The sequence below is a fragment of the Bufo bufo genome, chromosome 3, assembly GCF_905171765.1.
Source record: "Bufo bufo chromosome 3, aBufBuf1.1, whole genome shotgun sequence".
NCBI lineage: Eukaryota > Metazoa > Chordata > Amphibia > Anura > Bufonidae > Bufo > Bufo bufo.
Genome location: NC_053391.1, coordinates 429,193,218 through 429,265,306, shown reverse-complemented (window position 1 = coordinate 429,265,306; position 72,089 = coordinate 429,193,218).

Genomic DNA, 72,089 nt, shown 5'->3' with positions numbered 1-72,089 from the left:
AACGACGGCGTTCATCCCGTAGTCCTGACGACTGACAAATAACGTGGTCTGCCACTGGCTGACATCGAAGTTACAAAGGGGAGTACTCCTGTCTGCTTGGATCATCAAGAAATCGTTGATGGCCTTTCTCTGTTCGTACAGTCGGTCCAACATATGGAGGGTGGAATTCCAACGGGTGGAAACGTCGCATATCAGCCTATGTTGGGGGACGCCATTCTGCCTCTGCAGCTTAAGGAGGGTGTGCTTTGCGGTGTATGAGTGGCTGAAGTGCATGCAAAGTTTCCTAGCCATTTTTAAGATGTCTTGCAGATGGGTGGAAGACTTCGGGACCCGCTTGACAACCAGATTGAACACGTGTGCCATGCAGGGTGCACGGCTCAGCCTTCCTTGACACAGCGCCGACAACATGTTCTTCCCATTGTCGGTCACCATTTTTTTTATTTCAGTTGTAGCGGAGAAAGCAAGCAGCCGATTTATTTCTGAAGGTAACTGAGGAGTTCCTTCCCTGTATGACTACGTTCGCCCAGGAAAACCAGGTGCAGAACAACGTGACACCGCCGTGCCCTGCACATGTGGAATGCTGGAGGGGCACTTGTCCCTGCAGTGGAGGTTAAGGACATGTTGGAGGATGAGGAGGCAGAGGCAGACATTGTCGAAGGAAAATGGTGTGACAATGTGGAGGCGGAAGCTGCATCATCTGGCCAAGTTGCTGGTGTGGCTGTGCAGGAACCACATTCATCCAGTGGACCGTAAAGGACTAGTGTTGAGCGCGAATATTCGAATTGCGAATTTTTTTCTCGAATATCGCAATTTCGAGATTTCGCGAATATTTAGAATATCGTTCTATATATTCGCGAAATCGAATATTCGTTTTTTTTCTTTTTTTTTTTATTATATTTTTTTCTTTCCCACTTCCCTAAAGTTGTTCTTACCTGTCCTTTGGATTCCTGGCTTCCTGGCTGCTCCAGTCAGTGGCGTTTTCAACTTACTGCTATATTCCATATTAGCTAAATTACAATCTAATCTATATGTGTATTTTACGAAATTTCGCAATAGTCGCGATTGCGATGCGAGTAATATAACACGAAATATTCGCATGAAGATTTCAACTTAGCACTGCTATACTCCATATTCTAGCCTAATATGGAATATAGCTGTGCTAAGTTAGCACTGCTATATTCCATATTAGGCTAGAATATGGAGTATAGCAGTGCTAAGTTGAAATCTTCATGCGAATATTTCGTGTTATATTAGTCGCATCGCAATTTCGACTTTTTCAAATGTTCTTAATATTGCTCTAACTTCGTCTTTTAGAAATTTCGTAATATTGCTCTAACTTCGTCTCTTAGAATATTACGAATATTCTAAAAGACGAAGTTAGAGCAATATTACGAAATTTCGTAAAATACACATATAGATTGTAATTTAGCTAATATAGTGCTATAATCCCTTTTTTTTCCTGTAATTTTTTTTTTGCCTCTTCTGAACTTAAGTTTTGTAAAATATGTACACTATTAAAAATTATTACTATAGCAGTATATTAGCTTAAATACAATCTATGTGTATTTTAAGAAATTTCGTAATATTGCTCTAACTTCGTCTTTTAGAATATTACGAATATTCTAAAAGACGAAGTTAGAGCAATATTAAGAACATTTGCAAAAGTCGAAATTGCGATGCGAGTAATATAACACGAAATAGTCGCATGAAGATTTCAACTTAGCACAGCTATATTCCATATTCTAGCCTAATATGGAATATAGCAGTGCTAACTTAGCACAGCTATATTCCATATTAGGCTAGAATATGGAATATAGCAGTGCTAAGTTTAAATCTTCATGCGACTATTTCGTGTTATATTACTCGCATCGCAATTTCGACTTTTGCAAATGTTCTTAATATTGCTCTAACTTCGTCTTTTAGAATATTCGTAATATTCTAAGAGACGAAGTTAGAGCAATATTACGAAATTTCGTAAAATACACATATTAGCCTAGCCATAGTCATTAGCATAGGAACGTTGCCTTATACTATCAAGATAAATTTTCGCAATATGCGAAAAAAATATTTCGCGATAATTGGAATAATTGCGAATATTCGATTTTGACGAATATAACACGAATATTCATGCGAATATTCGCGAAATATCGCGAAATCGAATATGGCACCTCCCGCTCATCACTATAAAGGACATGTATTTTCCCTGACCGTAGTTACAGCTCCACACGTCGGTGCTACTGTGCACTTCAGCAGACACAAACAGGCTCAAGGACTGGCTCACTGTTGAGGGGGAATATTAATTACCAATATTTATGCAAATATCACTAATTAATATTCAAAAATAGGAGAAATCGTTTTATCTAACGTTTGTAGTACACGATTTTATCATATTCTATAACATTATCATCAATTGATGACTGGACTATTCTATTTAAAGGTATATGTATTAAGGCTGATGACAGCCTGTATTTGTGGGCAGGGCGTCAGTGCCCTATATATACCCGTCACTCCTATCCTCCTTCGGTGTGTCTCACTTACTTTCGTAGGAGGAGCCACATCTAGCTGCCGACACGTGCAAGCAACAGTACAAGTGAATTTTGGTCCGTCACCAAGTAAGTACCTTTTCTAACGGAGTGAGCTGGATACTTGCGGCCACGGGTCAGGCTCCCCTTCTCGCGAGAGGTCTGTGCGGATGGCGTGCGGTTCACGGTGGAATGCACACATGACTGCTGGGCCTCCGCAGGCATGTTCAGCCGAGGAAACGACGTCCACCGCTCGCTCTGCCTCCGGAGCTCCTCCGGTGGCATGAAATAGGCAGTCGGGGGTAGCTACGTTTCAGTTAGGGAAAGAGTGCAAGTTCCACAAACAAGGATGCGCAGGTTGGCAAGGGCGTCACAGGTGGGAAGCAGGGTGTGCGCCGGGTGCCGGCAGCGAGTTGTGTGGACGCAGCCCGGAACCCAGCCTGTGTTTGTGGCAAGTTTTCAGGCAGCCTTTTTAGAACATAAAAAAAAAAAGCATGATGGACAATTAAGGGTTGTTTTGGGCTGGGGCTGCACTGTGACATGGACGCTGTGCCATGCTGGATCTGGTGATTGCTAGCGGGGTCACAGTGTCAGCAGGTTCAGGGGTCCACGTTGCGCGTGACTTGCTCCAGCGTTTCTTTTGCGGCGTGTGGCTTGCCTGGGGATGAGTCGACAGTGGAAAGTGAAGACAGTTAAAGCAGCCTGTATGGCACCTGGTTTGTCCAGGTTCAGCCACGGCTGTTACTATGCTATTTGTCATTTGTCCTGTCACCTGGATTGCCCAGGCCGAGTTAAATGTTGTATGTCACCTGGATAGCCCAGGTTCAGCTCGCTCTTGATGCTACGCTATATGTCACTGTCTTGTTACATGGATCGCCCAGGCCGAATTAAATGTTGTGTGTTACCTGGATCGCCTAGGCAAAGTTACATGTTTGTGTGTTACCTGGATCGCCCAGGACGAGTTAAATGTTGTATGTCACCTGGATCGCCCAGGTTTAGCCACTGCAGATACCATACTATATGTCATTTGTCTTGTTACCTGGATCGCCCAGGCCGATTTGAATGTTGTATGTTACCTGGATCGCCCAGGCCAAGTTACATGTTTGTGTGTTACCTGGATCGCCCAGGCCGAATTAAATGTTGTGTGTTACCTGGATCGCCCAGGACGAGTTAAATGTTGTATGTCAACTGGATCGCCCAGGTTCAGCCGCTGCTGATACTACGCTATATGTCATGTTTTGTTATCAGGATTATCTTGGCCAAGTCATTTTCCATATGTCACTTTAGTTTATCCAGGCTCAGTCTATAGTTAGGAGTCTCCTGGATTGTCAAGAGATCTCGCGGTCCTCATCCTATCGCCACGGTTACGATATTCAGTATACTTCATGTTCTCCTCAGATTCCTGGAAGTCTCTTCCAGCCGCTATCGTTTTCAAATCAGACAAAAGAATCTGTAAGGTAAGAAATGCGCAACAAGGGCATAGTCACCGGTAGGTCCTATTTATGCATAATCCAGTCTATATATACCTTTTGTTAGTTCTTGTTTTTGGTTTTTCTGATAGTGGCAATCAGAACAGGTCCTTCGGGCAAACTAGGAACAAGTCTTGGTTCGGGTTAAAAGACTGAGCCAGGATGTCCCAAGTATCTGACATAGAGGATAATCTATCTATGCTAGGCTCATCGGTTTCGGGCCGGGCCAGCAACAGGTCACTCCGAAGCTGGACTATCCCAAAATTGATCGCCGAGCTCAACAAAAACGGTATCCAGTATCCGGCATCTGCGAGAAAAGCAGAACTTTATAGACTGTTAATGACAGAGTCCGGGCCCTCAGGGGAACAACCTTCCCTAGCTTCAATTCAGCTTTCCATAGCCCAACTCAAATCCTCCATTAGCGGTATAGTCAGCTCCGTAACAGACATTCAGTCTAGGGTTGGGGTTCTGGAATCTCAACCATCAGCATCCGATCAACCCCCGGCATCAGCACCAACTCTGTCCTCTTCACAGTCTCTCCCAGGTATTCCCATGCCCACCCCTCAAATTGCCCCGTCTCACTTCTTACCAGACAACCTCAAGAAGGACATTGTGGCAGGGAGAGATGTAAATTTGGCATCCATCCTGATAGCGTCCCAAGATGTCCCAGAAAATTGAGTCATCAATTGTGGGTATGTGTCGGTAGTCTTAAAAGCAAAGGATGCACTCCTGAATAGGAAGCTAACCATTCCTGAATTTGTGCTGGCATTCAGTATATACAGGGATGTTGTCTGTTCAGCCCCGCCGAACAGGAGGGAAGAACTGGATAATTATCTATATCGGGTCACTGACCTGGGTCAGAAATACGGTGGGTCGGCTTTCTATGATTACCACTGGTCCTTTTCCACCAAAGCGGCGGCGGCGCTCTCACAATTCCAGTTCACCACTAATTGGGCGGAGATGGATATGGAATTATTCTGCCGGCATTTTGCGGGTCTCCGGGCACCCACCTGTTCAAATTGCCAGTCCATATTCCACTCCACCGAATGGTCCCCAAACTTCAATTCTGCTATCCCGCAAGGGGCGTGGCCAGGCCCCTCCGGCGCTCAGGGGAACTCTAGCGCGGTTTACAAACTGGGCAGGCCTATAGTGTACCTCGGTAAGGCCAGTTATGCAACAATTTCAACCAAGGGAGTTGTGCATTCAACGCGTGTAGGGCCCTCCATATTTGTTCTCTATGTTTTAGAGCCCACCCTCGTGCCACGTGCCCTAGGAAGGCTTCTAAACAATTATGACTAACCAACGTTAATGTCAACCCACTGATGGTACTCTTAAAAGATCACCAAGACCGAGTCTTTGTGGATTTTTTGATCTCCGGCTTCCACGAAGGTTTCCATACGAGGATAATTGGCCTTCCTCAGTCTAATTGGCAGGGTCGAAATCTGCTTTCAGCCAGTCGTGATCCAGAAGCGGTTGAGACACTGATCCAGGCAGAGGTTAGCAAGGGTTTCTATTGGGCCCCTTCACTGATATTCCTTTCCAGCACTGGCGCATTAATCCAATTGGCATCATTTCAAAACAGTCATCGAATAAAAAACGCCTAATTTATGACCTGTCCGCTCCACATGCTTCTTCTACTCCAAGCTTGAATTCACTGATACCATCAGACGAATATTCAATGCAATATTCTTCCATTGACGAGGCAGTACAATTCATTTTGCTCTCAGGCAAGGGCTCTTGGCTTACGAAAGCATATCCGGCCGCAGCTTTGGGGTTGTTATGACATCAGATGGTCCAACAAGTTATATTTCGCCAACCGTCTCACTTTCGGCTTCAAAAGCAGTCCCTGGATATTTGACCAGCTGGCAAAGGCTCTCCACTGGGTCTTGGTCCACCATGGCGATCTGCCGATGGTCATTCACTATTTGGATGACTTCCTGATAGTCGAGAAGCAGCATCCTTACTAGTGATGAGCGGGAGGTGCCATATTCGATTTCGCGATATTTCGCGAATATTCGCATGAATATTCGTGTTATATTCGTCGAAATCGAATATTCGCAATTATTCCAATTATCGCGAAATATTTTTTTCGCATATTGCGAAAATTTATCTTGATAGTATAAGGCAACGTTCCTATGCTAATGACTATGGCTAGGCTAATATGTGTATTTTACGAAATTTCGTAATATTGCTCTAACTTCGTCTCTTAGAATATTACGAATATTCTAAAAGACGAAGTTAGAGCAATATTAAGAACATTTGCAAAAGTCGAAATTGCGATGCGAGTAATATAACACGAAATAGTCGCATGAAGATTTAAACTTAGCACTGCTATATTCCATATTCTAGCCTAATATGGAATATAGCTGTGCTAAGTTAGCACTGCTATATTCCATATTAGGCTAGAATATGGAATATAGCTGTGCTAAGTTGAAATCTTCATGCGACTATTTCGTGTTATATTACTCGCATCGCAATTTTGACTTTTGCAAATGTTCTTAATATTGCTCTAACTTCGTCTTTTAGAATATTCGTAATATTCTAAAAGACGAAGTTAGAGCAATATTACGAAATTTCGTAAAATACACATAGATTGTATTTAAGCTAATATACTGCTATAGTAATAATTTTTAATAGTGTACATATTTTACAAAACTTAAGTTCAGAAGAGGCAAAAAAAAAATTACAGGGAAAAAAAGGGATTATAGCACTATATTAGCTAAATTACAATCTATATGTGTATTTTACGAAATTTCGTAATATTGCTCTAACTTCGTCTTTTAGAATATTCGTAATATTCTAAGAGACGAAGTTAGAGCAATATTACGAAATTTCTAAAAGACGAAGTTAGAGCAATATTAAGAACATTTGAAAAAGTCGAAATTGCGATGCGACTAATATAACACGAAATATTCGCATGAAGATTTCAACTTAGCACTGCTATACTCCATATTCTAGCCTAATATGGAATATAGCAGTGCTAACTTAGCACAGCTATATTCCATATTAGGCTAGAATATGGAGTATAGCAGTGCTAAGTTGAAATCTTCATGCGAATATTTCGTGTTATATTACTCGCATCGCAATCGCGACTATTGCGAAATTTCGTAAAATACACATATAGATTAGATTGTAATTTAGCTAATATGGAATATAGCAGTAAGTTGAAAACGCCACTGACTGGAGCAGCCAGGAAGCCAGGAATCCAAAGGACAGGTAAGAACAACTTTAGGGAAGTGGGAAAGAAAAAAATATAATAAAAAAAAAAAGAAAAAAAACGAATATTCGATTTCGCGAATATATAGAACGATATTCTAAATATTCGCGAAATCTCGAAATTGCGATATTCGAGAAAAAAATTTGCAATTCGAATATTCGCGCTCAACACTAATCCTTACCCGCCTAGCTACTTTAACAGAAACCTTCACCCAATTACAGGTCCCGGTAGCTCCGAATAAAACAGAAGGGCCAGCCACCCAGGTCACCTTCCTAGGTATTATTCTGGACACTGTTCGGATGGAAGCCAGGCTTCCAGAAGAGAAGTTAGTTAAGATTCAAGCAGCCATAGCCAAAGCCGTATTTTCAAATTCCGTCACCAAAACGAAGCTCCAGTCCCTTTTGGGGATGCTTAATTTCGCGACTGGGGTCATGCCTCAAGGAAGATCATTTATATCCAGGTTACTTCAGCTTCTACCCGAAGCGCAAGATCAAGACAGCATCATTCCCCTGGACAGTCACGCCAGAGCGGATCTGGCCATGTGGAATTTTTTTCTAGCAGACTGGAACGGCGTTTCATTATTCATTCCCCATCGAACCGCGCTCTCACCCATTGTTTTTTCAGACGTGGCAGGGTCAGCCAGGTTTGCAGCCCTTTTCAGTAACCATTGGCTAGCAGACGGGTGGCCGTTCTAGTTGAGCTCTGACACAGAGGCTTTAAAATCATCTCCCCTCATAGAACTCTACCCAATAGTCACAGCTGCTCAAGTCTGGGGTGAACAGTGGGCCAACTCCTCTGTCTTGTTCGTCACTGATAGTCAGGCACTAGTCGACATCATCGGTAAACAAATAGCTAAATCACCCAAGATCATGTCATTACTACGTAGATTAGTATGGTTATCCCTTTCTTTCATTTTCTGTTTCTCTTGTGAACACATTCAGGGTCAGAAAAACATAGCAGCAGATGCACTGTCCAGATTTAACTTTTCAGGTTTTTTTCAGGAGATGCCCGACATAGATCCCACGGGAGCTCCAATCCCAGCATACAACACTCTTGTCATGGGTTAGTGTCATTGGTTAGAACAGCGAAACACCTCATACGGCAGTCGTTAGCTCCAAATACCACCAGGAATTATCGAGCCGGGTTAAAAGCTTTTGATAGATTTAGGCTTCTCCATCCTCAGGGCGACTGGTACGAAATCTCTTATATACTGGCGTTCATTGCCTTTTGTTACTCCCAACAAAAACTTTCTTACAACACCATCAAACTATACCTAGCAGGTCTACAACACCACTTCATGCTTACTAACCCAGGTCGCATGTCAATTTTGTCCAATCAGGCCATCAAAGCAGCTCTTAGGGGAATCCAAAAAAATGCGAAGAGGACTTCTACCCGCAGACAGCCAGTGTCCAGTGAGTTGTTCAGGGAATTGTCTTCTGCACTGGATGGTAACCCTTTTGGGCCCTTCACCAGCACGGTAATCCAAGTGGCCATGTACCTTGGTTTCTATGGCTTTCTCCGGCCAGGAGAGTTTACTAGCAGTTCACTGGGACACGGCTGTCTCCGCAAAGAACAGTTGTCTTGGCATAATAGCTATTACATACTTAGCATCCCGTCGACAAAGACGAGTCAGACGGGGCCACCCACGGAAATAAAATATTTCCCCACTCAGAATAATTGGTGACCAGTTCAGATCCTTAATAAATTATTGGGCCTGTTGCAAGCAGCACATCCCGACAGTCCTCTCCTTCCCTTCAAGAGCAAGTCACTCACTACGAGTCAATTCACCTCCCATATCCGCTCCCTGGCAGCAGGGCTTGGGCACAACCCGAAAGTCATTTCGGGCCATTCATTCCGCATTGGGGCAGCGTCTTCAGCTTCAAGACATCAGGTCCCTGCTCATGTCATCCGATCAATGGGGCGCTGGAGATCCTCTTGCTTCAACAGATACATACCCAATCTGCACAGGGAAATCTCCCAGGATTTTCAGTCATTGGCTTTGTAGATCATGCGTGTTGAGAGAATACTAATAAATTGGTTAAAGTTAACATAGTGTCCTTGGCTTTTTGCCCTCTCCAGGCCTACCCACGCCCGTGGCTCCAGGCACAACTCAGCCATGTAGTTTGGGTTTGGCATGCCTTACCCACGATCAGTATGTGTCAGCCCAGTCCACAAGTATTAAGGCTGATGACAGCCTGTTTTTGGGCAGGGCGTCAGTGCCCTATATATACCCGTAACCCTATCCTCCTGTGGTCTCACGTACCCCTCCCTCCCACCCCTTTTCCATACACTTCAATAGGGTACGCCCTCTCCAGGCCTGCGGTCAGTACGTGACAGCCCAGTCCACAAGTATTAAGGCTGATGACAGCCTGTTTTTGTGGGCAGGGCGTCAGTGCGTCAGTGCCCTATATAAACCCGTCACTCCTATCCTCCTGTGGTCTTATGTACCCCTCCCTCCTACCCCTTTTCCATACACTTCAATAGGGTACGCCCTCTCCAGGCCTACCCATGCCCGTGGCTCCAGGCACAACTCAGCCATGTAGTTCGGTTTGGCATGCCTTACCCACGATCAGTACGTGTCAGCACAGTCCACAAGTGTTTTTATCATACTGTTATTAACTGAATATTATACATAATCGACCAGTGATTACTATTTAGTGGGATAATATTACTTTTCCTAGGTACTTGGCGCCATTGACAGGTTTCTTTTTCCTCTTATTTACTTTTCGTAGGCAAGCTGCCACCCTCTTCTCCCGATAATGATGAAGCCCCTTTTTCACCCGGCTCCCAAGTGCGATCGGCTTCATCATCATTGAGTAGTGTCTGCAAGTCAATGGTGTCCTCCTCAACGCTCTCTGGGTCAGGAGCCTGACCTCTCGCAACACCACCTCCAACGCCACTCTCCTCATCACTACATGCCCGCCTAGCGGAGGAAGCGGCGGATGTCTTCTTTAAATATTGGCTGGACATTAGCTGCTGACTGTCCTCTAGTAGCTCGTCCTCGCTGAATAGTAGAGCTGAGCCCACAGCAGAGAGTTCTTATGTGGCTGAGGGAACAGCAAAGGACAGAGGCAGTTTGAGGACAGGTGAGGGCACAGGGCCTGATCCCGGGCCATGCCAACTAAGGGTTGTGTCTGACGAACCCACAGACTGATGTCACTTGGGATGAATTGTATGACCGAGTTAACAAATCAATAACCGTTGGGTTGCTGGTCAAGACGCGAACAATAGATGACATCGGGAGCTCAGGCCTCTCGCTGCGACTCCTGCTGCCATGGCCCCTTAATCTACTGCAACCTCTGCCTGCACCAGAAACATTTATGCCTTTGCCACTCCTCTGTGCATGTCCTGTCACTTCTCTGTCTGACATAATTTTAGCTGAACTAAAATAATTATAAGCAAATTAAAGCAACCATAATAGCCCAGAATATATTTCTCTTTTTGGACAGATATAGGCCACTAACCACTTTTAGCACAAAGTGAACTGCCTATAAATTTCTCATTTTGGACTGAAATAGGCCACTAAATTATTATAGCGGAAATAAAAACAAACGTGACCTGCGTATATATTTCTCGCATTCGACTGAAAAAGGTCAATAAATGATTTTAACGTAAATAATTAATTGTGTATATTTTTCACTTTTGTTCCTTACATATGGCAATAAACGCTTTTAGCACAAATAACACCAAAATGTGAACTGCGTATATTTTTCTCTTATTGTACTGAACTGGCAATAAATGGTTTGAACGCAAATAACACCAAATGTCAACTGTGTGTATGAAATAACTGCAGAAGTGACCTGAGTAAATATATTACTTGTTGAACTGAAATAGGCCACTATACACTTTCACCAGAAATTATTGCAACAGTGTAGTGGGTATGTATTTTTCTTGTATTACTGAAATAAGGCCACTATACGCTTTCACCAGAAATAACTGCAACAGTGCAGTGGGTATATATTTCTTATTTTTTTACTGAAATACTGCCCTATACGCTTTTAACAGAAATAACTGCAACAGTGCAGTGGGTATATATTTTTCTTGCATTACAGAAATACGTCCCTATATGCTTTTACCAGTAATTACTGCAACAGTGCAGTAGGTATATATTTTTCTTGTATTACTGAAATAAGGCCACTCTACGCTTTTAACAGAAATAACTGCAACAGTGCAGTGGGTATATATTTATCTTTTTTTAATGAAATACTGCCCTATACGCTTCCACCAGAAATTACTGCAACAGTGCAGTGGCTATATATTTTTCTTGTATTACTGAAATAAGGCCACTATACGCTTTCACCAGTATTTAATGCAACAGTGCAGTGAGTATATATTTTTCTTGTATTGCTGAAATGCGGCCTTATACTCTTTCACCAGAAATTACTGCAACAGTGAAGTGTGTATATATTTTTCTTTTTTAACTTAAATATGTCCCTATACGCTTTCAACAGTAATTACTGCAACAGTGCAGTGGGTATATATTTTTCTTGTATTACTGAAATACGCCACTATACGCTGTCTCCAGAAATAACTGCAGAAGTAACCTGAGAAAATATATTTCTTGTTGGACTGAAATTGGCCACTATACTCTTTCACCAGAAGTAACTGCAACAGTGCAGTGCGTATCTATTTTTCTTTGTTTACTGAAATACGTCCCTATACGCTTTCAACAGAAATAACTGCAGAGGTGACCTGAAAATGTATTTTTCGTGTTGGACTGAAATAGGCCACTATACGCTTTCACCAGCAGTGCGTATATATTTTTATTTTATTAATTAAATAAGCCCCTATTCTCTTTCACCAGAAATGAATGCAACTGTGCAGTGCGTTTAAATGTTTTGTGTATTACTGAAATACCGCCCTATACTCTTTCACCAGAAATGACTGCAAATGATTTTAGCGTAAATAACAACAAAAGTGACCTGCGTATATATTTCTTGTATTGTATTGAAATAGACCACTAAATGATATCAGCGCAGTTAACAGCAAAAGTGACCTGCGTATGTATTTATCTTTTTCCACAGATAAAAGCCACTAAAGGCTTTTCAACATAGCACTTGTACCCCAATAACTAATTGCTGGAATAACATAGAGGTATTATAAGACTATCTGGATCCCCATGTAATCTTTCCCTGCACTTGTAAATCGATTGTTTTCACAATGAGGATTTTACTATAACTCTCCCTACTAGCATCTGCACTTGTCTCTCCCTGCCTATGAAATGATTCCTCTCACTATCCTTTCACTGCAGTAGTAAATCGCTTCTTTCCTTTTTTTTTTTAACAATTAGTTTTTCTTACATTGTAGGAAATAATGCGATTTGTTCCCACGAAGCGTGATAATATTCGTATTCGTTCATAATCTAATTTTTCCTGAAATTCGGATCAAATTTGACTTTGTCAGCTTCGATTCGCTCATCTCTACTTATCACCTGTCGTCAGGGTGGATAAAAATCAATGATTTAAAAAAAAAATCAAAAAAAAATTGGATTTTGTTGATTTAAATCAGATTTTTTTGAGGAAAATACAGTATATTACCATCCAAAGGTTATTCCATCATGAAATAAAGATTTGTTTTTTAATTATGTAGAATAAGGCTGTATATCTTAAATTTTTTGGGTAAATAAATTATATTAATCCATTCACAATGTCATGCTCTTCCAGAGGTTTTTGTAAGATTATTGGGCAGTTTCTCTGCCTACAAGATATTATCACAGATGCTTGGTTTACTTTTGCAGTTCTCAAAACTGAATTTGACTCAGCAGAGATCACATGCCTCTTCTTCACAGCAAAAATTTTATAACATGAACAGAGTTGAGAAAAAGACCTTAATCCTAACTTCTAAAAACCTATGAATACAGAATCAACCTAATCAAACTAATATGAAAAGTTGTTATTCTAAAAATCTTCATCTACTTGCATATTATAAGTTACACCAGCAAGAATTAGTCTTTATGTAGAAAACTATGATTTAAATCAAGCCTTACTGACCATTTGTCATGACCGGCGTACGCAAAGGGAGGGAAATGGGAAGGCCCTGTCCAAGGGAGACGGAAAGGTGGTGACCCCTGACTCACCTTGAGGCTGGCACCTGACTGCCCTGACGTCCCTAGACGGGTTCCTCACCCATACGCCGATCACGTGCCTAAACCCTGGCTTTCCCTAAGATGAGCCCTACGTAGTGAACACTAGTCCGCACCACTGACACTAAAAGGAAAACACCAAGGAGAGGACAGACAACACAGACAAAACATAAAATCCCAGGTGGACGACAACAGCAGACAACAAAAGTCCAACAGGGATCCGGAGGGTAACGTTCTGGAACAACAACCAGGGAACACAGCTACACAGCTCCAGTGGGTCAGTATAGAAGTCCAGGCAGGAAGCTCTATAACCAGAGAAGTGGGAGAGGGGAATATAAGGAGGTTGGGATTGCTGGACAAGAAACAGCTGAGGAGAAGGAGCTACGGATCCCTGAGTGAGCCAAAAATGGTTGCAAGGCAAACCCAGAAAGCTACCATTAAGACTCAGCCCTATCTTTATACATAGAGTGCGCAGCCACCCGCTGCGACTTCCTGACCCCGGGTATAACGGAGTCAGGCGTGGCTCTTGACACCCTCATGACAGTACCCCCCTCTCTACGAGGGGCCTCCGGACAATCAGGACTAGGTCTCTCAGGATGAGAGGCATGAAAAGCCCAAACTAACCTGTCGGCGTTTACCTCAGGCGCTGGAACCCACATTCTTTCCTCGGGACCGTAACCCCTCCAATGCACCAGATATTGAAGAGAGCGGCGGACCCGACGAAAATCAACAATTTTGGATATTTGAAACTCTAGATTACCATCCACAACAACAGGAGGGGCGGCAGCGGTGACGGTTCTAGAGGTGGAACATACTTCTTGAGTAACGACTTATGGAAGACGTTATGGATTTTAAAAGTCTGAGGTAGCTCCAGGCGAAAAGCCACGGGGTTAATGATGGCTACTATTTTGTAAGGGCCAATGAACCTAGGACCCAGTTTTCAAGAGGGAACCTTTAATTTAATATTCCTAGTAGACAACCACATATAGTCATTCACTCCTAGGTCCGGACCTGGCGACTGTCTCTTACCAGCCATGCATTTATATTTACCTCCCATATTTTTCAAGTTAGGTTGCACCTTCTGCCATACAGATGAAAGAGATGACGAAAACCGTTCCTCTTCAGGAACCCCAGAAGACCCCCCTCTTTGAAAGTACAGAATTGGGGATAAAAACCATATGCACCAATAAATGGTGACTTGCCAGTGGATTCCTGACGGCGATTATTTATGGCAAACTTGGCTAACGGTAAATATGATGACCACACCTCCTGGTTCTCAGACATAAAACACCTTAGATATGTCTCAAGGTTTTGGTTGGTACGCTCAGTCTGTCCATTCGACTGAGGATGGAAAGCCGAGGAAAAAGACAAGTGTACCCCCAAACGGGAACAAAAAGCTTTCCAAAACTTAGAAATAAACTGGGTTCACCGATCCGAAACAACATCGGAAGGGACCCCGTGAAGCTTCACGATTTCACAGATGAATACCTGAGCAAGAGTCTTAGCATTAGGTAGTGCGGGTAACGCAATGAAGTGTACCATTTTACTAAACCTGTCTACTATTACCAAGATAACTGTTTTACCCGCAGACAAAGGTAAGTCAGTGATAAAATCTATTGGCAGATGTGTCCATGGCCTATTGGGAATGACAAGTGACAATAAAGACCCTGCAGGACGTGTATGAGAGACTTTTGCGCGTGCACAAGTAGAACAAGTAGACACAAAATCCATTACATCCTGACGCAACCTTGGCCACCAAAAACGACGAGACAATAGCTCCAAGGTTTCTTTACTACCCGGGTGCCCAGCAAGTGCCGAATTATGATGTTCCTTTAATAATTCGAGACGCAGGTTTAACGGTACAAACAATTTCTCTGAGGGGAAAGAGACCGGGGCGTCCCTCTGGGCCTCTAACACCTTCCACTCCAGAACAGAGTGTACAGCAGAGACAACCACTCCTCTTTGTAGAATGGGTACCGGATCACTCACATTACCCCCTCCAGGGAAACTACGAGATAATGCATCCGCCTTAGAATTTTTTGCCCCAGGACGATAGGTAATAAAAAAGTTAAACCTGGTAAAAAATAGCGACCACCTAGCTTGTCTAGGGGTGAGACGCTTAGCTGATTCGAGATACAGAAGGTTTTTGTGGTCTGTAATCACCGTGACGGGGTGGACTGCCCCCTCTAAAAAGTGACGCCATTCTTCAAACGCTAGTTTAATAGCCAATAGTTCCCTATTGCTAATATCATAGTTCTTTTCCGCTGCAGATAGTTTTTTTGAAAAGAAAGCACAAGGACGCTATTTGCCAGGAGACGGACCCTGAGACAGTACAGCCCCCACTCCCACCTCTGACGCATCTACTTTAACAATAAAAGGCTGGGAGACATCAGGTTGGATTAGTACAGGTGCCGAGGTAAACCTCTCTTTTAGAGAGGAGAAAGCAATTTTAGCGGCGTCAGACCATTTAGAAAAATCAGTCCCCTTCCTAGTCATGTCAGTAAGGAGTTTGACAATCACCAAATAATTTTTAATGAACTTTCTATAGAAATTTGCGAAGCCCAAAAACCGTTGCAGTGCTTTGAGGTTCTCAGGAAGATCCCAATCTAAAATTGCCTGGACCTTCCCAGGATCCATACGGAAACCTGAAGCAGATAATAAATAACCTAGGAACTGTATTTCCTGAACGGCGAAGACACACTTTTAAATTTTCGCATATAATTTATTCGTCCGTAGGACCTGCAGTACCTGTCTGACATGCACCTCATGTGTTTTCAGATCAGACGAATGAATTAAAATATCATCTAGGTATATCACCACAAACCTGCAGATAAGATGACTAAAAATGTCATTAACGAAATGTTGGAAGACAGCAGGAGCATTGGTCAGACCGAAAGGCATGACTAGATTTTCATAATGCCCCTCAGGGGTGTTAAAAGCTGTCTTCCACTCATCCCCTTCCTTAATACGAATCAGATTGTAGGCCCCCCTAAGATCAAGTTTGGAGAACCACCTAGCACCCACAATCTGATTGAACAGGTCAGGAATGAGAGGAAGAGGGTATGGGTCTCGGATGGTTATCCGGTTTAGTTTGTGGAAATCTAGGCAAGGATGCAGGCCCCCATCTTTCTTTTTAACGAAGAAAAACCCTGCAGCCACGGGTGAAGAAGAGGGTCTGATGTGTCCCTTAGCCAAGCTCTCGGAGATATAATCTTTCATGGCTTGTCTCTCGGGACCCGAAAGATTATATAACCTGGTCTTGGGTAATTTTGCACCGGGAATCAGGTTAACCGGGCAATCATAAGGACGGTGAGGTGGTAACTTCTGGCAACCCTTTTCAGAAAAAACTTCCTCAAAGTCCGAGACAAATGTAGGTAGAGTAGCTATGGAAGCAACTAAGCAATTGCTATTTAAGCAATTTTCTCTGCAATGCTCACTCCACTCCAATATCTCCCTGGCCTGCCAATCCACCACTGGATTGTGCACTACCAACCAGGGAAGACCCAATACCACAGGAGTGGGAAGCCCCTCCAGAACATAACATGAAAGACACTCGTTATGGTGGTCCCCTACCCGAAGGTGTAAGTTATGGACAATGTGAGTGAGGTTTCTCTGAGACAGAGGAGCAGAATCAATAGCGAATATGGGAATAGGTCTCTGTAGCGTACAGAGAGACAAACCCATAGTGCGGGAAAAATGGGCAACTATCAAATTTACCCCTGCTCCACTGTCTAGAAAGAAAGAAATAGTCTCCTTCTTAACACCAGAAACAACAGCTGCTGGCAACACAAATTGAGATGTACGAATGGAGGAAACGTATATCCCCTGGCTGACATCCTCCACACAGGCTGGGGTTAGCAGTTCCGATGGTCTTTTGTTTATTAGAAAGGAAGGACAAACATTAATGAAATGACCCCTCCTCCCACAGAAAAAACAAACCCCCTGTCTACGGCGAGCCTCAGGAGGACGAGTAGTTCCTCCTAGCTGTATAGGCTCTTCTAGGTCCGTACAGACTAACTGCTGCTTCGGAGGGGTTACCAATTGCTCAGGATTTTTCAATCTGTCCCTAAGACGTCTATCTATTCTGATAGAAAGGGACATAACAGCATCAAGGGAAAAGGGGGTCTCATGCAGCGCAAGCGCATTCTTAACCCTTTCGGATAACCCAGAGCAGAACTGACTCCTGAGAGCCGGGTCGTTCCACTGGGTATCCGTAGCCCACCTACGAAACTCTGAGCAATACTCCTCTGCTGGCCGCTCTCCCTGTCTGAGTCTCTGTAATTTCGACTCAGCCAGGGCGACTCGGTCAGGGTCATCATATATGAGACCCAAGGCCCCAAAAAACTCATCCACTGACCGGAGAGCCTGGTAATCAGTGGGTAAAGAGAACGCCCAGGATTGCGGTTCCCCTGAAGCAGGGATATAACAATCCCCACCCGCTGTTCCTCATTACCAGAGGAGTGCGGGCGCAGCTTAAAATATAACTTACAGGCCTCACGGAACGTCACAAATTTGTCCCTTCCCCCAGAAAATCTGTCAGGAAGAACAACCTTGGGTTCCGCAGCAACCTGGTTACCTATAGCAACCGCTGGGCTTGCGGTCTGCTGCAATTGCTGCTGTTGCTGGAGGACCGACACCTTCAATCCTGCCACCTCCATAGACAGGCCTTGAAGTTGTCTTGTCAAAGCAGCAATAGGATCCATGCTGGATTCTAGATAGGCAGAAATAAAAAGTAATTATTTTTATTTTTTTTTATTTTTTTTCTACCTACACAAAATAATGGCCAGATATAATGTCATGACCGGCGTACGCAAAGGGAGGGAAATGGGAAGGCCCTGTCCAAGGGAGAGGAAAAGGTGGTGACCCCTGACTCACCTTGAGGCTGGCACCTGACTGCCCTGACGTCCCTAGACAGGTTCCACACCCGTACGCCGATCACGTGCCTAAACCCTGGATTTCCCTAAGATGAGCCCTACGTAGTGAACGGGGCGGTGGGAACAATAGTCCGCACCACTGACACTAAAAGGAAAACACCAAGGAGAGGACAGACAACACAGACAAAACATAAAATCCCAGGTGGACGACAACAGCCGACAACAAAAGTCCAACAGGGATCCGGAGGGTAACGTTCTGGAACAACAACCAGGGAACACAGCTACACAGCTCCAGTGGGTCAGTATAGAAGTCCAGGCAGGAAGCTCTATATCTGGCAACCAGAGAAGTGGGAGAGGGGAATATAAGGAGGTTGGGATTGCTGGACAAGAAACAGCTGAAGAGAAGGAGCTACGGATCCCTGAGTGAGCCAAAAAGGGTTGCAAGGCAAACCCAGAAAGCTACCATTAAGATTCAGCCCTATCTTTATACATAGAGCGCGCAGCCACCCGCTGCGACTTCCTGACCCCGGGTATAACGGAGTCAGGCGTGGCTCTTGACACCCTCGTGACACCATTGATTTAAATTGTGATTTAAATCATGATTTAAATCAGTTTGATTTAAATCAAATCCATCCTGCCTGTCGTGTCATAGCTGTTGGACCTTTTCACATTCCCTATCCTTAAAGGTTTTCTTTGGGTGTAAAAAACATAAATAAAATAAAAATAAAAAATCGGGCTCAAAATATGTGTCAAACTAAAATAGAAATGCTAGCCTGTTAAAGGACCTGTGTTCATTTTTCTAGTTATCCTCTATCCACAGGATCAAGGATAACTAAGTGATCCATGAGGGTCTTAATGCTGGAGCCCCCACTCATCCCGCATTTTGATTGAGTGGCAGATCGAGTATATGCCCTGCCTCTCCATCCATTCTCTATGCGGTCGTTGGAGATGGCAAAGTACAGCGCTGGCTATTTCCAGTGGTCCCAAAGAGAATAAATGGAGCAGCAGGGCATATGTGTGGCCTGCCACACCATTAAAAAGGGGATACAGGACCCGTTCCTGGGATCAGGGGGTTGCAGAATCGGACCCCACTAATCATACAGTTATGCCGTATGGTGTGGAGAGGATAACTTGAAAACCTGGACGGCTGCGACGCTGTATGGCCGCTTGAAGCTGTTCTCCTGATCCATGCTGGCAAATTGACCCTTTTATTCGCTTCAATACATATTCCATTATGGGGAAGATTGGCAAAGAAAAGTCCAAAGACACTTTAGAGTCGACCCCGGGTCGCCTGAGATAGCCTGACATGGATATTTATCTGAAATCCAAAGTTCAGACCTCTGGCGTTGGCGCAGCCAAGATGGCGCCGCGCGTCTCTCAGCACTCAGATAGGGAGGATCTCTGGAGACTGGCAGCATATCCGATGCCTCTGAAGCCGGTTACCACCGCTGTTCCACCCCCATCTCTGAAGGTTCGCTTAGGGCGATATTGGAGTCGGCCTTATCGCCTATCAAAAAAGATCTGGCGGACATTAAAGGTGAACTGAAACAACTGGGCCACCGAGTAGTGGCTCTGGAAACTTCGCTCGAGGCGATCCTGACTCATGAAGCCAAAATGGGAGAGGTTATAAAGACACACGCAGACCTTCTCAACGATGCTTACCTACGCCTTGAAGATCAGGAGAATCGTAGCAGGAGACGGAACCTCCGCATCCGAGGTCTCCCTGAGTCTTTCGCACCAGAAGCACTCCGATCGGTGGCAAGCGAGATCTTCACTTCTCTACTAGGCCAAGAAAGAGCCGAGAAGGTAATTGTAGAACGTATTCATAGAGCCTTAAGACCGGCACCCAAAACTAATGAGCCACCACGTGACGTGATTTGTGGTCTTCTGAGCTTTATTGACACCACAGCCCTCCTGAAAGCAGCCAGGGAAACGACGCAGCTCCAGTTTGAGGGCAACTCCATCCTCTTTTTCCAAGACTTGGCGTTCTCCACTTTAGCCAAACGCCGAGCAATATGCCCACTGCTAGATGCCTTAAGAGCAGCTTCCACTCCATTCCACTGGCTCTACCCATTTGGTGTCTCCTTTAATAAAAACGGAAGACAAGCCACAATCCGCACTCCTTCCGACCTAAAAGTTGCCTGGGACATCTTGGGAGTAAACCCGGTAGAGATACCATCCTGGCTTCCCGCGGACCAGACTGCTCCGCTACTGGCACTACCATCATATGAGGCCTGGCAGAAAATCCAGACTGGCAAACCAGATAAGGCCAAAAGAGGACGCTGAATATCCCCTCTGGAAGAATCTGTTATAATGTCCAAGACTGTCCTTGATTTGGAATCTACTTGCAGTTGCAAGTGAGCCCTTAACTGCAGCCACAGCTTTTCATATACCTGTCTAAAGATCCATGGGACAGAGGCCTATTTGGCCACATTGTTTGTTTTTTCCTTTCTTATATTTACAGGTAACACCAACATTTCTCCACCCCAATATACCTGGGGTCTTGTTACTATCTCTGACACTTTCTGATAAAGAACAGTTACCTCACCTTTAGTTGGTTCGGGACTTATCCTAATTTCAAGAGGTTTGGATGACCGGCACATACATCTTGGCTGACCATACTGAACCATCCAGGACTAAGTCTGGGACAGTCCCATATATATGTTTCCGATTCCATATCCCCCCCCCCTCTACCTCTTCCCCCTCCCCATTTTTCTGATCGCATAATTGCACTATCCTTTATCTCCTCATCTCCCCCTTTCCAATTATAGGGTCTCCATTTGCCAGCTCTTTTACCTCGACCTTGGTACATTTCTTTCCTGATGGCTACAACTCAGCCCTCAGGTATCCTGCAAACCCACCCTCCTGAGGTCTCCTTTAGCAGCTGGTCAAACACGCTGCTACTTCTATACTTTGGGAGTCTTGCGGGACTGCTATATTTCAATTTTTATATTTACCACATGTTTTGTCTTGTGTATCAATGCTACCCATCGTTTCTTGCCCTCCCCACTTCTCTCTTTTCTCCCTTTCCCCCTCTGGAAGGAGTCAATGGCTGTGTGTTACTTCACTGTTACCTACAATTATGACATCCATTGTAGTTACCTCGCTGAATGTCAAGGGCTTGAACGAACCAAGGAAAAGATTCCAGGTTCTCTCTCTTCTTTGCAAAGCCAAGACCTCTAATGCTTTTCTACAGGAGACCCACTTCAGGTCAGGTAAGCTTCCTTCTATTCAAGCTAAGCAATTCTCCCAGTGGTTCCATGGTTCCTTCACATCTTCTAGTAGAGGAGTAAGTATTGCGGTACGTAAAAAAAATCCCCTTTAAACATACTTCCACAATTGTAGACCCAGAGGGTCGCTTAATTTTTGTAAAAGGTTCTATCACAAATTCTACGATAACCTTAGCTAATGTATATGCTCCGAATAAAGGCCAAGCCCAATGGCTATGCCGCACTATCCAGACTCTAATGCAGTTCAAGGAGGGCATAGTTATCTTGGGAGGGGATTTTAATCTACCACTGACACCTGACCTAGACGCCTCTTCTAAGAGATCTCCTATTTCCCACAAATTGTTAGGGTGTTTGAAACTGGCCTTATCTAAACTAGGGGTTCTAGATGTATGGAGAACCTTAAACCCCTCCAGAATCGACTACACCTTCCACTCTCATGCCAATTCCACCCTTTCCAGACTTGACTATCTATTTCTCTCCAGCTCCTACATGCCACTGGTCACTCGGGCTAACGTAGGCAATATCACATTATCTGACCACGCCCCTGTCCATCTACATATTCTCCTAAAGACCCTTCCCAAGGGAGAGTGGAACTGGCATCTAAATGAGACTCTGAAGCTGACCAATCCCACATTACGCAAATAAACAATTCTCTGTCAGAATATTCCACCTTTAACTCCTCAGACGAGGTGTCCCCCTCTGTGACCTGGGAGGCTCACAAATCCGTTATACGGGGAGAACTCATCGCACTAGGCTCCAAAATTAAAAAACAATGCACGGCTGCTTTAGATGCACTCTTGACACAGATTTCACAAGCAGAGATCTCCTACAAACAATCCATAACCAAGGACAAAGCTAACCGATTGTCTCAACTTCGCACAGAGTTAAAAAAAAACTATTGAACGTCCAATCGGCTAAAATCCTACTTCGGTCTAGATTCAGAACATATACACATGGGGATAGACGCAACAAACTTATGTCTGCACTATTGCAAAAACAAAGTTCTGACTCGTTCATCACAGCTATCAGAGACTCCTCGGGTTTGCTCCATAAATCCACCCAGGAGATAGCTAAAGCCTTCCAGCACTTTTACGCTGACCTATATAACCTTCCTTCCCCAGACCCCCCACATGGAGATCAACCCAGGTCCATAGCAGAGGCTACCGAAGTATTCCTCTCCTCTCTAACCCTACCTAAGATATCGGATTCACAGGCAGCACAATTAACTACTCCCATCACGTTAAAAGAAGCCTCTCAAGTACTATCATCTATTGCTTCTGGGAAAAGCCCAGGGCCAGATGGCTTTACGATCCAATACTACAAGACATTCCGAAAGGTTCTCCTACCTCACTTCTTGGAGATGTGCAACTACCTCCTCACAGGTGGCTCTCTCCCCCTCAAGCCTTAGAGGCTCATATAACAATTCTCCACAAAGCCAACAAGGACCCACTTGATTGCGGTAATTATCGCCCAATATCTTTGCTCAATACTGACGTCAAATGGTGTGCCAAGATCCTAGCCCAACGGGTTCAGCTGATTTTGCCCTCCATAACAAACAAAGAACAAGTTGGGTTTGTGAAGGGCCGCCAAGGAAGGGAAATCACAGTGCGCCTATTACGTTTAATAGCCCTAGCTAAATCTAACCATATCCCAATGGCCCTGCTAAGTACTGATGCCGAAAAGGCGTTCGACAGGGTTTGCTGGCATTTTATGTCGGCGGCCCTGTCAGCCTTTGGTCTCCCTGCTCAACTCTGCAAGGCAATCTCTTCGCTCTATATACTTCCCCTTCAGCTAGGGTGAAAGTCAATGGCACATTGTCGCCTTCATTCAGCATTTCGAATGGCACGCGGCAAGGTTGCCCTTTATCGCCTACATTATTCATAATACTGATGGAGACCTTGCTTACCAGAATTAGACAGGACCCTGCAATCCAAGGCATTAAGGCTGGCTCCTCGTCCCACTTGACAGCAGCATTTGCAGACGACCTTCTAATCATGTCCTCTAATCTCCTTACCGCTTTTCCTAGGCTAGTGTCCATATTCAAAGAATACGGATATGTGTCAAATTTCAAAATTAACTATACCAAATCTGTAGCTCTAAATATTTCCTGTTCGACGTCTGTACCCAAAACACTTCAACAAACCACCCCCTTTCCATTGGCCACGGGCAGTATCCAGTTGCTGGGTCTACATATTTCAGCCAATTTAGATAATCTTTTCTCCCTCAACTACACTCCCCTCCTTCAAACAATACGGTCCCAACTTAAGTCGGTAAAACTCCCCTTTATTTCTTGGATGGGGCGAAAGAATTTTCTAAAAACATATATTATACCCAAACTATTATACCTTCTCCAAGTCCTCCCCATCTGGCTACCATGTTTTTTTTTTCGCGGAGACTCGCAGGGTGATCTCTCAATTCCTCTGGCAAGGCAAGTCACCAAGAATAGCATATGCCACCCTCACAAGAGAGAGGAGATTTGGAGGGTTTGGTTTGCCTGATTTACACTCATACTATAAGGCCATGCAAGTAACGAGGGGCTTAGAATTGCTTTCCTCTTACCCTGTGAGCCTCTGCTCGGAATTGGAGAAGGACTTATTAACAGATTCGGAAAGAGCTATCCTTTGGGGGATTAGATCTTTCAAAGGTGACAAAACGCATCTTCTATTACTAAGAGGTACCCTTGCAGTGTGGTCCGAACTATATGACAATGGATCTATTCAATTCCCATCCCTGAAATTACCTTTAGACCTCCTCCAACTACATATTCATCCTCGGGTCCAACACCCCTCTGGAATATGGAAGCACTTAACATCCCTCACTCTCAACAACATACTGTCTGAAGATGGTTCCCTAACTTGGGATAACATTTCAGTTCTTCCTAAGATACGCGCCTTGACATTTTTTCACCAACAGGACTTCCAAAGAGACTTAAAACTACTATCTTTACCCACCAAAAATCATAAACCTGAGGCATGGTTGGACCAGCTGCTAGATAGAAATCCCCTCCCCAAGAACCTGCTCTCTCTTGCTCACACATCTATATTATCCTACAGGCCATTCCAAGCATCCTTTTTAAAAGCTTGGGAGAGAGACTTGTCTATCGCCCTTTCTTAACCGGAAAAGGCGTTTGTTTTAACAAACTCTCATGGCTTCACAAGGTGTAATAGAATACAAGAAAATTCGTAAAAATTACTCACTAGGTGGTATAAAACACCAGAATTCCTCCATAACATCAATCCTGAAATACCAGAGAAATGTTGGCATTGTGGAGAAGGAGTAGGCACCTACGCACATTTATGGTGGTCTTGTCGTCTGATCCAAACCTTCTACGTCTATAGTGTTAACTGCAAAATTGATCCTACTTTGGTGTCCAACCAGTAATTTCACACCATCGAAACAGAATCTTCCTACTATGCTGCTCACAGCCGCAAGACTACTCATCCATCTACTATGGCACAAAGATTACCCCCCCACTGTCCCAATGTGGATAGAGAAAGTGGACCAATTATACCGCTTTGAGGAGATGGCACATTGGGAGACACACTCACGGACAGTCTTCCTGACACTGTGGGATCCTTGGAAAGCGTTTAGAATGTTCTTTCGAGATCGGCCATGGCAAGGTGGAAGAATTTTCATCTTATCCAGCCTGACTTAAATCTGGTCAATTGCTGGGAGCCGAGAATTGCTTTGGTCGATCCTCTGACTACTTTACTTTACCTAACCTCTCAGAGACATAGATTATAGAGTGACACATGATGTTGGGCGTACAGTCTTTGACTCTCATATATAAGCTCCCCCGGCTACCTCCTTCCTCCTTCTAACCCCCCCCCCCCATCTATCTATATCTAGTCTTTCATTCTTATTCCTTATGTTTTGTGTCGCTGTGTCAACAATACTTGGGGTATACCATAAAAGTCGCTGTTTGTTTGTTTAAGAACAATTTTTTTTCTCAACTGCCGAATGCTGTCTCTAGATATGACATACTACTGACTCAATCTCATGTGATATCTCAATCTTTTACATGTTTTACCATTCCGCAAAGAGAAATGATGTAACCTACATGTGCCAAACTTTACTTACTGCTACCCTCCTCAGGGGTTGATGAACACAGTGATATATCTCTGTTATATTGCTTAAATAAAAAGAGATTTGAAAGAAAAAAAGAAAACCTGTACAACCTTCTTTAAATCCTCCACCACTCCACCACCAGTATCTCTTTACATGGCAGCAGTGATGAATGTAAATACGGAATATCATCACTATAGCCATGTAAACCATACGTGTCAATACTGGAGAATGTGATGCACTGTGCAGAATTTTTTGGGCATAAATCCAACCTCCTTTGCAGGTGATAACCTTTAACAAAGCCCAAGCAAAGGTGCTAGAGGAGCAACGTGAGCAAAGGGCACGAACAGAGGGTCATAACTGAGGCAGAGGCATTAGGGTCACCAGAGGAGGGCTTATAGTGGGAATCCTGGAGCAGGGGTAACTGAAGAAGAGGCAATATTAGCGGTGCTTTTAGAGTGGGGGCATCTGGAGCTGGGGCATTTATGGAGGTGCACCTAAACCAGAGGCATTAGGATCGCCTGAAGCAGGGTAATAGTGGTGATCCTGGAGCAGAGGTATTAGGGGGGCAACTGAAGAATAGGCATTATTAGGGGTTCATTTTGTGTGGGGGCATTGGGGGGCATCTGGAGCTGTGGCACGTATGGGGGTGCACCTAAAGCAGAGGCAGTGGGGGGACCTAGGGCAATCCCCCCAATGCCACTCTGAACTCTGCAGAGAGCAGCACACATACACAGATCTGAGTCTACTATAAACAAATCCCCTATTCCCACCTTACAGTCTCCTAAAGCTCACTACTGTCACACACCTGAGAAATCAGCCCAGCACTGCAGAGAAGTCCTTCTCTCCAGTAACCACAGTTTTCTGACAGCAGGGAGAGGAGGAGGATGGCCAGACATGTTCTCTCCTCCTTCAATACCAGCAGCCCGGGAAGTTTAGAAGATACTCCGGGGCCTCCTGTATAATTTACACCAGTAGGGGGCTGCATCGCTGTGCGATACTGCCACCTAGTGGCTGCAATAATTATCTCTCCTGAGAAACAAGAGAAATAATTACTCCTCCATCTTATCTCCAGGCGCAGGAGGCTGGGGGCCTACCGAGGAATCCCCCGCCTCGGGGTGGGCCAGTCCGATTCGGCTTTTACTTGTACAATGTGTGGAAGCCTTCTCCACTATATTTGAATCTAATCTGGCACAAATTCATCATAAAATAAAGCAGTCAGCTAAAATGTCTGCAGAACACATTTCTCTAAATTTCTGTATTTCATCTGCAGTTAAACTATCTTTGTCATTGATTACAAATGTACTGTACAAAATATTACTGCACTCATTAGAATACATCAAAATAATGCATTAGTCCTGCTCCTAGTTTGAAATAGTATGATATTTTGTTATGACAAGCTTAATACTATAGGAATATTGGCTCTCAGCAAGAATATGATGCATCAACACATCAAAGTTGAATGCACAAGCAGCTGCTATAAATTCCCCCTATCTGTGTTTCAAGACAAATGTTGATCATTATCACAGAAAAGTACTGAAAATACCAATTCTGTACTAGCTAATATGAAATGACTTTTTTCAAGCTTCCCTACGGCAACTTTAATTCACAGTTTTAGATATCTCTTTAGAAGTGTTTATAGTGTAAAATAGTTATACTATGGGAAAACAGGAAAAGAAAAAACAAATACATCGTCTGTTGTGCCATAGTTGAGATAAGATTGTATTTTGAATAGCATCTTTATATTCGTCAGATATACCGCAAGGATTTTCTACATAATTAATTGATCATATTATTAGGTACATCCCACCTAGTTATCTACTCATTCATTTATTCATTTTTTCATTTTCATCTATTTATTGATTTATTTATTCACCTACAGTGCCTTGCAAAAGTATTTAGCCCCTTGACTTTTTTCGTGTTTTGCTACATTACAGCCTTAAGTTCAATGTTTTGTTAATCTGAATTTTATGTGATGGATCAGAACACAATAGTCTAAGTTGGTGAAGTGAAATGAGAAAAATATATAAATAAAACTATTGTTTAGACATAGAAAACAGAAAATTGGCATGTGCGTATGTATTCACCCCCTTTGTTAGGAAGCCCATAAAAAGCTCTGGTGCAACCAATTTCCTTCAGAAGTCACATAATTAGTGAAATGATGTCACCTGTGTTCAATCAAAGTGTCACATGATCTGTCATTACATATACACACCTTTTTTGAAAGGCCCCAGAGGCTGCAACATCTAAGGAGACCAAGGAACTCTCAAAACAAGTAAAGGACAATGTTGTTGAGAAGTACAAGTCAAGGTTAGGTTATAAAACAAATATCCAAATCTTTGATGATCCCCACGAGCACTATCAAATCTAACATAACCCAATGGAACATGGCACAACAGCAAACCTGCCAAGAGACGGCCGCCCACGAAAACTCACGGACCAGGGTAGGAGGACATTAATCAGAGAGGCAGCACAGAGACCTAAGGTAATCCTGGAGGAGCTGCAGAGTTGCACAGCAGAGACTGAAGTGTCTGTACATAGGACGACAATAAGCCGTACGCTCCATAGAGTTGGGCTTTATGGCAGAGTGGCTAGAAGAAAGCCATTACTTTTATCTAAAAACAAATAGCCTTGTGAGTTTGCGAAAAGGCATGTGGGAGACTCCCAAAATGTATGGAGGAAGGTGCTCTGGTCTGAGGAGACTAAAATTGAACTTTTCCGCCATCAAAGAAAACGCTATGTCTGACGCAAACCCAAGACATCACATCACCCAAAGAACACCATCCCCACAGTGAAACATAGTGGTGGCAGCATCATGCCGTGGGGATGGGACTTAGAAATTGGTCAGAGCTGAGGCAAAGATGAATGGTGCTAAATACAGGGATATTCTTGAGCAAAACCTGTCCTACTCTGTGCATGATCTAAGGCTAGGACGGAGGTTCACCTTCCAGCAGGACAATGACCCCAAACACACTGCTAAAGCAACACTTGAGTGGTTTAAGGGGAAACCTGTAAATGTGTTGAAATGGCCTAGTCAAAGCCCAGATCTCAATCCAATAGAAAATCTGTGGTCAGACTTAAAGATTGCTGTTCACAAGCGCAAACCATCCAACTTGAAGGAGCTGGAGCAGTTTTGCAAGGAGGAATGGGCGAAAATCCCAGTGGTAAGATGTGGCAAGCTCATAGAGACTTATCCAAAGCAACTTGGAGCTGTGATTGCCGCAAAAAAAGTGGCTCTATAAAGTATTGACTTTAGGGGGATAAATAGTTATGCACATTGACTTTTTCTGTTATTTTGTCCTATTTGTTGTTTGGTTCACAATAAAAAAAAATAAAAAAAACATCTTCAAAGTTGTGGGCATGTTTTGTAAATTAAATGATGCAAATCCTCAAACAATCCATGTTAATTCCAGGTTGTTGCAATACTTTTGCAGGGCACTGTATATAGTTAATGATCTACTTAACACATATACAGTATACATTCTATATGGAATTGTTGTCAGTATAAGAGTTCATTTATTTGTTCGTTTTGCTATTTTATATTCAAGATTTTATGCATCCATGCCATATATCTTCCGGGTGATATTTCTTTGCTTGAGCGAGGCGCACACAGTGACGCGGGGCTGCTCTCTGTACCTTCCGTCCAACGCGTCTCCATGCCAATTGGACGCATCACATGATTCATCATGTGAACCTATGCATCACGGCATGACGCCTGGGGGAGGGACCATGGAGCTCCTGTTGCCGTGCTTGATGCGGCCGCATACATGCTCAGGTGAGTGAAATTTAACAGTATCAGGGTTCTCATTGGCCAGAGGGAAGTTCAAATAGTGGATCCCGCAGTGATGGTGTTACCCTCGGACAAAGGCACACCAAAACGCACGTCAGGGTAACGCCATACTGGCATACAGATTCCACTGGTGTTTTAGGTGAGTCTGACCTGGCTTCTCACATACTATTCAGGTTGTTATCTCTTGTGCCATGGTATTAGGTTATGTTTAGGGGAGATTAGGACTGTGTACATCTCATCCACTAAATGGTTTTTGTGTGAGGACCTATGTATTATTGGCTTTCCTCGCCATTTGTTAGTCCATTTTAGTCCTATTCATGTTACCCATTTTACGAATGCTGTGGGCTCACATTATAATCAATGAATATGCTATGTATTTGACTTAAGGATCTTTGACTATATATATTCTACCTTCATTTTAGTGGTCTATATCACGCCGGGATAGTGTGTTTTTTTCTGCCTTCTTCTCCCTTTTTTAATGGCAATATATACAATTATTTTATTATGTAACAATAAAGTATCTTTCTCAATTGGTTGTTCATGAGCTCTAGTTTTTCTAGTTTTTGTTATATATTTAGGGAGCTTTACCAAGTTATTTCTGTGTGGATAATCCCTACATGTAGCCGCAATACTAATTGGTACTTTCTCGGCAGGGATACCAATGGTCATATGTGTTTTTCTAATGTTACCACCATCACAGAGGACTGTGAGAATGCAGCACTTCCAGGCCTTGCTTCGAGAGATGCTGCATTCTGCTGTTACGAACTTACGGACGCTGGCAGAGGAATTTCCACCCACAGAGAAACAGTTGTGAATACCAATCCTCCAGCACATGCAAGAAGAGTGCGGTTTGAAGATGTGTTGGTCACTTCGGATATGAGATCATTCTTGCAGCCAACTCATCGACAGCCACCCTCCGGATACAGCCTCAGGGAATGCCTAGACCGACAGGTGTCTGACTACATCAAGTTAACAGCCGATATGGACGCTCTGAGCAGCGAGGAACCCCTTGACTACTGGGTGTGCAGGCTTGACCTGTGGTCAGAGCTGGCACAATTTTCCATGGAACTCTTGGCTTGCCCCTCGTTGAGTGTCCTGTCCGAAAGGACGTTCAGTGCAGCAGGGGGGATCGTGACCGATAAGCACACTCGCCTAGCTCACAACAGTGTGGACTACCTCACATTTATAAAAATGAATGAGGCATGGATCTCGGATGAATTCAACACCTGTGACGACACCTCGGCGAACGGCGAACGCAAATTTCTGCAAATGTTCGCGAACGGGCGAACCGGGGCGAACCGCCATAGACTTCAATAGGCAGGCGAATTTTAAAACCCACAGGGACTCTTTCTAGCCACAGTAGTGATGGAAAAGTTGTATCAAGGGGTCTAACACCTGGACTGTGGCATGCCGAAGGGGGATCCATGGCAAAACTCCCATGGAAAATGACATAGTTGACGCAGAGTTGGATTTTAATCCATAAAGGGCATAAATCACCTAACAATCCAAATTTTTACTGGGTGTCAAGCCTGCACACCCAGTAGTCAAGGGATTCATCGCTCCTCAGAGTGTCGATATCAGCAGTTAAGGCGAGGTAGTCTGCTAACTGTCGGTCGAGTCGTTCTCTAAGGCTGGATCCCGAAGGGCTGTGGCGATGTGTAGGACTGAAAAAGCTCTGCATGTCCTCCATCAACAACACATCTGTAAAGCATCCTGTCCTTGCCGCCGTGGTCGTGGTAGGAGGAGGATTACTTTCACCTCTTCCCCTGTTAGATTCCCGTTGTGCTGTGACATCCCCCTTATAAGCTGTGTAAAGCATATTTTTTAGTTTTGTTTTGAACTGCTGCATCCTTTCTGACTTTCTATAATTTGGTAACATTTCCGCCACTTTCTGCTTATACCGGGGGTCTAGTAGCGTGGCCACCCAGTACAGGTCGTTCTCCTTCATCCTTTTTATACGAGGGTCCCTCAACAGACATGACAGCATGAAAGACCCCATTTGCACAAGGTTGGATGCCGAGCTACTCATTTCCCGTCCCTCGTCCTCACTGATGTCATTGACGGTCTGTTCTTCACCCCAGCCACGTACAACACCACGGGTCCCAGATAGGTGACAACAACGAGCACCCTGGGATACCTACTGTGGTTGGTCTTCCTCCTCCTCAAAGCCACATTCCTCCTCTGACTCCTCTTCCTCATACTCCTCTTGCAGTGTTGCCGCAGGTCCGGCAAGCGATGATGACAAGGCTGTTTCTGGTGGTGATGGTGACCACAACTCTTCCTCTTCCTCTTCACGCTCATCTACAGCCTGATCCAGCACTCTTCGCAGGGCACGCTCCAGGAAGAAAACAAGTGGGATGAGGTTGCTGATGGTGCCTTTGGTGCGACTGACTAGGTTTGTCACCTCCTCAAAAGGACGCATGAGCCTACAGGCATTGCACCTGAGCATCCAGTAACGTGGCAAAAGAATTCCCAGCTCCGCAGAGGCTGTCCTAGCACCCCGGTCATACAAATACTCGTTGACGGCTTTTTCTTGTTGGAGCAGGCGGTCGAACATTAGGAGTGTTGAATTCCAACGTGTCGGGCTGTCGCAAATCAAGCACCTCACTGGCATGTTGTTTCGACGCTGAATGTCTGAAAAGTGCGCCATGGCCGTGTAGGAATGCCTGAAATGGCCACACACCTTCCTGGCCTGCTTGAGGACATCCTGTAAGCCTGGGTACATAGACACAAAGCGTTATACGATGAGATTCAACACATGTGCCATGCACGGCACATGTGCCAACTTCCCCAAATTCAATGCCGCCAACAAATTGCTTCCATTGTCACACACCACTTTGCCGATCTCCAGTTGGTGTGGGGTCAGCCACTGATCCACCTGTGCGTTCAGGGCGGACAGGAGTGCTGGTCCGGTGTGGCTCTCTGCTTTCAGGCAAGTCAACCCCAAGACAGCGTGACACTGTCGTATCCGGATGTGGAATAGCCCCTGGGGAGCAGGGGGGATTCATTTGATGTGCAGCCAGACTCCGCAGCAGAAGAGGACTCAGCCAAGGAGGTTATCGAAGAGGATGGATTAGGAGGAGTAGAGGAGGTGGCAGTAGGCCTGCTTGCAAGTCGTGGCGGTGTCACTAACTCCGCTGCAGAGCCACGCATTCCATGCTTGGCAGCCGTCAGCAGGTTGACCCAATGTGCAGTGTAGGTGATATACCTGCCCTGACCGTGCTTTGCAGACCAGGTATCAGTGGTCAGATGGACCCTTGCCCCAACACTGTATGCCAGAGATGCCATGACTTCCTTTTCAATCACTGAGTAGAGGTTTGGGATTGCCTTTTTTGAAAAAAAAATTTGTCCGGGTACCTTCCACTGTGGTGTCCCAATAGCGACAAATTTTTTGAAGGCTTCAGACTCCACCAGCTGGTATGGTAAAAGCTGGTGGGCTAAGAGTTCCGTCAAGCTAGCTGTCAGACACCACACTGTGGGCAGATGAGATGGAACTGCTGAAGGTGAGAGGCGGAGTGGTGGGTGGTTGAGAGGGGGCAAGGAGAACAGCAGTGGTTGACGTGGCTGAAGATGCTGGACCAGGAGGATGATGGTGGCTTTGAGCTTGTGTGCTGCTTCTACTCGTCATCATGTGTTGATCCCATAGGCGTTTGTGATGTGCGATCATGTGCCTTCGCAAAGCAGTTGTACCTAGGTGGGTGTTGGATTTCCCATGACTCAGTTTCTTTTGACACAGCTTGCAAATGGCATCGCTGTCGTCAGAGGCAGACACACAAAAAAAATGCCACACTGCTGAGCTTTGCAATGACGGCATTCTGGTGGTGGCAACAGCATGTGTTGATTGGCGTGCTGTCTGGCTGACCCCGGGTGCCGATACATGCTGTCTGACTGTGCCACTAGCTCCTTGCGACGACCTCCCCCTGCTTCCAACTCGTCTCCTCCTTCTCTCTGTCTCCCCTTCTGAACTTTCCCCCTCTTCTCTTCGAACAGGCGCCCACGTGGCATCCACAGACACATCGCCATCATCAACCACTTCACTTGTATCTGACACCTCAGCAAAGGAAGCAGCAGCGGGTACAACATCATCATCATCATCATCATCATTACACTGTACGTCCATGTGTGTAATGCTGCCTGACTGAGACATATCCCTGTTATCTCCATCCTCTGGCAATAATGGTTGCCCATCACTAATTTCATCCAACTGATGTGTAAATAACTCCTCTGAGGGATCAAGTGAATCGGCTGTGGTGGCTGTGGTGGTAGTGGTGGTGGTGGCGGCGGGCGGGAGAGTGGTAACTTGAGAGCAGGTGCCCAAAGCTGAGCTGGAGGAGGATGGTGCGTCAAGGTTCTTAGCGGAAGCTGTTGAAGATTGGGTGTCCTGTGTCAGCCAGTCAACTATTTTGTCAGAATTTTTTGGGTTCAGGGTACGTGGCCTCTGAACACTGGGCATTATTCCAGGGCCAGTGGAAATCACAGCACCACGACCACGACGGCCCCTGCAGGGTGGCCTGCCTCTGCCTGTCATTTTTTATTAGATAAGTGTTACTATGCATGCAAGGTACTGTGCCACCCTATATAAGTGGTGGGCAGTGGGCACAATACAGTCTGTGTGGGCCTGACACACACTGGCTTGCAACTGTGATTATATCACAGAAAAAGATTAAATATAATTTTTTTTTTATCTGCGAGGTATTTGTGAGTGAGTGACACCCTGTAACGGTATAAGTGGAGGTCTAGCCACTAGCCAGTGGCCACAATACAGTCTGTGTGGGCCTGACACACACGGGCTTGCAAATGTGATTTTATCACAGAAAAATATTAAATATAATTTTTTTTATCTGAAAGGTATTTGAGTGAGTGACACCCTGTAACGGTATAAGTGGAGGCCTAGCCACTAGCCAGTGGCCACAATACAGTCTGTGTGGGCCTGACACACACGGACTTGCAAATGTGATTATATCACAGAAAAAGATTAAATATAATTTTTTTTTATCTGCGAGGTATTTGTGAGTGACACCCTGTAATGGTATGAGTGGAGGCCTAGCCAGTGGCCACAATACAGTCTGTGTGGGCCTGACACACACTGGCTTGCAAATGTGATTAGATCACAGAAAAAGATTAAATAGAAATTTTTTTATCTGTGAGGTATTTTCTGTCACACCCTGACACGGGCAGGCAACTGCAATATATATATATTTATATAAAAACAGAAAGAAAAGAAGCAGCACACAAAAAACAAACGGGTGCAAAAATATCCTCCTGAGAGACCTGCGACCAATATCCCAAGTATGGATAGTGAAGCAAAAGAAGGCAGCACTCCAGATAATGATGAAAAAGTGGACGGTTTATTCACTCATCAGCAACGTTTCAGCTCTCTCTATGGAGACTTTTTCCAGCTGAGTAACATGTGCAAAATTACATATATATATAGTGCAAGTAATTACCAAGGTACAAATTGATACATCATATAATAAAGTGCAAATGCATACATATTACAGCATCCATTTTAGATTCATTCGGAATCTGCATTCTCAGTGAGAGGAAGGACAGTGCTGCTGCTGATTCAATAGGGAAAGTGTTAGCTAGGGCAGTGTTCTGTGTCCACAGACTCATCTGCTGTAAGGACAGCGTCATGACAGCACCCCAAAAAGCTTTTTTCAGGGCTGGTACATCAGTCTGCTTTTTTTTTCTTTTTTTATATATGGGTGAATAAAGGATCCCACCACTTTTCACCAGACGGATGTGCTGCGGTGTACTTATTTCTTTGTCTATTTGACACTTTTGGACCTAGTGTCGACACCGCTGGCACCCAGCATTTTTTACTAGGTGTGCTGCCCTGAATTTGCATCATTCTCAACATACCACAGGAGCTGGCTGTCATGGTCTTACCTTCTTGCTGTTCTCCTTCGTTTGACATGTGCTGGCGGCCATCTTGGTTTCTGGGTTTCTTGTAGCCTTCCACCCTGCGGCTCCTCCTTCCCACTGGGAGGAGCTGGATGCCTAGCTCATATATATAGGAGGTCTGTGGCTTCAGTTCCTTGCTTGGTCCTCCTGTGTTCACATGCTTCTAAGACTGCTGCTGCTTCTGGTTCCTGATCCTGGCTTCGTCTGACTACCCTGCTGGTTCCTGATCCTGGCTTCGTCTGACTACCCTGCTGGTTCCTGATCCTGGCTTCGTCTGACTACCCTTCTGGTTCCTGACCTCTGGCCTCTCAAAGACTCTGCTTCGGTTTCACCATCCGCTTGGACTTTTGCTTTACAGCTTTATTTTCAATAAAGCCTTCTTATTTTCACTTATCTCTTGTTGTACATCTGGTTCATGGTTCCGTGACATTAGGACCAAGCCATGAGTTCTGACGGTACAGGGCCATCCTCGCTACCCATGCTGGTTGCCAGACTTGATCAGCAGGATCACCTGTTGGGTCGGTTCGCTGTGGCGTTGCTAACCCTGCTTGAACGCACGGCTCATTTCGCTCCCGTTGCCGATGGGTCGGTTGTCGCTCCTACTGCCGCTCCGGTTGTTGCGCCAGAGTCTACCCCGACACCTGTTGTTGCGCCTGCGGTGTTTCGGGGTATGACCGGTTCTGCCCCTCTTCCACAGCGCTTTGGGGGAGAGCCAACTCAGTGCCGAGGTTTCCTTAACCAGGTGGGCATTTATTTTGAGTTGCTGCCACATGCCTTTCCTACTGAGAGATCAAAGGTGGGCTTCTTGATCTCGCTGCTCTCGGACAAGGCCTTGGCCTGGGCCAGCCCTTTATGGGAGAACAACAATCCGGTGGTTGCCGAGTTTTCCGGTTTTGTTGCTTCTCTTCGGAAGGTATTCGATGCGCCGGCTCGTGCTGCCTCTGCTGCGAAGCTCCTTATGTCCATCAGACAGGGTTCACGATCCGTAGCTGAATACGCCATTGAGTTTCGTACCCTGGCAGCAGAGGTGGGCTGGAATAATGAGGCTCTGGTCGCTGCTTTCTCTCATGGTCTCTCGGATGCCTTGAAGGATGAGGTTGCAGCTAAGGACCTACCAGTGGAGCTCGAGTCTCTTATTTCTTTCCTGATTTTGATTGACACCAGACTCAGGGAGAGACCTTCCTTTAAGGAGAGCCTGCGGAGGTCTTCTAACAGATTGGCGCCTACGTTTGCTGTCCCTCCCTCTCCTCCCACGCCTCCTGGGGATGACTTGTCTGGGGGTGAACCCATGCAGCTGGGGTTTGCTCGCCTGTCCGAGGGGGAGAGGGTACTCCGGAGACGCGAGGGCCGATGCATGTACTGTGGTCTCGGTGGGCATTTTCGGTTGGCATGTCCGAACCGTCCGGGAGAACGCTCGCAACTGAGATCCTGTCGGGGGCAGATCTTGGGTGGAGTCTCCTCGTCCCCGGTTTCCCGTGTTGACAAACCACTGATCACTGTTGTCCTCTCCTGGGTCGGGGGCTCGGTGACGACCCAGGCGTTGGTGGACTCTGGTGCTGGTGGTTTGTTCATTGATAGTGTGTTCGCTGCCGCCAATTCCATTCCTCTGCAGGCTCGAGGTTCTCCACTGGCTCTTGAGGCGATAGACGGCAGACCCCTTCTGCCGCCACACGTGACTCATGAGACCCTTCCAGTGGGGATATCCATTGGTGCCGTTCACAGAGAGTCGGTCTGCCTCCAGGTTATTTCGTCTCCACACTACTCGGTGGTCTTGGGGTACCCCTGGCTCCAGAAGCATAATCCGACTTTCGATTGGAGATCGGCCGAGATCCTCTCGTGGTCACCGCAGTGTGGGGCTAGTTGCATCCATGGGTCTGTCAAGTTGCTGTGTACTTCCTCGGACTCTCTGTTGCCTCCTGAATACGAGGAGTACCGGGATGTATTCGATAAGGTGCGCGCGGTTGCCCTACCTCCGCACCGCCCATACGATTGTGCCATAGAGTTACAACCTGGTGCCGTTCCTCCTCGTGGCAAAGTCTATCCACTGTCGGTAGCGGAGAATGAGGCCATGGAGGAGTACGTGAGGGAGGCGCTTTCACGCGGACACATTCGCAAATCCTCGTCCCCGGCAGGGGCTGGATTTTTCTTTGTGAAAAAGAAGGGCGGTGAGTTGAGGCCTTGCATCGATTACAGGGGTCTCAATCGCATCACGATCAAGAACGCTTACCCGATACCCTTGATTTCCGAGCTGTTCGATCGCCTTAAAGGGGCCACGGTCTTTACCAAACTCGACCTGAGGGCGGCATATAACCTGGTAAGGATCAAGGCGGGCGATGAGTGGAAGACCGCGTTTAACACCAGGACCGGTCATTATGAATCCTTGGTTATGCCCTTTGGGTTGTGCAATGCGCCCGCAGTCTTTCAGGAATTCATCAACGATGTTTTCCGTGACCTGTTGCAGCAGTGTGTGGTGGTCTATTTGGATGACATCTTGGTATATTCTGAATCCATGGAGGCCCACATTCTGGATGTCAGACGAGTGTTGCAACGGTTACGAGAGAACAAGCTGTTCGGTAAGCTTGAGAAATGCGAATTTCACCGATCCCAGGTAACCTTCTTAGGTTACATAATTTCCGCTGAGGGGTTCTCCATGGATCCTGAGAAGGTTTCGGCTGTCTTACAGTGGCCCCAGCCCAGTGGTCTTCGTTCCCTGCAGCGCTTTTTGGGCTTCGCCAATTATTATCGGAAGTTCATCAGGGACTTTTCCATGCTGGCCAAGCCTCTCACGGATCTGACCAGGAAGGGCAGTAATTCCCAGGTCTGGCCGCTCGAGGCCATCCGAGCTTTTGAGGTCCTAAAGTCCGCTTTTGTGTCGGCTCCGATTCTGTCGCATCCCAACCCTGGGTTGCCCTTTGTCCTCGAGGTGGACGCGTCTGAGACGGGAGTAGGCGCCCTTCTGTCTCAGCGTAGAACACCAGAGGGTCCTCTGCTTCCTTGTGGGTTTTACTCCCGGAAACTGTCTTCCGCGGAGTGCAACTATCAGATTGGTGACAGGGAGTTATTGGCCATCGTGCAGGCCCTTAAAGAATGGAGGCACTTGCTCGAGGGTTCGGTGGTTCCGGTTCTCATCCTGACGGACCATAAGAATCTGACCTACCTTTCTGAGGCCAAGAGATTGACACCACGTCAGGCCAGATGGGCTCTGTTCTTGTCACGTTTTAATTACGTGGTCTCCTACCTACCCGGTTCCAAGAACATCAGGGCGGATGCCCTATCACGGCAGTACTCCGAGCTGTCCAGGGAGGAGTCGATTCCGACTTCGGTCATACCTCCGAATCAGATCCTGGCCGCCATTCGCACCAGCCTGACCTCTCCCCTGGGTGAGCAGATTTTGGCGGCTCAATCTGGTGCTCCCTCTGGGAGACCCAACGGCAGATGTTTTGTGCCTGAGGAGTTGCGCACTCGGTTGTTGCGAACCTACCATAACTCCAAGACCGCGGGGCATCCTGGAAAGAATCAGCTGTCCTGGGCTGTTTCACGTCTGTTCTGGTGGCCTTCCCTACGTTCCGACATCGCCGCATATGTAGCGGCATGCTCCGTTTGTGCCCAGAGTAAGTCCCCTCGGCACCTTCCGTTGGGCCTTCTGCAACCCATAGCCACCGGGGAATGCCCATGGTCACACCTGGGGATGGATTTCATTGTGGACCTCCCTGCATCCCGAGGCCATACGGTCATTCTCATGATTGTGGATCGGTTTTCCAAAATGTGCCACTGTGTTCCTCTCAAGAAGTTACCCTCTGCACAAGAGTTGGCCACGATTTTTGCCAGGGAGGTCTTCCGGTTGCACGGTTTGCCCAAGGAGATTGTGTCGGATCGGGGGAGTCAGTTTGTGTCCAGGTTCTGGCGCGCCTTTTGCTCCCAGTTGGGGATTCATCTCTCCTTCTCCTCGGCCTACCACCCTCAGTCCAATGGGGCCGCAGAACGATCCAATCAGGCCTTGGAGCAATTCCTTCGTTGCTATGTCTCCGATCACCAAGACAATTGGGTTGACCTCCTGCCTTGGGCTGGGTTTGCCAGGAACACGGCGGTGAACTCTTCCTCTGGGACGTCTCCCTTCATGGCCAATTATGGGTTCCAACCTGCCGTGTTACCGGAGGTATTCTCTCCCCAGGATATTCCGGCTGTGGAGGATCACCTTTCCCTCCTACGTGCTTCTTGGGTACAGATCCAGAAGTCCCTTGAGGCCTCTGTGCAGCGCCAGAGACTCCAGGCTGATCGCAGACGAGCGCCTGCTCCTTCCTACCAGGTCGGAGACCGTGTATGGTTGTCCACCCGCAACCTCAACCTTCGAGTGCCCACTCCCAAGCTGGCGCCTCGCTTTGTTGGCCCCTTCCGAGTGCTTCGCAGGGTAAACCCGGTAGCCTATGCCCTTGCGCTTCCTCCTGGCATGCGGATTTCTAACGTGTTTCATGTCTCCCTGTTGAAGCCACTGGTGTGTAATCGTTTCACTTCCTCGGTTCCTCGGCCTCGTCCGGTCCGAGTGGGCAATCGTGAGGAGTATGAGGTGAGCAATATCCTGGACTCACGCCTGGTCCGCGGTCGGGTGCAGTTTTTGGTCCATTGGCGTGGTTATGGTCCAGAGGAGCGTTCCTGGGTTCCCTCCGCAGATGTCCATGCTCCTGCCTTGCTCCGAGCCTTCCACGCACGCTTCCCTCAGAAACCGTTTTTTGCTCCGCGGAGGAGGGGCCCTTGAGGGGGAGGTACTGTCATGGTCTTACCTTCTTGCTGTTCTCCTTCGTTTGACATGTGCTGGCGGCCATCTTGGTTTCTGGGTTTCTTGTAGCCTTCCACCCTGCGGCTCCTCCTTCCCACTGGGAGGAGCTGGATGCCTAGCTCATATATATAGGAGGTCTGTGGCTTTAGTTCCTTGCTTGGTCCTCCTGTGTTCACATGCTTCTAAGACTGCTGCTGCTTCTGGTTCCTGATCCTGGCTTCGTCTGACTACCCTGCTGGTTCCTGATCCTGGCTTCGTCTGACTACCCTGCTGGTTCCTGATCCTGGCTTCGTCTGACTACCCTTCTGGTTCCTGACCTCTGGCCTCTCAAAGACTCTGCTTCGGTTTCACCATCCGCTTGGACTTTTGCTTTACAGCTTTATTTTCAATAAAGCCTTCTTATTTTCACTTATCTCTTGTTGTACGTCTGGTTCATGGTTCCGTGACACTGGCACCCTCTGATTACAACAGTGTTACTATCGTCTTATGCTATCAAGCAAGATGGATCCGCTGTTAAACCAGCTTTCACCTTCCACTTTCTCATATACTGAGGCTGACAAGGAGAGGATTGTGGAGTCGTGTGGAGGTAATGTGGACTTCCTCTCGGTCCCTTCAATACTGGACATTAAAAAGAGGTATGAGCGTGATGTGAAAAAATGCTTAACCTTAGAATTACATTCTACAACCTTGGTAGAATATGTCAAAACGAATCGCATACCCAGAGGGATGCGTACACAGCCAAGATCATCTATGCATTCACATGACTTGGAGTTCCGCGCCAAATATGAGCACATTTCCAACAAGTATGCGTTGGATCTAATGTTACTCAACATAGAATTTATGCGCAGAGATTTGCTTTCTACAACAAATAGCAAAATGGAGGAGGAGGCCACATTAAAGGCCATTTTGTCTACACAGGACTTTGATGATCACATCAAAAATTTTCAACCTCACCTGAACAAATTAAAAAATGAGATCCAGGAAACTAAAAGAGCCAAATGGAAACGGGACACATTAGATTATTCTACGGGACATGTATACAATTGGACAGACGGAAATCGATTCAATCAAATACAAGGATCCAAAAGACCAAAGAAGAAGGATGACCCTAACATCACTGCTACTTTTTTAGGACTTCCTACAACCACAGCAAGAAAGCCACAAGAAGGGGCGGTCGGAACAGACACCGATACCGTAAAAACAAGGAGTCAGAAAAAGACCAAAGTCTGACTGAACAGACTGTGGTAAATATATCTTCACATATTCTGACACCTGTACAACTACAATTATTAGAGAAGGGTCTAAGTTTTTGTCCCTCTAGTACCATTAACTGGTTTGAGTTGGAGGCTGATTTACTATATTTTTTCCGACTGATTAAACTTAAAATTCACTTTCAGGATACTCATGGTACTGCTGTTAAATCTATGCATGAATTATGTCTATCTGATTGGGGGTTAAAACTCAAAAAGGATCTTTCCCCCCAAATATCCTCTAAAGCCTTTGATGTATTTTCGGATGCAGTACTGCGAGACATACAGGAGCTAAAACAATCAGGGCTCTGTGACCGCATTCAGCATCCGAATATGACCAGACAGGAATTGCAAGCATTAAATCAGTTGATCCATGACCACTCCCTCACCATCAAATCTGCTGACAAGGGTGGTGCGGTAGTGGTCATGGACACTTCTATGTACATGGCAGAAGCAGCCCGCCAATTGTCTGACCCTGCAGTATATGTCAAACTCCAAAGAGACCCCAAATTTGATATCCAACGGGAATTAAAATTGCTGTTACATACATACACACAAACAGGCCTGATTGACGAACAGCTGAACGAGTTTTTGCTTATAGATTTTCCAGTTACTCCTTTATTTTATTTGTTACCTAAGATCCATAAAAGTTTACAGTGCCCACCCGGCAGACCTATTGTTTCTGGCCGTGGTTCTCTCTTAAGCAACGCATCTATTTTTCTAGACAAAATTCTTCAGGAATATGTAATTACATCTAAATCTTACATTAAGGATACTACGGATTTTCTTAGTAGGTTAGCAGACGTGACGATGCCGGAGGACGCCATATTGGCCTCCTTCGACATCGTCAGTCTGTATACCTCTATACAGCATAACATCGGTTTAGCAGTGGTAGAATCGGCCCTAGCACATTCTAACTATTCTACTGAGGCTCAAACTTTTTTTCTTGGATTGTTACGGCTGATCCTGTATAATAATTATTTCCTTTTTGGTGATGATTATTATATGCAGGTCAGGGGGACGGCCATGGGGACGAATGTGGCCCCCACGTACGCCAACATGGTCGTCTCTCATTTGGAGGAACAGTACGTCTATGTGTCCCACCACTTCAGCCATGTGCTGAGGTGGTGGAGATACATAGATGATATTTTTGTCATCTGGACGGGCACAGCTGCCGAACTACACATGTTTCATACATACTTGAACAGTTTGGTTCCGGATATACAGTTCACTTTGGAAAGTTCCACTAGTGAGCTGCATTTTCTGGATGTTAATATCAAACGTATTGGGACATTGCTAAAAACCGAGGTCTATACGAAGCCTACTGACCGCAACACCGTCCTGAGGTATGACAGTGCTCATCCTCGGACGATGGTGCGGTCACTACCGTATAGCCAATTTACTAGAGTCAAGAGGATAGTAAGTGATACTAATATGCTTGACAGCACTTTAGACAAAATGACACAATCATTCAGACAGAGACATTATCCAGTATCAGTCCTACAACAACAATTAAGCCGCATCAACCAGAGAGAAAGAAGGGATCTTTTTCATGGTACAAAGAGGGACCAATCCCAAAAAATACCCTTCGTTTCCACCTTTTGTGAAGCCAGTACACATGTAGGTAAAATTATCAATAAACACTGGCCAATTTTAGGCACCGAACACAAAAATATCCCTGAACTTAATAATAGACCTATAATGTCATACAAGAGGGCTAGTAATCTTAAGGATAAACTAGTCAAAAATGACATAGGCTCGCAAAAAGGTGTACATCAGTCATTTTTAGCTCCCAAAAAGTGTGGCAGTTATCCGTGCCTTCACTGTGTAAATTGTAAGTACATGGTGAAGGGACGTGATTTCATCCATCCGAACACTGGAGTTTCATATCCACTTAAATTTTATTTAACTTGTGATTCTTGTTACGTTATATATGTTCTATGGTGTCCCTGCAAGCTTTTATATGTAGGTGAAACCACATGTGACTTCAAATCCCGCTTTAATCAGCATCGCTTTTCGATACGAAAAAAGCGAAAAGATTTGCCAGTCTCCCATCACTTTGCGAATATGGGACATGGGGAAAGTGATCTCAAGTTCATGATCCTAGACCATGTCCCATTGCCACGCACAGGAGGTAACCGCATTAAAATGCTTAAAAAGCGTGAATCCGAGTGGATCTTTAAATTACAATCTATTAAGCCGAACGGCCTAAATGTAGAGTACAAACCTTGGTTATTCATATGATGACACGTTCTTGTATCCTTGTCGATCCCAGTAATGAGAAATTTGTTATGTTTTTAACCAAAATATATTTGGATAATATATATTTTTTTATTATTCACATTTTTCACTTTTTTATTCCACATATAGGACCTATGGATGGAAGGGTTCAGCTCAGCAGGAGGACAGATGTTCTGGATATGCGCGGTTCATCCCGGACTACATTGCATTTTCTTTTGTAATCACATGAATGCGTCTTTTGTATGCGTTTTCCTCTTTTGTTATGGTCAATTCTGGAAGTCTTTTGCCCGGTAAGGGTTAATGTAGGGAATGTTAGGGCATCAGCAGATGCTGTCCCCTCCTCCCTCATTTACATAACCCGAGTGATAGTGCATCGTTTGATAGCACATCACCCGATCCTGTACCCTGGGAAAAGCCTCCTGAATGACATTTGACCTTAGATGCTACTTTGTATTGATATCGCAACACCTTGTTTATGGTGCCGGTGACGCGGCGATCATGTGACACACCATTGTGAACACGTGACCGCCTTTTCAACGACGTCACGGACATGCGCAAATCTAGTTCCGGGACGCCGCATCCACGAGACACAGCATGGAACCCTGTGTCCACCTGTAACCTGAGCTTGCCCGATTCCATACCAGGCCCTCCTACAACGTCACATTTACAGGTGACAATTATTTAATTCTGATCATCACTTTAGTGTTATAAGTATATATTTTATGCACTGATGGTTTCCTATATCTGAACTACATGTATTCATGCATTTGACTGCATTGTCTCTCTTATATGATGTTCGGATGTATGTACTCAAAATGTATTGTATTTTATTTGCACTATTTTGTTTAAGTACCACTTATGTATGTAAATTGAGATGACCACATAAAAACCCACAATTGTAATGTATGCATTGCTTGAAAATGGTCCCAGTAAGCGGACCGAAACGTCGCTACCTGGGTGAATAAAGGATCCCACCACTTTTCACCAGACGGATGTGCTGCGGTGTACTTATTTCTTTATATATATATATATATATATATATATATATATAGTGAAGTAAAAGAAGGCAGCACTCCAGATAATGATGAAAAAGTGGACGGTTTATTCACTCATCAGCAACGTTTCAGCTCTCTCTATGGAGACTTTTTCCAGCTGAGTAACATGTGCAAAATTACATATATATATAGTGCAAGTAATTACCAAGGTACATATTGATACATCATATAATAAAGTGCAAATGCATACATATTACAGTCATATTACAAATATAATCAGTGTATCATCATGATTCAGTGTAGCAGCAATACAGACATAATCATAAAAATTCATAATGTGGTGAATGTGATATAGAATCACCAAAATATCATAATTACCAATCAAATGTGAAAGTGAACAAGAGTGTTGAACATAATATAACAATCAAAAAAATTAAAAACCTTTGAATGAATCACTTTCGGCTGACCAGGCATGGTAGGAACTGTTGGCGTCCGGAAAAGAGAACGGCGCATGCGCCGCTTCAACCGCTATCGCGAGATTCACAGAAGTAGTGTGTGGTAAACCAACCACATCAAAGATGGCCGCTTTGGAACAATACTTTAGGGCGCATGCGCATGCCAATGCTAACGCCCATATAGATTTGACAGACACTTGTACAGTGCCTGAGCGCCGCAGTATATAGCAGAAACAGCTGATCCATCGGGGATCGGCGAGTCAACGTTGGTCACCAATGGGATATCTGTATCAGCAGGATGATGCGGTATTCACACCGCTAACATCCGGTTCTCCAGAATACCAGCAAATCCGCTCCATGTCCCTTACAGCCACAAAGTAGGCAAAGTCCACTGTAGATCGACTGAAGGGACACAGACAAAACTGCATCGGGGCTCATAGTATACGTTTATTTGTATTAAATATGTCAGCAACTCCCGTTTGTGTTGGTGTCACCCAAGTCCCAAAAGGGGGCTGGAGTCACACCATCACACAGACAGGGGCTGACTATAAACATTGATTGTACATATTACAAAATAATGAGAAGAGGGATCGCCAACAAGTTCCTCCAGGCTTCGCCATACGTGAACATTCGTACTTTATGCTTCAAAATAATATCCTATAAAAAAGAGAGAAAAGATATTTAATATATAGCACATGTTGTCTTCCATATACGCCATCAAACTGGGAGAGAACACACATGAATTCAATGACTAGACAACCCTAAACTCCACATTTAAACCCTGTGGCCTTAAGGTACCAAGTGTGTAGATCCAGTAAAGCTCACGCTTTTTCAATAATTTTATTCGATCCCCACCTCGCCTTGAGGGAGATATTTGCTCTAAGATTCTAAAACGTAAGTCATCTTGTGTGTGTTTAGCTTCAGTGAAGTGTTTAGACACTGGGAGATCAATTTTTTGTTTTCTAATTGAATACCGGTGTTGGTTGAGACGGGTTTTGACGTCCCATGTGGTCTCACCAATGTATAGCAGACCACAGGGGCACACCAACAAATAGATAACATAAGACGAATCACATGTTAAATATTGTCTGATCTTGACCGCACGCCAACAGTTCCTACCATGCCTGGTCAGCCGAAAGTGATTCATTCAAAGGTTTTTAATTTTTTTGATTGTTATATTATGTTCAACACTCTTGTTCACTTTCACATATGATTGATAATTATGATATTTTGGTGATTCTATATCACATTCACCACATTATGAATTTTTATGATTATGTCTGTATTGCTGCTACACTGAATCATGATGATACACTGATTATATTTGTAATATGACTGTAATATGTATGCATTTGCACTTTATTATATGATGTATCAATATGTACCTTGGTAATTACTTGCACTATATATATATGTAATTTTGCACATGTTACTCAGCTGGAAAAAGTCTCCATAGAGAGAGCTGAAACGTTGCTGATGAGTGAATAAACCGTCCACTTTTTCATCATTATCTGGAGTGCTGCCTTCTTTTGCTTCACTATATATATATATATATATATATATATATATATATAAAAAAAGAAAAAAAAAGCAGACTGATGTACCAGCCCTGAAAAAAGCTTTTTGGGGTGCTGTCATGACACTGTCCTTACAGCAGATGAGTCTGTGGACACAGAACACTGCCCTAGCTAACACTTTCCCTATTGAATCAGCAGCAGCAGCACTGTCCTTCCTCTCACTGAGAATGCAGATTCCGAATGAATCTAAAATGGATGCTGTTCAGGAGGTGGGAGGGTCTGGGAGGGAGGGTCTGCTGCTGATTGGCTGGAATGTGTCTGCTGACTGTGAGGTACAGGGTCAAAGTTTACTCAATGATGATGTATAGGGGGCGGACCGAAAATCGCATATGTTCGCCCACCGCGGCGAACGCGAACAAGCTATGTTCGCCGGGAACTATTCGCCGGCGAACTATTCGGGACATCTCTAGTGACGACCACACTTAATTGAATTTCCTCATGCCAGCCCACACATATCCGTCACCACACAGAACAAATAATGCTCTCTGTCTTATGTAAATACAGCGGCTTAAAAGGCCTTTTCTGTCCGGTGAATGCCTAATGTTTGAGACCTCGGAGGAATTCAACACCCTGTGACGACCACATGTTATCAAATTTCAACTATTATCATTTGGGGTTTTTTCAAGAGGGGGGATTTCGTTAGCCATGTTTATAATCTAATTTAATATTTTTAGTTCTTTTAAACATATGTATTTGACATGTATTTGTACTGGCCTGCAGTAAAATTGATATCCAATGACCATCTAATATACCTCCAGCCACATAATCACTTGATCTTTTATGTACGGTAAATGCATAATATTTGAGGCCTGTAATCTAACTGGCCAGGGGCGGACTGAGTGGTCGGGCACTTCGGACGTGGTCCGAAGGCCCGGCCGGGATGGGGGCCCGCCGCAGAATAACAATGTGTTATGCCCAGCGCCCTGATTCCGAATGTTATGCTGGCTTGGTAATGGCAGCGGGGCCCGGTGCGCTTACTGTATTCTATTACACCGGGCCCTGCTCACTGTAATGCTAATATTCATATGTGAACAAGAGAAATCCTCTCCCTCTCCGTACTCACAAACTAAGTAGCAGGCAGGCCGGGCGGCAGCGTAACCCACTGACATCACGCGCCTGCTTTATTCATAAAGTGGGAGGAGCAGGCGCGTGACGTCAGTGAGTTGCGCTGCCGCCCGGCCTGCCTGCTACTGAGTTTGTGAGTACAGAGAGGGAGAGAGTCGCAGAGGATTTCTCTTGTTTAATGCCTATTGCCCAGGGCCGCCATCAGGGGGGTACAGCCGATACCCCAGTAAGGGGCCCGGACCCGGGGGGCCTGGCCAGTTCCAATTAAAAAAATAATAATTTTCACTTCACTTGAGTTGAACTAGTATTGCGTCGCTAGAGGGGGGCAATTGATTATTCCTTGCCCGACCCCTTCGCTCCGCTGATTCCCGTGAATCCCGTATTATACCTGCGGACGGTATACCGGCTCCGGCTGCATTCCCCTTTAAAAGTCTCTGAGCCGCTGCGCAGAGTAACGTAGCTGCGCAGCGGCAGGTGATGTCAGACGCTGTCCGCTGCCTGACGCCACCTTCAGATTTAGCGCGCCGCAGCCTGCCTGCCACTGCCAGACACAGTCAATTCTGGTTGGTTTGCAGGCTTGCAGCCAGGCGCGGTGGGGGAACTTCTGTTCTGGCCTCTGGGAGTGGGACTGGGACGGACTGGAATCGAATCTCATCTGGAAAGAATTGTGGAAGCCTGCCCAGCTGCCCTAGTGCCCTCGCCCCTCCATCACACACATGTTGGACTTGGACCACTTGTATGGACCCCACCCCAATGATTCATTGAGGTCCTTTAGTTTATTACTTGACTTGTTTCCATAAGGGGCTGGGTGGGCTAGCAAGGGAGGGGTTAATAACAATAAGTGATGGATCATGGAGGATCATCATCGCCCTGGATAATGTTGCTCGTTCTTACTTTGCTGGTCTTTGCTCAGGGGTAAAATGCAAAGCTGTTTTCTGGATTATCCTACAGGGCCATGATCCTCCATCACTTATTGTTATTGTGCACGAACTTGAGGTTTGCGAACATTTGATCGCGTTCGCGCATCGTGCTGGCCGATGTTCGTCCATCACTAGCTGTTAGGTCCTTTTTCAATATTTAATAAGTTTTTTGGTCCCTTAATAAATTGTATGCTTCTTTATAGTACTTATCTTTATCCATAAGTACAAATGCCACCACCCTTATCCGCTGGGCATATAGTAATGTTGTTATTCTCCTGCATTGCTGTTAAGGCTTCTATCTCAGCCATTGATATATTGCTTATGTATTGTAATTTTTTTTTAGATTTTTTATTTTCTGTATATCTTTCACTACTAAATTAATGAATGTGTTGAAAGACTGGGAATACTCCTGTATCAAGTGATATTTAGACTTTCAGATTACTATGTTTATTTTGGTCATTCATCTCCTCTTTCATGTTCTCATTCTAACCTTTTTTATAGTTATATCTACTGAGCTGTTTGAGGCTCATTTTTTGAGGGAAGATCTGTAGTTTTTATTGATACCATTTTGTAGTGTGTGTGTTTTTTTGATCACATTTGATAAAAATAATATTGATATTTTTTGTTACTCATGTATTTATTTTTTATTTTACGGAAAGGGGGATGATTAAAATTTTTATATTTTTTTTACTTTAAATATTTAACATATTTTTTTTTAACTTATTATGATATTGTAGCTCATGTTCGAGTCTACAAAACTCAATTTTTTTTTCCTTAGAATTATGAACCATCATGGTTCTTATAAATCCATGATGAGTGGAGAATTGCTAATTTCTTATGTTGTCCTGCCACCTGCTGGCCAAGATAAGAATTGCAGCTTCAATAACCTGGGTCTCTTCAGAGAGACCCAGCATATTCAATTCAATTACCGGCATTCTCATTGGCCACAGAGGATGTCGGTAAAATGCCAGGAAGCGCGAGCTTCCAGGTTTTATAGCTTTTCCATGCTGTGGTCACATTTGATCACAGCATCAAAAGGCTTTAATGACCGTGATCAGCATTATTGCCAGTCGCAGTCATTAGCCGCAGGTCTCTGCTGTTTGAAACAATGGAAAACCACTGGCCCTAGGGCCTGCTGCAAGCGCAAGCGGGCGCTATGTTTACCTATCACTCCAGTGCCGTACATGTACGGTGCTGGTAGCAAATAGTTAATAATATAGAGATGTAGCAAACCACATCTATATAGGTGGAGCACTACTATATTTCAGTAACATGACCTAATGTTGTACTTCACTGTTTGTACTATCTAGAGCAGTGTGATACTAAAATAAATTACTACACCATCTATACAAATGAGGCTTGCTGCATTTGTATATTAGCTGCAAAATAATATTTTCGGCTTCATAATAAAAGTTCTACATTGTTGGAGGTAAAGCATCTTTTCATTAACTTTAATGAATACAGTGTGAAAATTGCACTATATTTTCTTTTTTTTGTGGGTGTTGAAAAAATGCTTGCCATGTTCTTTCCTACAGCTTTTTATTATTAATGCTGGCTTTGTCACTGAGGCTTCTAGGCAGCTCTGAATGCCCTAGTGTAAATCTATTCATTAATCCTTTGAAATGTACTGCTGGCACTTCCATACCTATACATAGCTTTATGTACACATTGTTTGGCATGCTGTTAACATCCTCCAAAAACGTAAATATTTTGAATGGTCAATATAAATGCAACTATTTCTTCTTAAAATATAAAAAAGGATAAATATTCCAATATTTTATATTTTCATCTACAATGCCTTCGAAAAATTCTTGAGATAATTTTACTTTTTTCACATTGTATTATGCTGCAGCCTTGTGCTAAAGGAAAAAAGAAAAGAAAATTCCCATCACTCTGCACTCAATACACCAGAATGACAAAGAGAAATATTTATAATTTATTAAAAAGAAAAAAAGAAAAATATTGCATTGACATATATATTTCAACCCTATACTCAGAATCTGAAACAGTGATTGAACCTTTGACCCAGCCTGAGAGCCAGAGCACTCTGGATCAGGTTTTCATTAATAATTTTTTCTGTACTTTGCTCCATTCAGCTTTACCTAATCTTGCCAGGTCTCCCTGTGTCAGCTACTGAAAAAACAGTCCCACAGTATTAATGCTGCCACCACCATGTTTCACTGTAGGGATGCAACTGGGCAGGTGATGGACAGTGCCTGGTTTCCTCCAGACATGACACTAAGATTTGAGGCCAAACAGTTAAATTTTGGTTTAAGCAGACCAGATAATCCTGGTTCTCGCAGTTTTTTTCCAAACTCCAGGTTGGCTTTCATATGTCATTTACTGAAGAGAGGTTTCTTTCTGGCCACTCCGCTATAAAGACCAGATTGGTGGAGTGCTGCAGTGATGGTTAACCTTCTGGACATTTCTCCTATCCACACACAGGATCTTTGGAGCTCAGTCAGAGTGACCACTGGGTTCTTGGTCACCTCTCTTACCAATATGTCTGTGAAGGTTCTCATTTATCCAGGTCATGGTATATCTGTAAAGAATAAATCAAGGCAACTGGACTTACTGGTCTTCCAACGAGCTTTCTCAATTCTGAGTGACTGTACAAGAATTCTCTGGGAATAAATATGTAACTGAATCAACATCTGGTAATTATACCCAGCATGGGGTCAGAGGTCATTATACCTTACCAAGGTCCTTCTCCTCAGTTTACTTAGTTTGGTGGGGCGACTAGCTCTAGGAAGAGTCCTGGTTGTTCTAAACTTCTTTCATTTAATAATTATGTCAGCCACTGTGCTCTTGGGAACTTTCAGTGCAGCAGAAATATTTTAGTCCCCTTCTGTGCCTCCATACAATTTTGTCTCTGAGCTCTACAGGTAGTTCTTTCCTTCTCATGGCTTTTTTTTTGTCTGATATGCATTATCATCTGTGAGACCTTATATATACAGGAATGTGTCTTTCCAACTCATGTCTAATCGACTGAATTTACCACAGGTGGACTCCAAACAAGGTGTAGAAACATCTCAAAGATTATCAAGAGAAAAGGGAGGCCAACAGAGCTAAATTTCAAATTCATACATATTGCAAAGGGTCTGAATACTTAGGTCCATGTGAAATTTTATAGCATTGTGGATGTGCGATCCAGTTCTGTTTTTCTCCCCCTGATAACCATGTGAAATTTTAGTTTTTTCCATGTAATAAATTAGCAAAAATTTCTAAAAATCTGTTTTCACTTCCTCATTATGGCACACTGAATGTAAATTGATCGGTGAAAACTTGAACTTTTTTTCATTAGAGCATAAGGCTACAACAAAATTGACAAAAGTGAAAGGTAGCTGGAAATGTAAATTATATATAATATGGATAGATATCCAAACAGATATCTTCAAATGTGATAAAACAATATCTCAAGGACAAGACATCATATATAAACTGTATATAAAATTAGCAGTACTGCGAATATTTAAAAAATATAAAATATATGTATAGGTTTAAAACTTATAAAGTAGCTGCTGGGATACAAGTTTTGGAGTCCATGCAGAATTCATTCCAATCTCCGCCTGAGATTGGAATGAACTCTGCATGGACTCCAAAACTTGTATCCCAACATGTATAAAAATTCTAATAGCTGTCCTGTCCCACTGTGTACAGTGTATGTACAGAATATATTGACAATATCTGTATATGCAGAATTATTTATGTGTATAGCATATTGAAGTATTATTTCTGCACAGTGTATGGGAGAAACGATATATGATGGAGTTATTGGTGTGTGCAAAGTTTAGCATTATTGGTGTATCCTGTAAAATAGTGTATAGCTTTTGTGTATACCATATGATGGTCATGCCATTATTTCTTGTACGTTATGGCAGCAATATCAACTTATACTCTAAAGTGATATTATTAATAGTAAATGTTTTTTGATGTTTTTTCTCATGATGAGCTAGCAAAAAATTAAAATAAAAAGTGCCCCATCCTTCACTGGTTTCCATATACCAGACTAAATTGTCAATAAGAATTACTGGACCACATTTGTTACGGTCCATTCACACGTCAGTATTTTTCTATATCCCGAATTTCGATCAGTTTTTTGCGGATCCGTTGTTCCTGAAAATGTTTCCGTATGTCATCCGTATGTCATCAGTTTTTTGTGGATCCGTTAAAAATGGAAACATGTATAAATTTCAATAAGCAAATAAAGTTGTTTGGATTTCATTGAAAAAAATTGAAAAAAAAGTGAATAAAAGTCTAGTTATGTGTTACCTCAGGTGCCATTTTCTTTGGTTCATCGTGAGGTAAAGAGCTCTGTGTGGAAATTTTGCTTTCTAGCCATTTTTTTCGTGCAAACTCTACTGCGATAACATGCCGAAGGATATAACTGGAGTTCTGTTCCATTGGGTCCTATTTCGTTTATTTGGACATCAAGCAGCAATGTTGGAAGAATAACCGGAGAGGAGGAGGAGGAGACAGTGGATTCATCCCATTGTCGCGCAGAGACATCAGAAGGGACAATTTCATACTATCTATAACGATCTGCGTCAAGACCCCTTCAAATTCCAAAATTACTGCCGTATGTCCATGGAGTCATTTGATAACCTTTTGTCGTCTCTCCATCCCGACCTTAACTTCATGTACACTAGCATGCGGCGCAGCATCTCTGCCGAACAAAGGCTTATCGTCACGTTGAGGTAAGAAAAATTTATAATGTATATAATTTGAGGTTTGTTATTATAAAAAAAATTGAATTTTTTTTTTTTTTCACAGATTCCTTGCAACTGGAAATTCGTTTGCATCGCTGCACTTTGAGTTTTTGCTTGGGATCTCAACAATCTCTGGGATTGTCTGCCATACGTGTAAAGTCAGCGGCTCAGAGATGCGGTGATGCCCACCCCCAAGGCGGAAGATTGGCTTCGTATCGCCGAGGGATTTTACCAATCAGCGCAGTTTCCAAACTGCATTGGGGCACTGGACTGGTTCTTCAATTACAAACGATATTTTTCTGTAGTGCTGATGGCCTTGGTTGACAGTAACTACAGGTTAGTAATTGTGGATATCGGGGCCTTACGGGAGCACTTCAGACAGCTGCATCTTTAGTGTTTCCAGAATGGGTGAACGGCTTCGCGAAAACCAGCTTGCCCTGCCAGAGCCAAGAAGACTACCCGGATCTGCAGGTCCGCTGGCTCCATTTGTGATTGTGGCAGACAAAGGATTTGTGATCGTCACACCACCTGATGAGGCCCTTCCCTAGACGCGATCTGGATGACAGGAAGCGCATCTTCAATTATCGTTTGACTCGCGCCCGTCGGTATGTGGAGTGCGCTTTTGGAATACTGTCCAGTAGGTGGAGAGTATTCATGTCATCTATACAGATGAATCCGGACAATGCCACCCTGGTGATTCAGGCTTGTGCACTGCTGCACAACTTCACCAGCCTACATGATGCCTCCGCTGATGCAGATATTGGTCAAAATGTGACATCTTCTGTCAATTTTGATCAGAGTCGGACTGGACGACCTGGAATGGCTGGGCTAGCTGTTCGGGAATTCTATGCCGACTTTTTCAGCAGTCCAGAGGGGGCATTACCGTGGCAATTGGAAGCCATCCGTGGAAGTCGTGGATTTCAGCTTGAATCTGGATACCAAATTACTATACAAATTTACATTTTCTTAGTTTAGTTAGATCCCCTGTTGTTAGTTTAGTTTAAGGACTCGCAAGATAATGAGGACCCTTGACGTGGGCTTGCGAGCTGAGGTATTTAATATTTTCCAAATTACACTATCATTATATAAAATTTTATTGATAGTGTTTTAAAATTTTAAAAAATATTTTATTTTGGATTAAATACCTTCAAATACCTCTAAAATATAAAAAAAATTTCAACATTGAATATATAGCTTAATGTACTAGAACATGTTTCTACCGTTTTGATCATTGTGACCAGCATTAGCGCTCCCCATTGCCCTTGAAACCTAGAAGTTGACTGGCACAGACAAATCTAGACCATTTCTACATGAATGTGATTAAAATACGTTATATTTAAATAAACATTGTGCCAGTCAACATTTTTATTTGGCGTCATTCAATAAATAAAAATTAATAGACATTCTATTTAAATGAAAAATGACATTTATTATATTTTAAACATATTTTTTTTTTTGTTAAAGTTATAGATCAAAAAGTTCCCTTGTAAAAGAGCCTGTATTTGAACTGGGGAGACGTTCCCTTCGATAGTATCTCGTTGGAGGTGGATTCTGGAAAAATGATTGCCCAAATGGCCTCCAATTTAGCATGGCATCCCTATCTCGCTCCAAATTATAGACAGTTTCAATTGGTTCGTGAGGACCTGCAAATAGGTCCATTAAAAGTGCCACAGCAGATAGACACCAAGCTTTTTGTTCCTCGGGTATTTTTTTTAAGTAAGGGGCCAAACTTCTTACCATTGATTCGTCAGGACTCTCACCACGATTCTGGTTTAGATACTCCATAACCCTTGATTCAACAATGGTTCGAGTATCTAAAGCAGAATCGTGGGGAGGGGGACCCCTACGTCTACCAGAGGAACGACGCTGGGTGTTTATCTGCTGTGGCACTGAGATATTTTGGGGTACATCCTCAGAGACAGCTTGTAATTCCTGATTTTCTTCCGTGGATGGAGAGGCAGAAGGATTGTCTAATGAAGACTGTCCTGATGCTGCTGCAACTTCTTCCGGCTCGTTGCTGAGGTTATCAACGGTCCTATAATAATATTTAAAAATGTATTATTATTTTTTAATTTTAATAAAAAAATCTAAAGAATTATTAAAGTTTCTAAATTATTATTATTTGACAGGCATGCTGATCCTGCAGATGTCAAGCTGTTTCAAAACTACATTTCCCATCATTTCAGAACGGCCTACAGAAATCCTCTTATAAGACCATTGTGGGAGTTGCAATTTTTCAACTGTTTTAGAATGATGCAGGGTCACTATCCAAGCTATTGGATATGAAAATATCTTAGGCCCCTTGCAGACGAGCGTAACTGATTCTGTCTGGATCGATTGGCGAACTAGTTCAACTAAACCCACGGGATTCCTCACTCAATGAGTGCAAGATTTTTATTTAGAAAAAAGTTCTAAACTATAAAAAAAAATGGATAATCTAACTTGAAGCTTCCCTATCACCATGAGAAAACCTCTATGTTAGAATATACAATCGGATTTCAGTTTGAATGTTCAAACTCAGATCCATCAGTATATTCTAACACAGAGGCCTTCCCATGGCGATAGGGACGATTCAAGTTAGAATATAAAAAGAACAATGTGCATAATGACCCTTGCCTGCCTGGCAACACCCTATCTGTTACAGGGTGCTATGATCCCCACAATTAACCCCTCAGGTGCGGTTATGTACACTGTTCTTAGTATATTCTAACTAGAAGCGTTCCCATCACCATGGGAACGCCTCTGTGTGTGCATATACTGTTGGATCTGAGTTTTAACGAACAAACTCACATCCAATGGTATATTCCAGGCATGCTCAACCAGCGTCCCTCCAGCTGTTGTCAAACTAAAACTCCCACGATGTCCTGCTGTAAGCTGATAGCTGTATGTTGTTCGGGCATGCTGGTAGTTGTAGTTTTTCAACAGCTGAAGGGCCGCAGGTTGAGCATGCCTGATATATTCTAACATAGAGACTTTCTCATGGTGATCGGGACGCTTCAAGTTAAAATATACCATTGGATTGGAGAAAACTCTGATCCGATGGTATATTAATAGGGACTCCTGACTTTACATTGAAAGTCAATGGGAAATGGATCCGTTTACAATTGCACCTATATTGTGTAACTGCAAAAGGATCCGTCCACATTTACTTACATTGTAACTCAGGACGGATCCATTTGGTTCTGCACCTCCAGAAGCACACCAAAATTCTTCATACATCATTTAGATGCCCACCTCCTGAGCGGAAAAGAGGCAAGATGGAGCCAAATTTATGCATTCTAAATGGATCCTTATCCATTCAGAATGCATTGGTCCAGAACTGATCATTTTTGGGCCGCTTGTGAGAGCCTTAAAACTGATTTCACAGGTCGACCCAGAAACGCCAGTCTGAAAGGAACCATCCATCAGCGAATACCTTGGGGTGTCTTCTTTCCAAAATGGGGTCACTTGTGGGGTAGTTATACTGCCCTGGCATTTTCCAGGGGCCCAAATGTGTGGTAAGTAGGTAAATGACCTGTGAAATCCGAAAGGTGCTCTTTGGAATGTGGGCCCCTTTGCCCACCTAGGCTGCAAAAAAGTGTCACACATGTGGTATCTCCGTACTCAGGAGAAGTTGGGGAATGTGTTTTGGGGTGTCATTTTACATATACCCATGCTGGGTGAGATAAATATCTTGGTCAAATGCCAACTTTGTATAAAAAAATGGGAAAAGTTGTCTTTTGCCAAGATATTTCTCTCACCCAGCATGGGTATATGTAAAATGACACCCCAAAACACATTCCCCAACTTCTCCTGATTACGGAGATACCACATGTGTGACACTTTTTTGCAGCCTAGGTGGGCAAAGGGGCCCACATTCCAAAGAGCACCTTTCGGATTTCACCGGCCATTTTTTACAGAATTTGATTTCAAACTCCTTAACACACATTTGGGCCCCTAGAATGCCAGGGCAGTATAACTACCCCACAAGTGACCCCATTTTGGAAAGAAGACACCCCAAGGTATTCGCTGATGGGCATAGTGAGTTCATAGAAGTTTTTATTTTTTGTCACAAGTTAGTGGAATATGAGACTTTGTAAGAAAAAATAAAATAAAATCATCATTTTCCGCTAACTTGTGACAAAAAATAAAAAGTTCTATGAACTCACTATGCCCATCAGCGAATACCTTAGGGTGTCTACTTTCCGAAATGGGGTCATTTGTGGGGTGTTTGTACTATCTGGGCATTGTAGAACCTCAGGAAACATGACAGGTGCTCAGAAAGTCAGAGCTGCTTCAAAAAGCGGCAATTCACATTTTTGTACTATAGTTTGTAAACGCTATAACTTTTACCCAAACCATTTTTTTTTTTACCCAAACTTTTTTTTAATCAAAGACATGTAGAACAATAAATTTAGCGAAAAATTTATATATGGATGTCGTTTTTTTTGCAAAATTTTACAACTGAAAGTGAAAAATGTAAATTTTTTTGCAAAAAAATCGTTAAATTTTGATTAATAACAAAAAATGTAAAAATGTCAGCAGCAATGAAATACCACCAAATGAAAGCTCTATTAGTGAGAAGAAAAGGAGGTAAAATTCATTTGGGTGGTAAGTTGCATGACCGAGCAATAAACGGTGAAAGTAGTGTAGGTCAGAAGTGTAAAAAGTGGCCTGGTCATTAAGGGTGTTTAAGCTATAAGGGCTGAGGTGGTTAAAAGAGGAAGGGAAGATACCAGTGCTTAGTGATAGGTTGAAGAGATGGGTTAGTGCAGTGGTAAGGTTATGGCTGAGGTGATATGGGATTGGGTTAAGTGGTGAGTAGTGATGAGCGAGCATGCTCGGCCAAATATCTGTTCGGCTCGAGCATCGCTATGCTCGACACAAGGCTCGAACTTAATGCTCGAGTCTTCTCTCCGCACGTTTTGCGGGTTTTAAGCAGCCAATAAAGGTGCAGGTAAGTACTGCCCTCACTGTAATGCCAGTAGCCATGTTGGCTGCTGGCATTACAGTGATTGGCTGGCCGCAACGCGTCATTGGGTGCTATATAGCACCCGATGGCGCATATTCGGCTCAGACGTAAACAGGGAGAGCAGAGCGTAGGAAGGGAAAGACAGAGTAGGGAGCGAATTTCACAGTTTTTATTCTGAGAAAGCTTTTCCAAGACCCAAAAGTCCTTTTAAGGACTACTGTGTGTGTTTTAGAGCAGCAATCTATTTACCTGCAGTCTTAGGGACAGTGTTGAGGAAGGGACAGATAGTTCAGGGAGAGAAATTTTCTGTTTTTACTACCAAAAGCTTTTCAAAGACCCCAAAGTCCTTTTAAGGACTACTGTATGTATTTTACAGCAGCAAGATATTTTCATTTTATACCTATTAGTGACATATACTGTACATCATCCGCAGACTGTGTCTTTAATAATCTGGGCCATATCTAGTGTCCATAGTGTGTGGCTTTGTGTAAAAAATACTGAACTACATCTGCAAACAGTGTCTGTATTACAAATTCAAATAGTCTGGGCCTAATTTAGCGTCCATAATCTGTAATGTTCTGTAACCAATACTGTACTACATCAGAAAACAGTGTCTGTATTGCAAGTTCCAATAATCTGGGCCTAAAATAGTGTCCATAATCTGTGAGTTTCTGTGACATATACTGTCCTGCATCCGAAAACTATGTCTTTAGCGGACAGTAAAACAATCTGCGCCACATCTAGTGGCAAAACCATTAATATGAAGAAGGCGAGCACTAAGGGACGGGGAAGTGGGCATGAATCTGATGGTGCACGCAGAGGCCGTGACCCAGGGTGCAATGAAACTGTTCCTGCAGCCAGTGCACCAGAAAAAAAAAAAAAAAACATTCACTGTACTAGCTTCATGTCCAACTTAGCTGGGCGGCACAGGACAACACTGTCCAAGTCGGACCAGTGTGAACAGTTGGTCGGTTGGATTGCTGAATATAATGCTTCCAGTCAGTTAAGCACCACCCTCTCTTCCACCAAGTCCAGTCTCTGTAGCCAAGAGTCTGGTCAACCGAATCCTCACTCTGATCATCCTTCCTCCCATAATGGAGAGGCTTTCCAAACGAGTTACAGTAGGTGAACCCGATTTTGTGTCAATCTCGCTCTCTTTCTCGGCGAGATTGAGCACCTACGAGCCCCATCGCGGAAGCCAGCGCCGAGCTGGCTTGCCACGATGGAGACAGAGCCGTCATAGAAGCGACGGGAGATCCGACTTGGATTCCCGCCAATTCTACACGTGTGCGGCGTTTGTTATGAATCCTGAGGGGGAAGTCCCCGCCGGATTTTAAATAAAAATCCGGCATGGGTCCCCCCCTCAGGAGCATACCGGGCCCTTAGGTCTGTTATGGGTTGTAAGGAGAGCCCCCCCTACGCCGAAAAAAACGGCGTAGGGGGTCCCCCTACAATCCATACCAGACCCGTATCCAAAGCACGCTACCCAGCCAGCCAGGAAGGGAGTGGGGACGAGCGAGCGCCCCCCCCCCCTCCTGAGCCGTACCAGGCTGCATGCCCTCAACATGGGGGGGTTGGGTGCTCTGGGGCAGGGGGCGCACTGCGGCCCCCCCACCTCAGAGCACCCTGTCCCCATGTTGATGAGGACAGGGCCCCTTCCCGACAACCCTGGCCGTTGGTTGTCGGGGTATGCGGGCGGGAGGCTTATCGGAATCTGGGAGCCCCCTTTAATAAGGGGGCCCCCAGATACCGGCCCCCCACCCTAAGTGAATGAGTATGGGGTACATCGTACCCCTACCCATTCACCTGCAAGAAAAGTGGTAAAAACACAAATAAACCACACAGTGTATTAAAATATTTTATTTTTCTGCTCCGGAGGCCGCCCCCTGTCTTCTTTATTAGCTCTTTTACCAGGGGGGGCTCTTCTTCTTCCGCTATCCCGACGGGTCTTCTCCGCTATCCGGGGGGTCTTCTCAACTCTCCGGGGTTCTCCTTCTGTCTTCGCCGCTCTCCGTTGTTGACTCGGCGCACCCCGGTTCTTCGTCTCGCTAAATTTTTATTTAAAATCCGAGATCTCGCGAGACGAAGAACCGGGGTGCGCCGAGTCGCACCCCGGTTCTTCGTCTCGCTAAATTTTTATTTAAAATCCGAGATCTCGCGAGACGAAGAACCGGGGTGCGCCGAGTCAACAACGGAGAGCGGCGAAGACAGAAGGAGAACCCCGGAGAGTTGAGAAGACCCCCCGGATAGCGGAGAAGACCCGTCGGGATAGCGGAAGAAGAAGAGCCCCCCCTGGTAAAAGAGCTAATAAAGAAGACAGGGGGCGGCCTCCGGAGCAGAAAAATAAAATATTTTAATACACTGTGTGGTTTATTTGTGTTTTTACCACTTTTCTTGCAGGTGAATGGGTAGGGGTACGATGTACCCCATACTCATTCACTTAGGGTGGGGGGCCGGTATCTGGGGGCCCCCTTATTAAAGGGGGCTCCCAGATTCCGATAAGCCTCCCGCCCGCATACCCCGACAACCAACGGCCAGGGTTGTCGGGAAGGGGCCCTGTCCTCATCAACATGGGGACAGGGTGCTCTGAGGTGGGGGGGCCGCAGTGCGCCCCCTGCCCCAGAGCACCCAACCCCCCCATGTTGAGGGCATGCAGCCTGGTACGGCTCAGGAGGGGGGGGGGCGCTCGCTCGTCCCCACTCCCTTCCTGGCTGGCCGGGTAGCGTGCTTTGGATACGGGTCTGGTATGGATTGTAGGGGGACCCCCTACGCCGTTTTTTTCGGCGTAGGGGGGGCTCTCCTTACAACCCATAACAGACCTAAGGGCCCGGTATGCTCCTGAGGGGGGGACCCATGCCGGATTTTTATTTAAAATCCGGCGGGGACTTCCCCCTCAGGATTCATAACAAACGCCGCACACGTGTAGAATTGGCGGGAATCCAAGTCGGATCTCCCGTCGCTTCTATGACGCGCTTGCTGGGATGTGCTGTCACTATTCCAGTGAGTGCGAGATCTCGGCACCATGTCGCCGAGTATCAGCGCGACGCTGTCGTGCTAAAAGCACAATATCACAAACACCTACTGTATCCCACACTCGGATATTCCGAGGAGCTCTTTCCAGCGCCACTATTAGATTTGGCCCTCGCGCCCAGCACGCTTGAAGAGGGACCTGAGATATTTTGCCCTGATTCCAAACTTCTTGAGCCTTTACAGTCTCAAGAAGATGACGGGGGTGAACGGTAATCATTCGCTCACGAGGTGGATAATGATGAAACAAAGTTGTCAATCACTGAGGTTGTGGTTAGGTCAAGTCAGGAGGATGAGCAGAGTTAAGAAGTGGAAGAGGAGGTGGTGGACGATGAGTTCACTGACTCAACATGGGAAGGTGAAAAGCCGAGCGATGACAGCAGTACAGAAGGGAAGGAATCCGCAGTACCGCAACAAGCTGGAAGAGGCAGTGAGGTTGCAAAAGGAAGAAGTCGGCCCACACCAAACAGGCCTGCAGCCATTAAACCGAGCACCCCCATGCAAAAATCTACCCTCACCCTGCACCTGGACCTTCGCATGAACCATCAGCGACAACATCCACTTTCCTGTCCCAGCGCAGCGTCCAAATGTCCATAACACAGTCATTTGAACGCAAGCGCAAATACCCACCCACCAACCCACCCACAACACTATATGAACAACTTTCTAAATTACTGGCTCTTGAAATGTTGCCATTTAGGCTTGTGGACACTGAGACCTTCCACAGCCTGATTTTGGCGGCCGTCCCTCGGTACGCAGACCCCAGCCACCACAATTTTTCACGGTGGGCCATGCCCGCCTTACACCAGCATGTGTCCCAGAACATCACCCGTGCCCTGACCAATGCACTTACTGGGAAGGTCCACTTCACCACGGACACGTGCTGGTGGCCAGGGATGCTACATTTTCCTAACCACACACTGGGTGAATGTTGTGGAAACCAGGAGTGAGTCGTACCCTGAGATGGCACAGGTGCTACCCACGCCCAGGATTGCGGGCCCTACGCCCAACAGGGTCTCTGCAAGCAGCTATGTTACTGGTTCCAACCCCCACTTCTCCTCCTCCGCCGCCTCCTCCTCCACTTCCACCTCCAGCAGCAGTCAGCCATCAGTCGCTAGCTGGAAACAGTGTAGCACTGCTGTGGGTAAGCGTCAACAGACCGTGCTGAAGCTGATCTACTTAGGGGACAAAAAGCACACCGCCGCAGAGCTGTGGCAAGGTATAAAGGACCAGACCGAGCTGTGGCTCTCGCCACTCAACCTACAACCAGGCATGGTTGTGTCTGACAATGGCTGTAACTTGGTGGCGGCTTTGGAGGTCGGCAACCTGACACACCATGCCTAGCCCACGTCTTAAACTTAGTGGTTCGTGTGTGCCCATTTCCTCAAGTCGTCCACAGCTTCAGCCGGTCTGTCAACGTTGCAGCAGCGCTTGCGGCTTCCAGCTCACCGAAATGTTGTGCGACGTGAGCACGTGTTGGAACTCTATGTTCTACATGTTGGCCTGGCTTTGTGAGAAGCACAGGTCAGTTGTGGAATACTAGCTGCAACATGGTCGTCGACTTTCGAGTCAACTGCCACTATTCACAAGCGAGGAGTGGGCATTGATGTCAGACCTCTGTGAGGTTTTAAAAACTTTGATGAATCCACACAGATGATTAGTGGCGATAACGCTATTATCAGCGTAACCATCCCACTGCTGTGTCTACTCAAATGATCACTGCTCAAAATTAAGGCCGACACTCTGAATGTGGCAGATGAGGAAATGGGGGACGACATTACACAGGGTGATAGCCAGACCACCCACAGTTCGTCTTCTCAGCGCGAATTGGACCATGAAGAGGAGGAGGAGGAGAAGGAGCTGGAGACAGTTGCCTCTGCTACAGAGGGTAGTATCCATGGAACTTTAATTCCATCTGTTCAGTGTGGTTGGGCAGAAAATGAGGAGGAGGAGGAGATAGAGAGTCATCCTGATGTCGACAACGACGTCTTGCCTGTTGGTACTCTGGCACACATGGCTGACTTCATGTTAGGCTGCCTTTCTCGTGACCCTCGCATTATACACATTTTATACAACACGGATTACTGGGTGTTCACCCTTCTTGACCCCGCTACAAAGAGAACTTCTCATCTCTCATTCCTGTGGTGGAGAGGACGAGTAAAACAGTGCAATACTGTAAGAAACAGTCATGTAAGGTCTCTAAGTTTCATTATCCTGGTAAACTGTGTTAAAATCTAATGTAAAATGCCTGCAGTATTTGTTTGGTCAGTAGATGGCAGCATAGGACCAATTTGCATTGGAGTTTACCATAGAGAAAGTGTATTACTGTGATACTGGTTCTTTAAGGCAGCAGCTAAGTGTTGAAGTGACACGCCCCTTATGATGTCAGCCTGCTTCAGTGTGAGCAGGAAGAGACACTGGAACTGCAGCTGCCGCCATATTGGCAAGATAGAAAACAATTTTGGAGTGCCGGTTCCTTGTAATTTTTGGCAGCCCTTTCACTTAGTGCATAGACTTTATGAGTGTAGGAGTCCCACTACCTGAACAATTGTACCACAATGTGAATGAGGCCCACCTTTATGTGATATAGAGGCTGTTTCGGAGTGCCTCTTGCTTGTAATTTTATTGCAGCACTTGCACGTTATGTACAATTTTTCCTGTAAAATTTATTTTTTGGGGAGTTTTGTGTGTATTTTTGTCAGTCTGTAAAAGTGGCATACAACTTGGACAACATGGTTCCCAGCAGCGATCTGGTAGTCCAAGATGCATCCAGACATCGCCCCCATGGTGTTCCCGATCCATTTCGGTGGTGTTTCTGTCGCTTTCTGACCTATTCCAATGGACTAGGCACCCTCCCCTCTTCAGAGCAGGGGGTGCCTGGTTGTCTCCTATTGACTTCTATTATACTCGGGTGCTCAGCCGAGCACACGAATATAGCAATGTGTTCGGCCCGAACACCCGAATACTTTGGTGCTCGATCATCACTAGTAAACATACTAAATACTTTAACCAACCAAAGTGGCACCTCAATCACTGTATACACAGGTGCATCTCAAATTAGAAATTATCATCAAAAAGTTAATTTATCTTATTAATTCAATAGAAAAAGTGAAACTCTTATATAGTCTTATGTCAGACATGCTACTCAACGTGCTGTGTGGCATTCTATGCAAGCTGCTGTCTTCATTGCTCCAGTCTCTGTTCTCTTACAGCATGTGCACACTAAACTGTGGCCTCTTAAAGAGCAAATTATCAAATCCTTCCTCAGTCAATAGATGAGGTTCCTTGGGTAATTAAAGCACCTTCTCCAGGCAGAGGGTGCCTGAGCTTAATGGTTCCCTGTGACAAGCAAAGGTGTTTGGAAGACTTAGTGCCTCAGTGATTTCCTTGTGATTTACTAGCGTTATCCAGCCTGTGTTCCTGCCAGGTACCCATCATGCTTGTGTACTGTAAGACGGTACAAGGAATCATCGTGGAGGATAGGTATGTGTCACCGAGTTTCCTGGCCTCGGTGGAGTAAGAGCCAGTTTTCATGTGTCAGCAGCAGGTGCTGTGTGACACCTTGCTATCTAGTATGGCTGTAAATAGCTGATTCGGGACGGCTCTTACTGGAAGTGCTGGGTGGGTGACTACTCCCCACGTTCCAGGCCGGGTTTTGACAGGCCTATAAAAAACAGCCAGCAGTGTCAGGTGGGTGGGATTACTCCTCTCTGACACTGGATCTGTGTGAAACTCTGCTGAGATCCGAGGGCTGTGTGTGGGCTTAAAGCTGAAGACAGTGTGTCGGGGGCGAGCAGGCAGCCTAAAGCCTGCAGGTAGACTTTCTGAGGCTGAGCATTTAGCCGGGTGTGGATTAAACACCCAAGATCAAAGATAAATGTTTTTCTGTGTGAACTGTTCATAATGTGAACCTGCAACTAGTGTGAATAAACACCACAGTCTTTGAGTTACAAACGTGTCTTTGATCTCACTGTTTGGTTTCAGTTCAAGTCCGTGTTTAAGTTTTTCTAGTCTGTCTGCTTGGTTCCTGCCTGCCTTGTATTTGCATCCACCACTAACTGCCTACAAGCTCTCCTAGTGTCTCCTGTTCTGTGTTGACAATTATCTGCACTTCCAGTATTGTAACTGTCCAGATTGCTTCTGCGATTGTGGTACAGTTTCCCAGCATCCCAGCCATCCAGCCAAGTTTCCTACAATAAATTTCTGCCTAAAATGCCCATAATATATAAAAGTGACTGTTCAAACTATATGTGCAGTTTTGGTGCATTTTCTGTGCCCGTGAGCCACTGCTTACAGCAGTGCCCCTGACCTCAGTGCAGTGGCGGATTACAATAGAGACGTTCGGGTCGGCAGCCCCCGAGCCCAGCACCGCTGGGGGGCCCAACGCCGACCCGAACGCCCACATAGTGCGGCGGGGCACGGGATCGCATAGCTCCCTGTCCCTTTATTTACAGATGCCTAAACAGGCGTTGAACCTATCTTGCCCCAGGTGTGAATTAATACTTCGCTTTTATTAATGCTAAAGTTAAAACCTGAATGTGAACATGATACACTTATTTAATTGTAATTAACGAACCAAAATAACAAAAATGGTTAAAAATCCAGTCACTGATGGATGGAAAATGTTCAGTGAATTGGGGGGGGAGAGCATGTGCACTAACTCTCACCCTTATCACTTTGCAGGCAGTGTACTGCCCTCACTATGCTTGCAGTACTGCTACCAGTTAAGCAGGGTTGTCAATCCAACCATGTAACTGCGGTCGCCATGGTGCATGAGCCCACTATGCAATCAGCTCTTTGACTCAGGTGTGCCTAATGTAAAGCCATTGCAGATGCTTGCTGTGCAATTAGCAGTTAGATGAGGTTATCAATCCAACCGTATTATATGGGAGCCGTGGTGGTGCATGAACCCACTATAGAAGCCACACTTTGAGTCATCAAATATGCTTGAAAGCTAGCAAAGGCAGCAGTCTCTGCGAGCAAGAGGACAGCACGGTTTTGATGCCATGCCTATAAGCTAGGTGAACCTAACAGTAAAAAGTAGGCCAGCCGGACTGCTATGGGCTAATTTTCAGTGGAATGGAGTGCTGAGTTTAAAAACTAAGACTGCCCCCCGACATGTTTCACCAGATCTCTGGCTTCTTCAGGGGTCAATGGGGAGCATTGAGTGACCCTATGCAGGCAGTGGACTAAATACGTCATGTTTGAATTGACAGGCTCGGCATCCTATCGGAAGGTGCATCAAAGAGCAGCCGGCCAATTATATCTGAAGACACTCCCCCCCCCAGGTCCCCCCCCCAGGAGGCGCGCGCGCTCACAGGAACGGAAGGTAAGAGAGTTGATCTCCAGCCTGCCAGCGGCGATCGTTCGCTGGCAGGCTGGAGATGTGTTTTTTTTAACCCCTAACAGGTATATTAGACGCTGTTTTGATAACAGCGTCTAATATACCTGCTACCTGGTCCTCTGGTGGTCCCCTTTGTTTGGATCGACCACCAGAGGACACAGGTAGCTCAGTAAAGTAGCACCAAGCACCACTACACTACACTCCACCCCCCCCCCCGTCACTTATTAACCCCTTATTAGCCCCTGATCACCCCTGATCACCCCATATAGACTCCCTGATCACCCCCCTGTCATTGATTACCCCCCTGTCATTGATCAACCCCCTGTAAAGCTCCATTCAGACGTCCGCATGATTTTTACGGATCCACTGATAGATGGATCGGATCCGCAAAACGCATCCGGACGTCTGAATGAAGCCTTACAGGGGCGTGATCAATGACTGTGGTGATCACCCCATATAGACTCCCTGATCACCCCCCTGTCATTGATTACCCCCCTGTAAAGCTCCATTCAGATGTCCGCATGATTTTTACGGATGCACTGATAGATGGATCGGATCCGCAAAACGCATCCGGACGTCTGAATGAAGCCTTACAGGGGCATGATCAATGACTGTGGTTATCACCCCATATAGACTCCCTGATCACCCCCCTGTCATTGATTACCCCCCTGTAAAGCTCCATTCAGATGTCCGCATGATTTTTACGGATGCACTGATAGATGGATCGGATCCGCAAAACGCATACGGACGTCTGAATGAAGCCTTACAGGGGCGTGATCAATGACTGTGGTTATCACCCCATATAGACTCCCTGATCACCCCCCTGTCATTGATTACACCCCTGTCATTGATCAACCCCCTGTAAAGCTCCATTCAGATGTCCGCATGATTTTTACGGATGCACTGATAGATGGATCGGATCCGCAAAACGCATACGGACGTCTGAATGAAGCCTTACAGGGGCGTGATCAATGACTGTGGTTATCACCCCATATAGACTCCCTGATCACCCCCCTGTCATTGATTACACCCCTGTCATTGATCAACCCCCTGTAAAGCTCCATTCAGATGTCCGCATGATTTTTACGGATCCACTGATAGATGGATCGGATCCGCAAAACGCATACGGACGTCTGAATGAAGCCTTACAGGGGCGTGATCAATGACTGTGGTTATCACCCCATATAGACTCCCTGATCACCCCCCTGTCATTGATTACACCCCTGTCATTGATCAACCCCCTGTAAAGCTCCATTCAGATGTCCGCATGATTTTTACGGATCCACTGATAGATGGATCGGATCCGCAAAACGCATACGGACGTCTGAATGAAGCCTTACAGGGCGTGATCAATGACTGTGGTTATCACCCCATATAGACTCCCTGATCACCCCCCTGTCATTGATTACACCCCTGTCATTGATCAACCCCCTGTAAAGCTCCATTCAGATGTCCGCATGATTTTTACGGATCCACTGATAGATGGATCGGATCCGCAAAACGCATCCGGACGTCTGAATGAAGCCTTACAGGGGCGTGATCAATGACTGTGGTTATCACCCCATATAGACTCCCTGATCACCCCCCTGTCATTGATTACACCCCTGTCATTGATCAACCCCCTGTAAAGCTCCATTCAGATGTTTGCATGATTTTTACGGATCCACTGATAAATGGATCGGATCCGCAAAACGCATACGGACGTCTGAATGAAGCCTTACAGGGGCGTGATCAATGACTGTGGTTATCACCCCATATAGACTCCCTGATCACCCCCCTGTCATTGATTACACCCCTGTCATTGATCAACCCCCTGTAAAGCTCCATTCAGATGTTTGCATGATTTTTACGGATCCACTGATAGATGGATCGGATCCGCAAAACGCATACGGACGTCTGAATGAAGCCTTACAGGGGCGTGATCAATGACTGTGGTTATCACCCCATATAGACTCCCTGATCACCCCCCTGTCATTGATTACACCCCTGTCATTGATCAACCCCCTGTAAAGCTCCATTCAGATGTCCGCATGATTTTTACGGATCCACTGATAGATGGATCGGATCCGCAAAACACATACAGGCGTCTCCCTGGAGCCTTCCAGGGGGGGTGATCAATGACTGTGGTGATCACCGCATATAGACTCCCTGATCACCCCCCTGTCATTGATCACCACCCCTGTCATTGATCACTCCCCCTGTCATTGATCACCCCCCTGTCATTGATCACCCTCTGTAAGGCTCCATTCAGACATTTTTTTGGCCCAAGTTAGCGGAATTATTTATTTTTTTCTTACAAAGTCTCATATTCCACTAACTTGTGTCAAAAAATAAAATCTCACATGAACTCACCATACCCCTCACGGAATCCAAATGCGTAAAATTTTTTAGACATTTAAATTCCAGACTTCTTCTCATGCTTTAGGGCCCCTAGAATGCCAGGGCAGTATAAATACCCCACATGTGACCCCATTTCGGAAAGAAGACACCCCCAGGTATTCCGTGAGGGGCATATTGAGTCCATGAAAGATTGAAATTTTTGTCCCAAGTTAGCGGAACGGGAGACTTTGTGAGAAAAAAATTAAAAATATCAATTTCCGCTAACTTGTGCCAAAAAAAAAAAATTTCTATGAACTCGCCATGCCCCTCATTGAATACCTTGGGGTGTCTTCTTTCCAAAATGGGGTCACATGTGGGGTATTTATTCTGCCCTGGAATTCTAGGGGCCCCAAAGCGTGAGAAGAAGTCTGGTATCCAAATGTCTAAAAATGCCCTCCTAAAAGGAATTTGGGCACCTTTGCGCATCTAGGCTGCAAAAAAGTGTCACACATCTGGTATCGCCGTACTCAGGAGAAGTTGGGGAATGTGTTTTGGGGTGTCATTTTACATATACCCATGCTGGGTGAGAGAAATATCTTGGTCAAATGCCAACTTTGTATAAAAAAATGGGAAAAGTTGTCTTTTGCCAAGATATTTCTCTCACCCAGCTAGGGTATATGTAAAATGACACCCCAAAACACATTCTCCAACTTCTCCTGAATACGGCGATACCACATGTGTGACACTTTTTTGCAGCCTAGGTGGGCAAAGGGGCCCATATTCCAAAGAGCACCTTTAGGATTTCACAGGTCATTTACCTACTTACCACACATTAGGGCCCCTGGAAAATGCCAGGGCAGTATAACTACCCCACAAGTGACGCCATGTTGGAAAGAAGACATCCCAAGGTATTCCGTGAGGGGCATGGCGAGTTCCTAGAATTTTTTATTTTTTCTCACAAGTTAGTGGAAATGATGATTTTTTTTTTTATTTTTTTTTTCATACAAAGTCTCATATTCCACTAACTTGTGACAAAAAATAAAAACTTCCATGAACTCACTATGCCCATCAGCGAATACCTTGGGGTCTCTTCTTTCCAAAATGGGGTCACTTGTGGGGTAGTTATACTGCCCTGGCATTCTAGGGGCCCAAATGTGTGGTAAGGAGTTTGAAATCAAATTCTGTAAAAAATGACCAGTGAAATCCGAAAGGTGCTCTTTTTTGCAGCCTAGGTGGGCAAAGGGGCCCATATTCCAAAGAGCACCTTTCGGATTTCACAGGTAATTTTTTACAGAATTTGATTTCAAACTCCTTACCACACATTTGGGCCCCTAGAATGCCAGGGCAGTATAACTACCCCACAAGTGACCCCATTTTGGAAAGAAGAGACCCCAAGGTATTCGCTGATGGGCATAGTGAGTTCATGGAAGTTTTTATTTTTTGTCACAAGTTAGTGGAATATGAGACTTTGTATGAAAAAAAAAAAATCATCATTTTCCACTAACTTGTGACAAAAAATAAAAAATTCTAGGAACTTGCCATGCCCCTCACGGAATACCTTGGGGTGTCTTCTTTCCAAAATGGGGTCACTTGTGGGGTAGTTATACTGCCCTGGCATTCTAGGGGCCCAAATGTGTGGTAAGGAGTTTGAAATCAAATTCTGTAAAAAATGACCTGTGAAATCCGAAAGGTGCTCTTTGGAATATGGGCCCCTTTGCCCACCTAGGCTGCAAAAAAGTGTCACACATCTGGTATCTCCGTACTCAGGAGAAGTTGGGGAATGTGTTTTGGGGTGTCATTTTACATATACCCATGCTGGGTGAGAGAAATATCTTGGCAAAAGACAACTTTTCCCATTTTTTTTATACAAAGTTGGCATTTGACCAAGATATTTCTCTCACCCAGCATGGGTATATGTAAAATGACACCCCAAAACACATTCCTCAACTTCTCCTGAATACAGAGATACCAGATGTGTGACACTTTTTTGCAGCCTAGGTGGGCAAAGGGGCCCATATTGCAAAGAGCACCTTTCGGATTTCACAGGTCATTTTTTACAGAATTTGATTTCAAACTCCTTACCACACATTTGGGCCCCTAGAATGCCAGGGCAGTATAACTACCCCACAAGTGACCCCATTTTGGAAAGAAGAGACCCCAAGGTATTTCGTGATGGGCATAGTGAGTTCATAGAAGTTTTTATTTTTTGTCACAAGTTAGTGGAATATGAGACTTTGTAAGATAAAAAAAAAAAAATCATCATTTTCCGCTAACTTGTGACAAAAAATAAAAAGTTCTATGAACTCACTATGCCCATCAGCGAATACCTTAGGGTGTGTACTTTCCGAAATGGGGTCATTTGTGGGGTGTTTGTACTGTCTGGCCATTGTAGAACCTCAGGAAACATGACAGGTGCTCAGAAAGTCAGAGCTGCTTCAAAAAGCGGAAATTCACATTTTTGTACCATAGTTTGTAAACGCTATAACTTTTACCCAAAGCATTTTTTTTTTACCCAAACATTTTTTTTTTTTATCAAAGACATGTAGAACAATAAATTTAGAGCAAAATTTATATATGGATCTCGTTTTTTTTGCAAAATTTTACAACTGAAAGTGAAAAATGTCATTTTTTTGCAAAAAAATCGTTAAATTTCAATTAATAACAAAAAAAGTAAAAATGTCAGCAGCAATGAAATACCACCAAATGAAAGCTCTATTAGTGAGAAGAAAAGGAGGTAAAATTCATTTGGGTGGTAAGTTGCATGACCGAGCAATAAACGGTGAAAGTAGTGTAGGTCAGAAGTGTAAAAAGTGGCCTGGTCTTTCAGGGTGTTTAAGCACTGGGGGCTGAGGTGGTTAAGGACGTAATCAGTCAAACTAATGCATAGGGAACACAGAAATCTTGGCTCTGTGTGTATACATTTGGTTTCCATCAACTTGTGAAAGGTAGAAACCCTAAGATAAAGTGCATTGATGCACTCGAATTGCTACCTAAAAACTCCTCCTTAATTTCTCAAAGGAAGGCCGTGAAGGCGAACCCCTCTTGAAGCCCTTTTGGACTAAGACTGTCAAGCCGGTAGATCCACCTAGTCTTTTCTTTCAAAAGTATGGCATCTAAATCTCCCTTTCTCGCTCCCAGTTTTTTTTTACAAATTCCTCAGAATTGAAGTGCCTTGTGATCTCCGCCATGATAGGCCCTAACATGCCTGGAAATGGATGTATCTGCCTTAGTGTTGATGCTGCTTAAATGCTGGCAGATCCTTCTCCTAAATTCGTGGGACGTCTTGCCAACATAGATCTTAGGGCA